The 70,236-nt window shown below is 49.6% G+C and overlaps 2 protein-coding genes across 15 annotated transcripts in view; both read right to left on the bottom strand.

The window, feature by feature from the left end:
* Window positions 1-5,514: 5,514 nt before the first annotated feature.
* Window positions 5,515-41,902, bottom strand: PYROXD2 (pyridine nucleotide-disulphide oxidoreductase domain 2). Of its 10 annotated transcripts, none has more exons than XM_007963795.3 (16): window positions 41,685-41,900; window positions 37,661-37,680; window positions 34,615-34,708; window positions 33,404-33,477; window positions 25,277-25,432; window positions 23,007-23,160; window positions 21,091-21,152; window positions 20,896-20,993; window positions 18,662-18,803; window positions 18,164-18,298; window positions 16,740-16,926; window positions 16,328-16,484; window positions 14,079-14,233; window positions 12,918-13,024; window positions 10,593-10,713; window positions 5,515-5,877 (listed from the first exon to the last, which is right to left on the bottom strand). In XM_007963795.3, the coding sequence occupies exons 1-16, from the start codon at window positions 41,809-41,811 to the stop codon at window positions 5,696-5,698; spliced, it is 1,971 nt and encodes a 656-aa protein (XP_007961986.3). In that variant the 5' UTR covers window positions 41,812-41,900; the 3' UTR covers window positions 5,515-5,695. The 10 variants fall into 10 exon arrangements, with proteins under 10 accessions (XP_007961986.3, XP_007961989.3, XP_007961985.3 ...); XM_007963798.3 differs by having other exon boundaries at window positions 16,740-16,812; window positions 37,577-37,680; XM_007963794.3 differs by having other exon boundaries at window positions 37,577-37,680.
* Window positions 41,903-43,668: 1,766 nt separating this feature from the next.
* Window positions 43,669-70,236, bottom strand: part of HPS1 (HPS1 biogenesis of lysosomal organelles complex 3 subunit 1) — a 30,418-nt gene continuing 3,850 nt past the window's right edge. For 3 of the 5 annotated variants that reach the window (XM_007963784.3, XM_007963786.3, XM_007963790.3), the window contains exons 4-20: window positions 62,636-62,773; window positions 62,274-62,416; window positions 60,983-61,091; window positions 58,122-58,282; window positions 57,553-57,652; window positions 56,781-56,879; window positions 56,563-56,632; window positions 54,279-54,328; window positions 52,897-53,064; window positions 52,621-52,800; window positions 51,330-51,391; window positions 50,238-50,372; window positions 50,088-50,153; window positions 48,844-48,988; window positions 46,555-46,668; window positions 44,800-44,882; window positions 43,669-44,351 (exon numbers count right to left, since the gene is read on the bottom strand). In XM_007963784.3, the coding sequence (XP_007961975.2) occupies window positions 44,189-44,351; window positions 44,800-44,882; window positions 46,555-46,668; window positions 48,844-48,988; window positions 50,088-50,153; window positions 50,238-50,372; window positions 51,330-51,391; window positions 52,621-52,800; window positions 52,897-53,064; window positions 54,279-54,328; window positions 56,563-56,632; window positions 56,781-56,879; window positions 57,553-57,652; window positions 58,122-58,282; window positions 60,983-61,091; window positions 62,274-62,416; window positions 62,636-62,773 (1,986 nt within the window). In that variant the 3' untranslated portion in view covers window positions 43,669-44,188. Of the gene's footprint in view, window positions 44,352-44,758; window positions 44,883-46,554; window positions 46,669-48,843; window positions 48,989-50,087; window positions 50,154-50,237; window positions 50,373-51,329; window positions 51,392-52,620; window positions 52,801-52,896; window positions 53,065-54,278; window positions 54,329-56,562; window positions 56,633-56,780; window positions 56,880-57,552; window positions 57,653-58,121; window positions 58,283-60,982; window positions 61,092-62,273; window positions 62,417-62,635; window positions 62,774-70,236 lie in introns of all 5 variants that reach the window. The other 2 variants (XM_038009424.2, XM_007963792.3) reach the window with 2 other exon arrangements.

The raw sequence follows: 70,236 nt of genomic DNA on the forward strand, positions 1-70,236 counted from the left end.
CCTGGCTGCTCCATTGTGCTCCTGCTTCCTGGGCTAAGGGGCAGCGGTTGGAAGCCAAGTCTTGGAGTGACTCACATTAGGAGGCTGCTCTATACAGAAGAGAGGTCTGCTCATTATAGAGTGAGGAGGGTTACTGCAAAAACAGCAGTGGTGTTTTTTTCTTCTAATAACCAGTTTCCCTTTAGGCGAGCCCTTTCCGAGGAAGTTTGTGTACTATTATTAAACTTCTTCCCAACTCCAAATATGGGCTGCTCCAGTTTCTGCAGCGTGCAGATGAGTCTCTGGCTTCTGTAGTAGAAACCCAGGCCCAGGTCCCCATCTGCCTCGGTCCTTGATGAGGTGCAGGTCATCCACAGTCCCAAAGCAGGTGCTCATGGTAGAGGTGTCCATGCTGCCCCAGGGGACAATACCGACAAGGTGTTACAAACACCTCCAGCCAAAAACAGGGGCTGCCACTAAAGTCTCCCAGATCCAGGTTCCATGGCCAGGATCCCTCTTCTGTCTATGGCAGAGGTGAATGAGGAGCTGTTTGCATTGAGGCTGCAGGGAACACGGCACTATTATGAAGATGAGAAGGAGGCACGCTGGCCTCTGTTCATGGCCCTCCACTGAGCACCTGGGCTGGGCAGACAGAGGGGTGGGGTAGTCTGAAGATCTGACTTTAGCCTCCCAGTGAGAAACTCCCACTCCCAACTCACATCCATCTCTCAACTGCTCATTTGAGTCCTTGGGAGAGGGCGAGGGGAGGTGGGGAAGTGGGGAGGAGGAAACCCAAGAGTTTGTCCCCTGGTCTCTGCCGACACTGCAAATGTGGCCACTTACACAGGCTAACAGACTGGACGTCCTCCCATGTGTGTAAAATCCCCAATACCTCCTCCAGCAAACTTCACGTTGGCTGTAGAATGAAGGCCACCTTCTGCCCGTCATGGCGTCTGCAGCTTTACCCTCTTACCCGGCCTTATTCTCGCCTTTGCTCTTCACAATCCTCATCCCGTCCAACTGTGGCTCTGAAATCTCTGCCCATCCCTCCATCCCACCTTTGTCACATGGTGCCCAGAAGACCCTGAATGTCCACCTTATTCTTTTCACTCGTCATGTCTAGTGCATCCTTGATCCCACTCCAGCTCAGTCCCCTCTGCTGTGAGAAGTACTTCCTAACCCTTCCAATCAACAGGCAGCTTGTCTCTCCAAATTCCACTAGTGTACTCACACAGATTCATGCAGCCCTGGGGTTGTTAATAATTCTTATATGAGTGTTCTTTGTCATCCTCCACTAGACTGTAAATGCTTTGCAACAAGGAACTGTTCCTTAACATTTGTGTCTAGCTCTACACAGGTGGCCAACAACTGATGGAACTTGATGAACCTACAACTTGTTGTCCACTAGGTGTGTCCAGAGTGTCGTTTCTTGCTTAGAGCATGATTTTTGCTGTCAGAAGGACCTCAGTTCAAATCTTGACTGTATCAGCTACCGGTCCTGTGACCTCAGGAAACTATTTAACCTAACTGTTTGTTTCCTCATCTGTAAAAGCAGAGATGTACAGTGATGGGCGCCCAGGGTTTATTGTAGATTTAAATGAAGTAACGCATGGGAAATTCTTGCTCAGTGCAGTGCCTGGCATGAAATCACGGCTCACTAAATAGTAGCCATTATTATTATTGGGTTAGTTTTGGGACTGGTGCCTCTGTTACAGTGAGTCTTAACAAACATCAAATTAATGGAGATAGATCCTGGTTTTAGGGGAGGCATCCTAGAGAGAATGTTGAAGTGAGTTTTGGAAATCCAACAAGGAGAGAAATCGGAAGTTAACCCAATTGCATTTCTCCCAACTTTTCAACAGCCTTCAGGCAGACTCATTTTTAGCTGATTCTCCAGATATTGCTAGAACTTTTCCCAGAGGCAGATGCACAGTGACTATGCGAACTCTGAAAAACAGTGCTTGTCACCTGACCTTGAACGTAACAAACAACCCCTGAGGAAGGTAGCTCCAATTACAGTCATGAAGTTGTAGGAGCCCTTTCAAGGTAGATTGATTTATCGGACCAGAAATACAGCTCAACATCCCACACACAGATTTCTGCCTTTGGCAAACTGCCCTGCCTGCTTCCTTCTCTCTTGCCCTGGCGTATTGATCTGTATGTGTGAGTTGGTGTAGTTTATTGTATAGGGTTGTGTGTGTGCGTTTGTGTGTGCCATGGTCCCACGATGGAAGCTCCCAGATTAGGGGCCCTCTCATTGAATGATGTCCAAAGCCTTAACTGAGGGAAACCTTGCTCCATTTCTTTTTGTGGTAGCTTTAATTTCATCCCCTGCTTCAGGTGGGCATAGAATGTTCCAGAATGCCTCTCACTGCGTCTGATTCCTGCGCTTCTGAGTGTATGTAGTAGCATGTCATTGTATAAGGAAGGAAGGAAACTAGTTTTTGTTGTGTGCCTTGTGCCAGACAAAAAGAAATCACCGTCTCCATGAGTCACATAAGAAACTGAGACTCAGAAGCATCAGGAACATGCCTAAAATCCATTGCTGGTAGAGCCAGGATCCAAACACAGGTGTGTCTGACTTGATGCCCTCTGTCATGGTGACTCCAGGCTTGGCCCTGCTGGGAGATGGATGCCCACTATGGGAGTGAAGTCCAACTCATAGGGTCATTTTGAATGGGAATACTTTGAAATCTAGGGCATAATTTCAATTCATATCATCGTATTTTGCATCCATCATGTACTTGGCTATGTGGCCTTCTCCCTTGTATTAGTTATTGACTGCTGTGTGACCAATTAATCCAAACTTGGTGGCTTTGAACAACACACATTTATTACCTCACAGTTTCCATTGTTCAGGAATCCAGGTACAGCTGGACTCCCTGCTCAAGGTGTCACAAAGCTATACTCATAGTGCTGGCCAGGTTGTGTTCTCATCTGGAAGCTCAACTGGGGAAGCATCCATTTCCTTGCTCACATGTTGTTGGCAGCATCCGTTCTCTGAGGCAGAAGGTCTGAGAGCTTCAGTCAGCTGGAGGTTACTGCAGTTACTTGCCACATGGGGTTTTCAACACGGCTACCTGACTACTCACAGCCAGCCAGGAACTGAGATTCCTGAATGATGATGCTATGTGTGGTATAATCACATACATCCTTTCACCTTTGTCACTTTCTGTTGGTTAGAAGCAATTCACAGACCTCCCCCACCCTTGAGGGGTGGGGAGCACACAAGGGCATGGGCACCAATAAGCAGGGGTCCTGGGTGGGGGTTCCTACAGGTCTGTCCACCACATTCTTCTTTCCCTTTCTCCTCTTCTCCTTCTTTACCTCTTTCTTCATTTTCCCTTCCAAGCCTAGCCTCAGACATAGGGCTTTGCCAATAAATATGAGCTTTAGAGCAATAATGTTGATAAGTGACATCACCATGTTCCAAGCACTAGTTTTTTTAACTTTCTGTTGAAGCATAATATACATACTGCAACATCCTAAGTGTAGCTTAGTGTAGAAATCAATGAATTCTTCAGAAACTGAACATGCCTATGTAACCATCACACAGATCAAACAGGTGGATCTACTGCTAGCAGCCTGAAGCCCTTCTCAGGCTTCCTTCTAGGAAGGAACACCCTCAATGGTGAACTTTTTTTTTTTCAATATAGTGTCTTATTCTGTTGCCCAGGCTGGAATGCAGTGGTATAATCATAGCTCACTGTAGCCTCCAACTCCTGGGCTCAAGTGATCCTCCCTCCTCTGCCTCCCAAGTAGCTAGAACTACATGCATGCACTATGATGCCCGGCTATTTTTTTTTGTTTTATTTTAGAAATGAGGTCTTGCTACATTGCCCAGGCTGGTCTTGAACTTCTTGCCTTAAGCAATCCTCCCACCTCAGCCTCCCAAAGTGCTGGGATTACAAGTATGAGCCACTCTGCCCAGCCAAAGGTGAACTTTTAACAATATAGGAACTATTAATTTAGCCCGATTCTGTACAATTTATAAGCAGAATCCTACAACATGTATTATTTCATGTCTGGTTTCTTTGACTCAACATAGTTTTGTTGCATGTGGTTCTATAGATTATTCATTCTCATTGCTGAAGAGTAGTCCATCATATGAAGGTACTACCATTTACTTATCCATTCCTCTGTCAATGGGCATTGGGGTAGCTTTCTGGTTGGAGGTATTACAAGTAGTGCTGCCAGGAGCAGCCTAGTATGTATCTTTTGGTGAACACCAGTAAGCATTTCTGCTGAGTATATCTGGGAGTGGGTGTGCTGGGTCACACAGTGTGCATATTTTGGTGAGCTGTGTTTATGTATATGCAATCCTCACATCCCTCTGTGGGAGGCATCATCATCCCCTTTATACACGACAGCCTTCTGGGTCAGATCTACACTTTCTCCATGGGTCCTGAAAGATCAGACAGAAGGGAAGGCCGACAGCTGCAGTGCAGAAAGTGTAGGTTTCACCTATCTTTTCACTGTTGACAACCTTCTTTTTTTTTTTTTTTCTTAAGAGACACATTGTCTTGAAGACTTCTGCATACCAATCAAATGGCCTTTGCTTAGTCTCATTTAATTCCTCTCGTGATTCTCTTATTAGTCAAAGACACATCTAGCCAGCTGCAGAGCTGCTGGTCTGACAACCTACATAACAGCATTGACTAATTCCAGATAAAACCAGAGAAAGTTCAGGTTCAGGTTCACCTCGGTCACCTCCTTACAAGAACACAGGATTTCTGTTGGGCTGTGGAAACACGGAGAAGATGCCACTCTTTCCCTTTGTGATGTTGCAGGGACTTTAGGTGACTGAAGACCCCACACCTCCACTGAGGATCTCTTAGACCCAGACCAGGTCTGAAGTGCTCTGACTTATGGCCAATCAATATCTATCAATGCATAAGCCATTCACACACTATTTGGACCAGGCCCAGGCCATCATTTTAAAACAAAGATTCAAAGTCCTATCCATTTACTTTGAGCTGGTTCTTATGCTAAGATAGGTTCTATGAAGGTAGTGAGGAACATTTTCCAAGCTGCTGCCAAGTGCTCAGAAAGACTTCAGCCTTCTGCTAGTAGCCTGTACTTTGGGGTATACTTTGTTCTTTCCCATTTGTCTCTCTGTTTCTGTCTCTCCATCTCTGTCTTTCTCTCTGTCTCTGTCTTTCTCTGTGTGGGTATGTTTTATATAGTTAGTATATATAATGTATATTTACATATATATATGAGAGATCCATCTATCCATCTATCACCTATCAACAAAACTCAGGTCCCATTATACCTTACTTTTTATTAGCATATTTTTCCATGTGATAAAAGTAGGTTCAAAAATGTAACTTTTAAAGTTATTGATATTCTATCACGTGCAGTTACCATGATTTAACTAATTCTCTATTTTGGGACATTTAGCCTGTTTCCAGTATTTTGCCATTGCAAACAATACTGCATGACTATCCTTCTACCTAAATCCTTAGGGACATTTCTGATATTTTCCTTCGGCGCAGTGATAAGATGCGGAATAACCCACAAAGCACACGGATATTGGCTTTCGAGTCTCGTTATCAAATACAAATGTCTGCTGCTGTCAACGGCAGAGAAGAGTGTCTTTTTTACCCACACCAGTAATTTTCTGTACAAATATTTTTTCTCAATTTTATAGGTAAAGCATGATCGTTTGGTTTTCATTGCATGTAACGGATTCCTGGTGAGTTTAAATATTTTTTCAGGTTTGCTGTCCATTTGCGTTTCTCCTTGCTTTGCATTTTGCATTCCTTTTTCTCATGTCATGTGTCTCCACTCCCCCGCAGAATGACATCCTGTGCTCAGCAGGTCTCTTCCCCCTCATTCCAGACGTCAGGGTAGGAGCATTACGAAGGTCCCACAGAAGAACTTGGGGACTGTCACCTGCCTTGCAAATCGAACATATGTTAGAAAGATGCACACTCACAAGGCCCACAGTTGGCTTGGTCAGCCACATCTGTCATTCCTCCCACCAGGAAAGCCAAATTCCTCCCAGAGCTGTAAACCTCACATCTCACTGAATCTCTGGACACCATCACCCAGGGGCTGTGAGATCAGGAGAGCCCGCTGGTAACGACTTAACCAGCTGAAGTTCCAGTGCACTTCAGGGGTTTACAGGACTGTGCCTCGAAGGAAGTGTTCCCTGCTGCTCTGGGAAAACGGGCAATTGTAAATCAGGTAACAATGAGGCCCTGCCTTATTTATCCTTCTATAGGTTTTACATACTAGGGCCAGCAAGGGACAGATTTGCCCAGCTCATGGCTGATTTGCAGAGTCAGTACTTTAGGTAAGACCAGCCCGCCTTGCTCAGCGGGACGGCATGTGCTGGGGGCTTCGAGGAACCAACGCACCCTGTGGTGCTGAGGCCTTATCTTGTCTCTTGGTCTGGACCAAATGCCATCTTTCAGAGACATGAGACACAGAATGGGAAGTCACCAAACAGTGGGAAATTCTTCCTCTTAGTGCTAAAAGTGCTTTTTTCCCCTCTCTCCCTGGCCTCCTACACGTTCCTCCTCCTTTAGAGGGAACGTTTGCCTGGAGAACAGCTGCACCCTTGTGATCCCAGAAATGATAGGGAACCATTAAAATGGGAACAGCGGCGATAAAAGAAGCTTTCAGGCCTTTGGCTTGTACTAATTAGCAATCAAGGCCAAAGCTGAACCCAATGTCCCATAATACATTTTGACACATCCTTACAAGAGAATATTAGGCAGCTATTAAAAATAATGTTTTCAAAGAATTTTTATGGCACCGAAAACTGCTTATGACATGAAGTGAAGTGAAGGAAAGATGTAAAGCCCACATATAGAACACGGAATACCAATGACCTGAAAGACTACCTGAAAATATTGTAAAACGGGAACTGCGATTATCTCTGCAGGAAAAATTATGTGTGCATTTTATGTTTTTCTCTTATTATATTTTAAACATTTCCTACATTAGGCACTCGTGGCTTTTGTTTATCAAAAATAAAATAAAATAATTAAAAAAAATTTTTTTTTTTTGAGACAGAGTCTCTTTCTGTCACCCAGGCTGGAGTGCAGTGGTGTGATCTCAGCTCACTGCAACCTCCGCCTCCTGGGTTCAAGCAATTCTCCTGCCTCAGCCTCCAGAGCAGCTGAGATTACAGGTGTGTGCCACCACATCCAGCTAATTTTTTTTTGAATTTTTGGTAGAGACAGGGTTTCATCATGTAAGCCAGGATGGTCTCGAGCCCCTGACCTTGTGATCCACCCACCTCGGCCTCCCAAAGTGCTAGGATTACAGATGTGAGCCACTGCACCTGGCCAAAAATCATTACTACTTCTAAAGACTAAGTCTGATGTGAGCTTCCCCAGGCCTTTGAAGATTTTCTATGTTCATTTCTCCCTCTCTCCCTCCCTTTCTCCTTCCTTCTTCCCTCACTTTCTTCCTTCTTCTCTTTCATTTTCGTTTCTTTCTTCCTCTCTCCCTTTTTCTCTTTCATTTTTTCTCTCATTCTTTCTGTCTTCCTTCTTTCCTTCCAGAAAACCAGCAATATTGACCAAAAACAAATTTTCTTTTTTTTAGACAGAGTCTCGCTTTGTTGCCCAGGCTGGAGTGCAGTGGCGCGATCTCGGCTCACTGCAACCTCTGTGTCCCGGGTTCATGCCATTCTCCTGCCTCAGCCTCCCAAGTAGCTGGGACTACAGGCGCCTGCCACCACACCCGGCTAATTTTTTGTACTTTTAGTAGAGACGGGGTTTCACTGTGTTAGCCAGGATGGTCTCGATCTCCTGACCCTGTGATCTGCCTGCCTCGGCCTCCCAAAGTGCTGGGATTACAGGCGTGAGCCACCACGCCCGGCCAACAAATTTTCAACAAGCTCAAGAAGTTGATGGTACTGATGCTGAATGAGGGATGGGGCTTGGCTACTTTGGAAAAAGCTTGGGGACCCAAACATGGTTCTGCACTGTCCTGCACAATGCTTCTAGGGGTCTAGTTTCAATTCTGGGTTCCAGGTTAAAAAGTATACAGAGAAAACCACCTTCTGCAGAATACAAAAATGACAAAAATATCTTCACCAACAAAAGCCACAGCAGCAGCTCCACCGTGTACCGAATGCTTATCGTGTGCCAGATCCTGGAGGGAAACATGACCTGTTGTCTGATGTGAGCTTTAAAACAACTGAGAAATCTGAGTTTACCAACATTAAGTAATGAGGTGGATCTATTTGAATCTGTATAAATTTGCCCAGGAAACGGAGGAAGGGAAGCTTTCCCAGGGAAGATCCTGCCTCATCTGCAGATGGGACGGCTTGGACTGTGGTCTTGGCTGCCGGAACTGGAGAAGCTGGCTGGGAGGACTGCATTACCACGGGAACTTTGGATGGATTTTCCTGGACAAGAGTGACAATTCAACTCACTTTAGGATTATAGAGGTTTATATTGAAAGGTGTTGGTGACACAACAGACTTAGCTCATGGGAGGCAGAAGGCTGAATGCTCTGGAATCAGGAAGAGTGGGCTCCCAGACAGCCTCAGTGGAATCCACCTTGCAGTCACCCTTGACTGCTTTTTGCCTGACTGGAAGATTCTGTGGCTTGAGATGCCAAGCTTTGTTCAGGCCCATGGCCCCTGTGGGTGACTCTATGGATCATGGGGAAATTGGGTCCATTCTTATTGTTTGCCAGGAATGTGACAGCAGTTGACTGGGCTCCACCTGGGCAGTCCTCCAGTTGGTGGTGGTGGGGGTCCCAGCCAAGGACAGGGGGATGCTTAGATCAGACTCTTCCACTGGTTAGATGGACTGTTCTTTTTGTTTTGTTTTGTTTTTGTTTTTTGTTTTGTTTTTGTTTTTGTGTTGAGATGGAGTCTCTGTCGCCCAGGCTGGAGTGCAGTGGTGCAATCTCGGCTCATTGCAACCTCTACCTCCTGGGTTCAAGTGATTCTCTTGCCTCAGCCTTCCAAGTAGCTGGGATTACAGGCACCTGCCACCACGCCTGGCTAATTTTTGTATTTTTAGTAGAGATGAGGTTTCACCATGTTGGCCAGGCTGGTCTTGAATTTCTGATCTCAAAGTGATTTGCCTGCCTCAACTTCCTGAAGTGCTGGGATTACAGGCACGAGTCACCATGCCTGGCCTTCAAATGGACTGCTTCTTAGCTGATGTAAGAATTATGAGTACACCAGACAAGTCTATCCCACCAACTAACACAGAGAAAAAACATGAGCAAGTAATCTGTATGAAATATTAGTTTTAATAAAACAGAACCAGTCCATGTATGGAGGCACCGGCATAAGGTTAACTTGCACTAAATGTAACTCGTACATTTTTTCTAAAATAATAGCTTGAGCATTGAGGACTTGGTGGCATTAAGTACTAACGCGAAGCTGAGCTTCCCAGGAAGCTGACCCAATGGAGCGCTTGGAATTGAGGGGTGAAGTCTTCTTCCTGGGTCAGAGCTGATTCGGGGTCACTTGCTCTTGAGGTCCCTAAAGGCCGCATGTGCTGCATTTCGCCCAGCAGCTCCCATCACACCTCCTCCTGGAAGGGAATCTCCTATGAACCAAAGCTCTGCTCAAAAACCCGCCAGGGTGGGGGGCGGGGGGCGGGGCTTACAGAGATCCAGCAACAAAGCAGAGTGGGGCTGCTTAGAGGGGTGCGGGGGTGTGGGCACTGGAATCGCCTAGGACAGACATTCAATAGATCCTGGCTCCCTCCAGGCTTCCTGCACCAAAGGTCTGGGAAGGGGCCAGGTCCACAGCCCACAGCCTCAATAGCTGAGGGTGGACCCGCTGGATGGGCAGATGCTTAGTAAGCAAAGTTAAAATTTCAGAATAAGGGGCTGGGGGGAGGGAGGAGATGTGGAAGCACAGACTCTTTCCAGGGGGACCAAGTCCACACAGCTCAGAGAAGGTGTGCATAGCAAATGACAGCCTCAGCCAGCTCCTTAGGCTTGGAATGCGCACAAGAAAGAATTGTGAAGTTGAAGAAGTTAACTTTATCCATCCTTTCTGGTCTAAAATATGGATGGAGGCCTCTAATCCCAGCACTTTGGGAAGCTGAGTGGGGAGGATCACTTCAGCTCGGGAGTTCGAGACCAGCCTGGGCAACGTAACAAAACCCATCTTTACAAAAGAATAAAAAATTAGCCAGGCATGGTGGCACACACCTGTAGTCCCAACTATGCCAGAGGTCGAGGCAGGAGGATCACTCGAGCCCAGGAGGTTGAGGCTGCAGTGAGCTGTGATCATACCACTGCACTCCAGCCTGGGCAATAGACTGAAACCCCATCTAAATATATATATGGATGGGGAATTTAGGGACATGGGTCTCTCATAAGCCCGCATTGGAATGTGGTGAGATGCCTCCACCAGGACGCATCCCCAGGCCTCAGGCCTCCTGAAGGGGAGGTGTGAGCTCGACTGTGGGCTGTGGTCAGCCTGGTGGAGGCAGCAGCTGGGTGCTCACCTGTGCATGGAGAATTCTGAACACAAGGCAGCTTCTTATGGTGGGAGTTCCCTGCTCCCCTCCCTCTCTGCCGCCTTCATTGTTTATCTTCTTCCTCCTTCTCCAAGTCTCTGGCCTCCAGTGAGCCCTCCCAGTCCCCACAGGGTAGTGGGACTCCAGGTCACTCACCAGGATGAGCCCCACTTCCACAGAGATACAGGCCCTGGAGAGGGCAGCGGTAGCCAGAATGCAGGGGCACAGGGCGGGCAAAGTAGAGCTGGTCCAGGGACATGGCACAGTGGAATATGTTCTGCAGAGGCAGGGCCACAGCCATTAGCACGGGAGCGTTACAGCCTTTCCTGTCCTGGCAGGGTTTCTTCCCCTCCCCTGTTCTCCAGCAAAAGTTCTTCTCCTTCCGGGATATTTTCTTGGGTTCTTAAAATGCAGAAAGGGAAGGAGATGAGATGGAACAGGCACACGCCCTGGGGCTGGGAGTGAAGTTTTCCAGAGGCCTTTTGAGGAAGAAAGCAGGGTGGGGAACAGGAACTGAACAGGAAAGAAAAGAGGGTTTTGCTATCTACTCTGCATCCCTCTCACTCTGCTGGAAAAGCAGAATCATCTGACTTATTGTGGCTGCTGGCATATGTCTCTGCGAGAACTTCCTTCCGTGGCCAAGGCATCCACCTGAGCCCGGACCCCAGCGTCCAGGTTCCAGCAGGATCACTGTGAATGGCAGACAAGAGGCAATGGAGCCGAGCACAGTTCTGTCCCCCTGGCTTGGGTGAGACCAGCCCCAGGCTGAGAAGGGAGGCAGCATGGGACAAGCGAAGGTCAGACTCAGGAGGCAGGTCTGGACAAGAAGCCCGACGTCTGCTGGGCGTCACCACAGGAGTGTCCCCCCACTGCTCTCCTCACCTTGCCCCAAACTGAGGTCATCCCCTTTCCTCAAGTCTGCTCCTCCCCATCCTCCTGCGTCCGTGAATGACACCACCTTCCTCCCGCTGGCCTCTGCACCTACCCTTCACATCACCTCCACCCTGACCCCTATGTGCACACCGTCACCAAGGCTTCTCAAGTCTGCCCGCCCCATGCATGCTCTACCCAGCCATTCCCTTCCTTCCTGCTGCCTGGCCTTCTTTCCTCTACCCAGACCAGTGCTGTTCAGTGAACATGTAATAGGAGCTAATATGCAGTTTTTGATTTATTAGTAACTACATTTAAAAAGTAAAAGCAGAGCCTGTTGTGGCTCATGCCTGTAATCCCAGCACTTTGGGAGGCCAAGGTGGGAGGATCACTTGAGCCCCAGAGTTTGAGACCAGCCTAGGCAACACAGGGAGACTCCATCTCTAAAATTAAAAAAAATTAGCCTGGTATGGTGGTGCATGCCTATGGTCCTAGCTACTCAGGAGGCTGAGGTGGGAGGATGGATGGCTTGAGCCCCAGAGGTCGAGGCTGCAGTGAGCTGTGATTGTACTACTGTACTCCAGCCTGGGTGATAGAACAAGACCCTATCTCTAGAAGGAAGAAAGGGAGGAAGAGAGGGAGGGAGGGAAGGAGGGAAGGAGGGAAGGAGGAAGGGAAGGAGGGAGGGAGGAAGTAAAGAAGGGAGGGAGGAAGGAAGGAAGGAAGGAAGGAAGGAAGGGCAAGTTGATGAATTTAATGTAAATAACATATTTTATTTAGCTATATATATCTCTATATATTTATTAGCTATATACATATAATATACCCAAAATATTATAATTTCAACATATAATCAATATATAAATTATTGATGAGATATTTTATATTTTTTTCTATACTGTGTGCATTCTACACTTGCAGCACATCTCACTTTGGCCTCAGATTTTTCTTTTGCTTTTTTTTTAAAATTTTCTTTTTAGAGATAGGGTCTCATTCTGTTACCCAGGCTGAAGTGTAATGGCACATCACAGCTCACTGTAGTCTCGAACTCCCGGGCTCAAGCGATCCTCCTGCTTCAGCTTCCTGGGTAGCTGGGACCACAGGTACACACCACCACCCCTGGCGATGTTTTTGGTTTTTTGTTTTTGTAGAGATGGGGTCTCACTATGTTCCCTAGGCTGGTCTCTTGCAAGTGCTCAGTAGCTGCAATGAGGCGATTGAGCCTGGCCTCCTAACTGGTCTCGCTGTCTCCAATCTCTAGTTTTTGATAAACCGAAGTCTGAGGATGTGCTGCTGCCTTGAGAAGGGGGTGCTCTCTCTGAAGAAAGCCAGATGGCAGAGCCAGCATGGTTGTCAAGGCAGAGGGCCACAATCCTGGTGACCTTCTCAGTGGGGGCTGTCCTGCCTGTGTTTCTGAGTCCCTACTAGGGATCCCCCATTCCCTCAATTTGACCACTTCTCTGCCCTCTCTCAGCCAGGGTCCCTGCCCCTGTCCTCCCTTCCTGATGAAAGCTGAGTATGGAGGGACAAGATAAAGCAGAGAGGTCACAGCCAGGAAGTGAGGGTGCAGAGGGAAGGCTATGGTGAGAGACCCCCTAGGCTTATACGCACCCCTCCAGGAAGCCCAAAGATTCTCTCCAAATCTGGTGGTGTGAGGATGTCTCTGCCAACCACAGAGTCCTTGAAGCCAGGGGCATAGACCTCGATGCAATCAAACACTGGGGTGCCAAAAACAGAGAAATGAGATGGTGTTAGGAAGAAGAGGAGGCGCTAAGGGGATACAACTTGGCAAATTTACTAACAGTCATTAAATTACACACAGACATGGGTTTATTTTATCATATGCAAATTATACCTCAATAGGTGAAAAACAAAAATCAGCCCACAAGCAAATGAATAATTCATCCCAAAGATGCATGGGCAGGCCGGTCCAGTCCCCAGTTTTCCCCACTTCCCTACCCCAACCCTAAACACAAAGCTGCTTGTCTCCTCTTGCATATGCAGCTTTTTTCACCTCATCACTTTCCTCAAGCTCTTTCTTTCTTTCTCTCTCTTTCTCTCTTTCAGACAGAGTCTCACTCTGTCACCTAGGCTGGAGTGCAGTGGTGCGACCTCAGCTCACTGCAACCTCCGCCTCCGGGTTCAAACGATTCTCCTGCCTCAGTCTCCGGGGCAGCTGAGATTACAGGCATGTGCCACCACCCACGGCTTGTTTTTTTTTGTGTTTTTCGTAGTGATGGAGTTTCACCATGTTGGTCAGGCCTGTCTCGAACTCTTGACCTCAGGTGATCCACCTGCCTCAGCCTCCTGAAGTGCTGGAATTATAGGCATGAGCCCCCACGCCCGGCCTGCTCAAGCTGTTTCTCTTGCTTGGAATGCCCTTTGCTGCCTGGCCAGCTCCTAGTCATCCTTGGAAACCCAGCTTGACCATCCCTTCCTTTGAAAGCCTTCCTTGTCCCTCTGGCTCATGCTTCTCCTTTGGTTCATGCAGTCAGCTGTGCTGTAATGACAGATTTCTTAATTTGTCTCCTCCATCCCTTGCTAGGCTGCGAGCAACTGGAGGGCAGGAACTGTGTTTTCTTGGCTTTCTTAGCCCAGTTCCTGACCCCAGCAGTCATTCACTATGCTGAGTTGAGGTTCCCTCGACTATTTCCTCCCTTTGGGACGTCACCTGCAGCTGTCAATCCTGAATGGGGCAGTGAAGAGGAGCAGGCCCAGTCAGGTCGCAAGCCCGGCTGTGGCTCTGGATGCAGAACATGCAGCTCCCTTTACCTCTGTCTGCATAAGCGTCTCTCTCCTGCTCGTCCCAGGCCTTGCCTCCAGCCAGTGTGTAGGGTGTGTACTGAGTGAAGAGAGAGACTACGTGGCAGCCGGAGGGAGCCAGGGTGGGGTCCAGCGCAGAAGGGATGCAGAGCTCAATCATAGGCCTGTGCGGGCAGGGAGGAGAGACGGCAGGTCTAAGAGCAGCAGTGTGTTGCGAAGGGCCTCTGAGATGACTTGGGGCACAGTGGAGACCCTGAGATGACACCAATCCTGGGCGACTGTCGCTGTACAGCCACAGTGGTTGTCCACTTGCATTGGCTTAGCGGCTGCCAGTGTGATCCAGAGCACCCGTGAGGAGCTCACCTGGCCCAGACCCCCGAATGCATGGCCTGTCCTTGCCTGCCTTCATCACACGCTGTGCTCTAACCACAGCTCCCAAACGCAAATGTCTCCAAGGTCCACACAGACAGTGGGAGTGTGGAAAGAGGCCAGGCCTAAGACAGCAGGCGCCCAGGCAGCCAGATTTCAGCCAGGCTTTAGCGGCCTGACTGCCTTTTCCAGAGCAGACCAATGGAAGACAGAGTTGCTAGGGCTGCCCCGAGCCCCAGCAGAGCTGTGACCTGCTTCCCACCCCACCACCTTTGCCTGCCACACCTTTTCTACCTGGAGCACATTCTCCCTCTGATCTCCAAATATGAGTCTCCTTCAAGGCCACGGGAAACGCCCCTTCTCCCTGCGTCCCTCAGCCGCAATGTTTTTGCTGAACTTGGATGTCCACCAGGGATCTTAAACGTCCCCCGTTCAAACCCCAATGCCTGATTAGCCTCTAAAACCTGCTCCACCCCCGCCGCCTCTTCCTCTCTTCAGTAAATGGAGGCATCATTTCACAGTCGCTCCTTTTTATTACGCACATCCCACTCCCTGTCCAACAGCAAGTCCTGTTGGCTTCACCTTCAAAATATACCCAGTCTTCTGTCCCTTCTCATCACTTCCACTGCCCCACCCTTGTCCAAGCCACTGTCCACTCCAACTTGGATTCTGCAACAGTAACCCATTGCAACAGATGCCTTAATGTTTTCTCCACACCGTGTCCAGGTTGGTCTTTCTAAAGTATAAGGCAGGCTCTGCACAAACTTTCCTGGAGTAAGAGCCAGGACAGTTGACAAGACCCAGCACGATCTGACACCCTTCACTCCCAGGTGCTCTCTCTCCAGAGAGTCACTCTGGCCTCGTCCCTGTGCCTCCTACACAGCAGCATGCTCCTGCCTCAGGACCTTTGCCCCTGACCTTCCCTCTGTCTGGGCGTTCTTTCCCAGGTACCCACAAGATCTGTATCCTCACTTCCTTCCGGTCTCTGCTTAAGTGCCGCGTTGTCAGAGAAGCCTTTCCTCCCCTTCCCTGCCTGTTTTTCTCTGCAGTGCTCATCATCAGTGCTTACTTGTTGATTGTCTTCCTCTCATGGATAGAAAGTCAGCGACCTGAGACCTTGTTGGCTTTGCTTGCTGATCTGTGCCCAGTCACTGAACCAAGCCTGGCACAGAGTAGAGACCCCAGAATGTTTATAAATGGATGAATGAACTTTGCCCTATACCCTTCTCTCCAGGCGCACATCTTCTTTACCACATGCTGTAAATATTTGTGTACCTGTCTTATCATAAGCTTCATGTCGGTATCATGCCCCTGCCCCACTAGTTCTCCCAGCCCGTACCTAGCACAGAGCCGGGCACTGAGTAGGTTTTCAACAGTGTGTGCTGGACAGTGGACAGGAAGGAAAGGCTCTTGCTCCTATAGCGCCCCTGCGTTTTCTGGAAGGATGGAAATACAGCTGCAGTGGGAGGTGGGAAATGCTTTTAGAAGTTTTGCAAGAAGGCAGCTTATCAGAAAAAGAAAGGCTATGGAGCAGAGGACTCAGTGTGTGTGTGTCCCCTGACAGGCTCTGAATGAAAGAACCTCCTTTGCTCTCCCAGAACACATTTTCTCCTCTTCTTCCCCAGGACCAGCTCTTTCCCGGGCAGTGCTCTGCCCCTCTGCCCCTTCCGCTAACCTGAGCTGCTCTTCACCCTTACCTGCCCTGGTCCTCAGATTTTTCACCTGGGATGCACTTCCTGTCCTTAGAAGTTAAGTATGGATTTTGGCAGATCCTAAGTCACTGTGAAGGTTGAACGCCAGGCCTGATCTCTGCTGTGTGTGGCATGGACAGCCCGCCTCCCAGGCCCATGTGGAAGAACATCAGGGGATGTTCTGTCCAGGACCCCTACCTGTGGGAAGGCAGGCCGTCCACGGCGTCTTCAAAGGCCTGATGAAGGAGGAGGGTGTCTTCACAGTTCAGGTGGATGGAGCACTGGTGATGGGGCAGCGGCTGGTCCCTGGGACCATTGGGGGCTGCTAGGAAGCTGGGCAGCCTGTCTACAGCCACTGAGGGACCAAAGAGGAGGGTCAGGTCTTAGCCCCTCAAGGTCCTCCCTCTACAGCCAGCACCCTGCTACCCTCAGTGGCAGATGGGAGTAGGAAAGTACAAGCAAGTGTTTCACCTTCTGACCAGGCTGCAGGGGGACACAGGCTGGAGGTCAGGGAATGGAGATGATGACAGAGTTCAGCTGCCCCCCGCCTGGAGGTTTCTCACTTAGATGGGTCAAAGGAGACAGTGCTGCAATGTGGTCTGCCTCTTACCATTGATCTTGGTGACAGGCGACCGGGTGTCCAGCTGAGAGATTTTCTCCAGGAACTCCTCAGGAAGCCACTCCTGGAAGGAGAAGCCTCCATGAAAGCCCCCAGACGTCCAAGGCCCCAAGGAAGCTGCCTTCTTTCTTTGCTCAGGAAGATCCCTCAGTCGCTCCCTCCGGAAATCCTCTTCATCCTTCAAAGCTCAGCCAAAACCACCTCCCCTGTGAAGCCTTCCTAGATCCCCTCCCACTCAGCTCTAACCACTTCCTCCTCTGCGCTTGGCCAGCAGTTCTGACTGTGAAATAGTCCACACCTCTCCCTGCTTGCAAAGGGGACAGTGGTTTGCAGGTCTCTTTTCACTACTGGTGTGTAAGCTCTTGGAAGCCTTGATGATCTCAGAATTGCCTTAACAAGTTTCTTTTTACTGATGTTTGTTGAATTTTATTAATGGAATCACTCAGAAAAAGTAGTGCTTTGCCCCTAAGAATTGCCCCCAAGAATGGTTGGGAGCTTCATGGACGTATACATGTTATCGTATCTTTTGGGCACAGGGAAAGTCAATTGCAAAAACTGCCCCCCAAAACTCACCCCTCCCTGTTTGCACACCTGTTTCTGTGTAATCTTGCAGTGCCCTCACACTCTGACTCTGGGCTTGGCCATGAGACTTGCTTTGGCCAATGCTAGCAAACAGGATGCAAAGAGATCAAACCACGTGATGCTTGCATACATGCTTGAGCTTGCCTGCTTTTGCCCCTTGCCAGACCCTGAGAACATGCCTGGACTACTGTGCTGGGGGAGGACAGACACACGGGGCAGAGCTGAGTCCCCCCTCCGGTCATCCCAGCAGAAACAGACCTGGACCAGCTACCACCGGCTAGCTCCCAGGAACAAGAAGGAGTCCCGCCAAGATCAGCAGAGCCGGCAAGCTGACCTGCGGCTGACTGCAGTTGCGTGAGCCAGCCGTGAGCAGTTGAAATCCACCAAGATCAACTGAAGTCTCCAGTTCTGGGTGCCAGTATTTCTTGTTATATGCCCAGAAGTTTTGTGGCTCTTTTTTTAAATTAATTAATAATCATGGATAATACAACAGAGAGTTGACACATACAATGAACTTAGAGCTGGTGAGAGGGGAGAAATCAGGAAAGTAGGAAAGTTGTGGAAATAACTCTAGATTGAAAGTCAGACCTGTGTTCTAGCTCTGGCTCTGCCAGTGGCCAGAATCTTGGTCACTTCACCTCTCTGGCCCCTTCTCCTCACCTGTGAGGCTTCTTCCCTGTTTGCTACCTGCCCTTACCCGCCTGTTTCCCAAATGCAGAGACTTGGCTTTTGCATCTCACACCCTGATGCAATCCTGGCTCCCTCAATTCCCACAGATTCCAACCCCTGTTTTGGCAGACATCTAAGCTCCACCCTCCTGCCTGCAGCCTCACCTGTGGTGTCAGCTTCAGGAAGGTGATCTGTGGTGATGTGTTGGACAGCACCACCTTGCTTCTCACTTCTGTGCCATCTTCCAGCACAACTCCTTGAACACAGCCTTCACTGTTCACCTGTACCTTCGCCACTGTCTAGCGCCCACCAGAAACCCCCAGGAAGGGAAACCCAGGTTAGATCTTGTGGGATTCCCATGGTCTGTGATGGTCCTAGGCATTCACAACTTCTTCATCCCAAACCCACCCCATCAAGTTCTGCAGCTTCTCCATGAAGCCTCGGCTTCTCCATGAAACACTCAGCCTCGGTTCAGTGACCAGGGAATTCAAAGGGGGTGGTTAGCCACTAACAGGCTGCGTGACCTTAGTCTCTTGATTCTGCAACCCACCCCCTCACAGCCCCTCTGTTCATCGGTAAAACAAGGGACCTTCCAAATTTGAGACTTGGTTCTGTCCTGGGATCCTTGTCAATAATTGGGGTGGGGTAGAGGGGCCATTCACCTTTTCAGTGAAGATGCTTGCTCCATGGGTGGTGGCTGAGCTTGCGATGGCATCAGAGAGGGCACCCATGCCCCCCTGGACGTAGCCCCAGGCCCCCTGCATCCCCTCCAGGCCCCCCATCACATGATGCAGCAGCACATACCTGAGGACAGACCATCCGACTCAGATCCTGGAGGTGGGATCTCATCTGCCCAGAGTTGTAGGTGCAACTATTCCTTTCCATCTTGATCTTCAGCCCCTCCCTGCCACCATCCAGCCCTTTCCCAGTAGACTTTAATGAGCTCAAGTTCTTGTAAGAGCCCTTTGCCTTCTCTACACCGACTCCCCAGCAAGTGTGTCTATGTGCATAGCTTTATTACCAAAAAGAAGGCAACGATGCCCAAACCTGCAGCTCCAGCACTCTCCTGAACTCCAGCTCCTGTGTCTAACTACCCACAGATATCTCCATTTGGACGCTTTCTTGGTAGGCATCTTAAACCCACCACATTTTCCCCATTCTCCAGCTGCTTCCCCTTCAATCTTTCCCATTCCAGTGAACGACACCTTTCCATAGAAGGTTCTGTTTCCAACAGAAACCAGGTGTCAGCCTTGACCGCTACCATCCTTCCCTATCTACGTCCACACAGCAACGCCAACTCAGCCTCCAAAGGGCTTGCAAGGCCACCCCACCTCTCAGCCTCTCTTCTTTTTCTTATGCTGCTGCAGTAGTGCCCCTCATCGGACCCCTTCTCCCACACTTTCTCCCCTGCAGGTCTTTGTCCACATATATCCTGGAGCCTTATCTTAAAGCCCAGCTGTGCTCGTGCCACTCACTTATCACCATTCCAAACCTCCCTGGCTTGGCGCTGCTCTTAGGGAATGGCCAGTCTCCTAGCAGGCACTCCAGCCTCACCCCTCATCCTGTCCCTCTCTGTACGCCATCCTCCTAACTAACAGAACCTCTAGATTCCTGGGTGGATCACACGTTCTCTAACCCCAGCATTTCCCCTGCTGTTCTGTCAGCCTGAAGTCCCTTCTTCCCTCATCGTGTGTTTCGCTAACTCCTCTTTGTCCTTTGGGTCTCAGATCAAATACCTCTTCCATGTGGAGGCTTCTCTGACCCTAGGCCAGGCTGTGTCCCGGCTGCACCTCCTAGCATCACACTCACACCACTTCATCATCATCACTCGCTCTGTGTCTCTCACCCATCAGGACGTCTGCTCCACTCACTACCGTATCCCCAGCACCTAGCGAGCGCTCATCCATATTTGTTGGAAGAATTAATGAAGGAACAAATTACTTAAAGGCACATTTCACAAACTGAGCACTGGCTGAGCCTCCCAGAGATCCCAAGAGAAAAGGGCAGGAGGCCCCAGCTGGAAGATCCATATTGGCTGGTAGATCACAGCTTGGCCAACGTGTAGCAACTGCTGCCAAGCCCCCGTCTCTATGGTCCTGGGGGAATTTGGGGCCGGCTTAATATGTGTTGAAAAACCACTTCCGAGGGTGTGCTCATCCCTTGAGAGAAAAGCCACGTCGACAGCTTCTAGCTTCTAGCTTCTAGCTGTATCTTCTGGTGCACTGGAAACGGCCCAACCCTTGGCGGCATTCTCCATCCCAACACACACACACACACACACACACACACACCCCTCCATTCCTGCTTCTGTGGGGGCTCATTAAGTCAGACCACACTGCAGGCTTCGCTGTGTCTGCCTGCCACCTCTCGGACTGGGCTGTCAGCGCACACCCGCACTCAGCAAGAGAAAGGCAGCTCACTGCCCAGCCCGAGGTGTCTGTGTGAGTGTCCCGGAGCCCAGGGAAAGGACCGGCGGCAGGGAAGGGAGAATGGGTGTTTGCGGGAGTGGAGAGGTGGAAGAGGGAAGGGAAGAGGAGAGAAAAGAAGATATTAATGTTGAGATACCAAGCGGGAGGTGGGAGAGAGGCTATTCTTAGTGAAGCAGTAGGGCACGGTCACTAAGAAGGAAGATTTTGGGGAGTCAGACACCTCGAGCTGAAAATCAGCCTGGCCACTTGAGTGGCTTTGGGCAAGACACTCCCTTCTCTGAACCGCAGTTCTCAGATGTTGCTCTGAAGGTTAAATGGATCGTGTGTGACGTGCCTGGCTCCATTCCTGGCTCACTGGGTGAGCTCTGTTAAGTGGCAGCTGTTGCTGCGGCCACTGCCACTGTTGTCCTCACTCCTGTTGGGGAACATGCCCCATTCCTGTGTCCCGCCTCACCCCCCTCACTCACCCACTCCCCGGAGTGCGGGGACTTGCCATGGCTCCAATCACAGCATCTGTGGCCAGAGTGGCTTTTAGAGGCTCAGACTCAAACCACTGATCCAGCACCTGGACAGCACAACAGCAGAGAGAAGGGCTTAGGGGCCTCGATGGGAGGAGGGTCCCCTTGCTCCCTGGTTGGGCCTGACGCTGGGGAACCGCTCACCTTGGTAATGGGAGCTGTGAGGACCTCATAATATTGGGGAAGCTGGGCTCCTAGGATGCGGCCTATAACAGAAGATCCACAAAACAGAAGTTGAAACAGGTGACAGGGAAACCCTCCGACCTGGCCTGTGGGATAAAAGATTGGAGGAGGCCGAGACTTCCTTCGGGGAGATGGTATAGCACAGCCAATGCAGAGACAGACCCAGCTTGAGTTCCGGCCACACCTCTCACTAGCAGTGCCTGGGACACATTTTTAACATCTCTGAACCTGATTCTTTACCTGTAACACGGGAATCCTGTTTTATACACCAAGGGGTAAGGTGAGCATTAAATGAGCTAGGTAAAGCATTTGCAAGTTCATAGGCATTTAATATGTTTAATCAGTTAGCATTATGTTTTGAAAATTTTAAACTTCAACCTTATTCCCTTATTTTGAACTCCAGAAGGCCCATATCCTGGGAGGTAGCTGGCCTGGCTGATCCATTCCTACAACCCTGATTCAGATCATTTCAGAGTAACTAGGCTTTAAGACCTTCAGGATAGAAATCATGGTCTCTAGCCTTATAGCACCCAGGCCTATCTTAGTGTCTGGCACATAGTAGTTGCTCAATAAATGATTTTTTCCTGTTTTTCACACAAAGCTCCCTGGACTGGTTATCTGAGAGGCAGTGTCTCCTTTTTGCATTTGTAATAGATTCCACTGGCTCCACACTCTTTGCAATGTATAAGTCTGCAGTGTCTCCCAACCCACCACAGCTTGGTTAACCTGCCCGGCTCCTTGACTCTGGGTTCATCCATGTGACTTGGCCAGCCAGTGGAATGTTTGCAGATGTGACACAAAGCCAGACCTGAAACAGGCCTGTACATTGGGGCATGCCCTCTGTGCTTGTGCCACTGATGTGAAAAGTCCACGCCCAGATCAGCATGCGCTTCTACAAGGAGGGCGGGAGGTACCTGGAGCAGAGCTGCCTCCACTGAGCTGCTGCAGACACAAACACATGCCTGAGACCAGACCAGATCAGCTGAGCCACGAAGACATGTGGGAAACAAGCAATTTGTCTGTTTGTTTGTTTTTTCTAGGACATAGAGGCTAAACTGGTCTGTATATCCTCAAGGAGGGTAGAAAATAATAGCATACTTGATGTGCCTTCCATTCTCATACTCATGACAGACATTACTAACTGATCACAGAACTTCTCCTTGCTGAGCCCAAATCTAGCATTCTTCCTGTATGGGAGCAGTACTTCAAATCTCTTGGCCCCCATATCTTATTCTAGCCACGACCATGATGCCAAACTCCATGCAGGCTTTGATCAGCTTCACAAAGGCAACTCCACAGCATCTCACTTCAGTGCTGAAAAGTAAGCCTCTCTACTTCTTCCCTAGGGCACTCATGCGAACCCACTTGGCACCCACAGACGCACAGCCCAGAAGTGTGGGAGACAATGCCCTGTGAGGCAACCCTTGACCAATGGGAGATAGAACCCAATGAATAACTATTTCCCTTTCCATCTCCCGAGAAGGTTCCTCAAATGCATTTCATAAAGTTTCCCAGAGGGCCCACACAGGTCCAGCATCTTGTCACCCACAGTGTGGCTAGTATGATCACACACTCTGGTATTGACTCTTTCTCTGTCCACTCTCACCCCCACTTTCTCCTATTTTTGTGCCTTGGGGTCACCCTTCCAAATGAAGTACCCATGCACAAGCCTTGGTCTCAAGCTCTATTTTAAAGCGCATCAGCCTAAGATGCTCTCAACAAAGTGCTCCAGGCTGCCCGTAATTGATCACAGCATGTTAACTGATCCCAGGTGGCAGGTTGCCATGGAGGTTCAGGCTTGTGTCTAGACATTGAGACAATGCGCTCACCTCCTTGAAGGTCACTCATCATGCCCCGGTGCCTGCACTTGCACTTACCTGCCTTCAGCAGGGGCTTGAGGGTGGACAGCGACTTGATCCTTTGCAGCAGAGAGCCACGCTGGAAGGCCGCCATGTCCACGGGGGCCGCATCCAGCAGAGGGTCAATGGCTAATGCCAAGCGATGCATGAACTCCTCGTATCTGGGAAAGACCTGGAACAGAGCTCTGCATCAAGGCCCCACCATCCATATCCCTCCCCTCTATGCCGTCCCCATATGGCCTGTCACCCCCACAGCTTGATGGTTCCTCAGGCCTCATTCCCCGCTGTGGCTCGGCTTGGCTCTGTTGAGCTCCCCCAGTTCCAGGTCTCTGGGTTAACATCAACACCAACAAGAGTACATGGGGTGGAGGTGGGGGTGCTCAGGAGACCCTGGGCGATAGGAGAGCCACCAGGAGTGGCAACAGGGACAAGGAGCTAATGCTGGCCAACACAAAGTGTCACCCACAGAGAACTGGCAAGAATCTTAGGGCATGGTCTCTGCGATAAACCATGAAACCACTTAGAAGTTTCTTCCTTCTGTCATTTCTTCTTTTTTTTTCTCCAAGATGGAGTCTTGCTCTGTCACCCAGGCTGGAGTGCAGTGGTGCGATCTCGGCTCACTGCAACCTCTGCCTCCCAGGTTCAAGTGATTCTCCTGCCTCAGCCTCCTGAGTAGCTGGGATTATAGGCATGTGCCACCATGCCCAGCTAATTTTTGTAGTTTTATAGAGATGGAGTCTCACCATGTTGGCCAGGCTGGTCACGAACTTCTGACCTCAAGTGATCCACCTGCCTCAGCCTCCCAAAGTGCTGGGATTACATGCGTGAGCCGCTGCACCTAGACTGTCCTTCTGTCCTCTCACATATTACTGGTAGAAGTTAGACCTTTGCCTGTATTCTTTTCCAGTCTGTAGGTCTCCCACGCCGTCTCATCACCCGCAGTCACAGAAGACTGCCTCTTCTCACCCCACAAGCTCCCACGTCAGAATCCACTTTCGAAAGCCTAGTTTCTGACACTCACCTTCGCTGCCTCCGGTAGCACAGGCTTCTATCACTGCTCCTGTGCCCACCAGGGAAGCCTGATTCTTCTTAGCCCTGGACTTTGCATTTTGGTCTATCTCTACCCATGGATAGACCCATGACATTTTAATAAGTGTTACATAAAGAAAAGTTCCATGTTAAAATACATTTGAGAAGTCTTGGTAATCCCAGCTACTCAGGTGGCTGAGGCAGGAGGATTGCTTGAGCACGGGAGGCGGAGGTTGCAGTGAGCCAAGATCGCACCACTGCATTCCAGCTTGGGTGACAGAGTGAGACCCTGTCTTAAAAACAAATGAAATAAAATAACAAAATAAAAGGCTAAGCTTCTCAGGTGATTCTGATCATCAGCCAGGTTTGAAAACTGCTGGTGGAAGAGACATATAGGCTGTGCATCTGTGGTTCTCTAAGTTTTACCCAGTAATAGATTAACACAAGAAAAGCAATGTACATGGGTTCTATTAACCTAGGTTCTTCTTATGAAAATGTCTCCACTGAGATATGATTTAATGCTACACCTCAGCTTGTATCCACGCTTGGTACAAAACGGCCATTCAAATAATCTTCCTATGTCCACAGAACCAACTGTGGCAGGGCCCTTACGGAACTCAGTGGCTCATCTAGACAAGGCCACCCAGCAGGTTCCTAGAATGCAGTTCCGAGGGAAAAAAAGTGCATTCTCCATCCGACATGTGCTCATCCCATCACCAGAGCTGCACACCATCATGGACACTTTGTTGCCTTGGGTAGTCAGGAGGGAGCCTTGGGATGCCACATTGAATGAATATTTAGAACTCTCTTGTCCTAAGTTCCTGATTCAGTTGATTTTATCCTTAATTTTCTCTGATCGTCCCTCATCTTCCTTTCTGGCTTTCATGTGCTTTAATGTGGACAAACACTCGGAACTCTGTCTGAAAGCTGGAGGGGCATGAAGCACTTCCCGGTGTAGGAACACGCCGGTGCATTTCCTCTTGAACTCACCATGCACAGCCCCTCTGACAGTGGCCCCATATTGAACACACGCAGGTGTGCGGGTCTTCCAGTCCATTGGTCTTAATCAGCATCCTCCACCCGCTTCTCTTCGCAGTGCCTGAGATCAAGAGCTGCCACCAACTGGAGCCCTCCTAGGAATGTGAGGTGGCCTGGCCCAGTGCCCATGACCTTTGGACAATTGTTCTAGGACAATCCAACCAGGCCCATCTTTAGGCTGCTGAGGGAGTAGGAGCTCAGTCACTGGTCGCCTTCCCTACCTGGGCATCCTTCCGGGAGAACTGGGCAATCTGCTTCTGGTTTTCTGCCATGTCTGTGCCCAGCAGAAGGGACCTGGGCACCTTGCTGCCCGCACCCTCTTCCAGCATGGGGGTGAAGGAGTAGGGGTTTCGAAGATGAAGCCTCAGCCCATGTTTCTGCAGAACACAAACAGCATGGCAACAAATTAATGGCTCTGTGGTCTCTGCCCGTCATCTTTTTCTCCAGTTGTGTTTGTGTGACTATATAGGTACCTGTGTGTAGATTCCCAAGTGTATGGTCCTGGTGTCTGTTTTTAAATATAGTTTAAAGAAAGCCCTCTTGCCCAAGTACCCTATGGTAGACAATACTGTATCACAGCACAGTACACTATACCATTCTATACCATACCATACATACCATACCATGCCATACAGCACCACGCCATGCCACATCATGCCATACCACACTACATCACATCACACCACACACACCATGCCATACCACACCCTACCACACCCTACGATACTATACCATGTCATATCACACCACACTACGCCATGCCACATCATACCACATCACACCACGGCACACACCTTCCATGCCAGGGACTGTACTAGGGTTTACAATGGCTACCTCACAACAACTTCGTAAGTACTGTCTTGCATCACTTAACGATGGGGATATGTTCCAAGAAATGCATTGTCAGGCAACTTTGTCGTAGTTTGAGCATCACAGAGTGTACCTACACAAACCTAGATCTGATAGCCTACCACACATAGGCTGTGCGGTGTAGCCTATTGCTGCAAACCTGCACAGCATGTTACTGCACTGAATCCCGGAGGCAACTGTAATACAATGGTATTTGGGTATCTAAACATATCTAGGCTGGGAGCAGTGGCTCATGCCTGTAATCTCAGCATTTTGGGAGTCCAAGGCGCACAGATCAGCTGAGGTCAGGAGTTCAAGACCAGCCTGGCCAATATGGTGAAACCCCATCTCTATTTAGAATACAAAAAATTAGCCGGGCATGGTGGCACACACCTGTAGTCCCAACTACTCGGAAGGCTGAGGCAGGAGAATCGCTTGAACCTGGAAGGCAGAGGTTGCAGTGAGGTGAGACTGCACCACTGCACTCCAGCCTGGGTGACAAAGCGAGATTCTGTCTCAAAAAACAACAACAAAAACAAAAACAAAAAACCCAAACATAGAAAAGGTACATTAAGAATATGGCATAAAAGGTAAGAAAAAGGATACCGTATAGAGCCCTCACGATGAATGGAGCCTGCGGGATTGGAAGCTGCTCTGGGTGAGTGGCGAGTGACTGAAGGCCCAGCACATTGCTGTGCACTACTGCACGCTTTATAAATACAGTACACTTAGGCTACAATACATTGATTAAAACATTTTCTTCGGTAAGTTAGCTTACTGCAACTTTTAAACTTTATAAACGTTTTAATTTTTAAAACCTTTTTGATTCTTTGAAAAAGACACTTGGCTAAAAACACAAACATTGTATAGCTATATAAACTATTTTCTTTATATCCTCATTCTGTAAGCTTTTCTCTGTTTTTGAAATTTTTATTTTATTTTATTTTTTACTTTTTAAATTGTTTTGCTAAAAAGTGAAACGCAAACACACACATCAGCCTAGGGCTACACGGGGCCAGGATCATCAATGTCACTGCCTTCCACCTCCACATCCTGCCCCACTGCAGGGTCTTCAGGGACAGTAACACGTGGCGCTGTCATCTCTAGAGAGCAATGCCTTCTGCTGGATCCCTCCTGACAGACCTGCCTGAGGCTGTTTGACAGTGAGTTTTTTAAATAAGGAAAACGAATACATTCTAAAATAATAATAAAAAGTATAGTATAATAAATACGTTAACCAGTGACAAAGTCATTTACTAGCAAGTATTGTGTACTGTATATAATTATATGTACTAGACTTTTTGACAACTGGCCGCACAGTAGGCTTATCGCCACAAACACAAGAATAATATGCTGCACTGCAACTATGACATCGCTAGGGGACAGGAATTTTTTTCAGCTCCATTGTAAGCTTACGGGACCACCATTGTATATAGTCTATCGTTGACCAACATGTTGTCACGTGGCACGTGGCTGTCTTACTATCCTCATTGTACAAAAGCAACACGAGAGGCTCATAGGAGTTACATAATTTGTCCCAGGTCACTTTAGGAGGTAGGTCTGGGTTTCAAAACCACAGCTGTGTAACTGCAAAGCCCCAGCTCTCAGCACCAGTCTGCAACTGCCCCACTTCAGAAATAAATAATTAAATTTAGAAAGACACAATCAAGCAATGGTTATGTGAAAATCTATACTTACAAGGTAGATAAATTATTCACATCAGAACATTTTATTTACTTTGCAGACTCATTTACTCCAGGGTCACTTTAAGTGGAAGTCCCCTTGATGCATTTAAAATATGATTTGATTTACAAATACTTGATTAGCACACAGAACTTTCCAAGAGCACATCTACTTCCTCAAAGGAGGCACAGATAAAGCAAAAGGGGCCTGTGCTGCCTCTAGTTTCTGCCGTCCAGAGGCTTCCTTCTCCAGATCCGTGGCCTGCTCCCTCAACGACTCGGTCTTGGCTGGAATGCCACCTTATCAGCCAGGCCTCTCCTGCACTCCCTGCGCCCTTGCCCTGCAATATTTTTCCCCAAAGTACTTGTCACCACATGGCTAATCACATATTTAGTGTTTTCATTGTCTCCCCAAGTAGAATGTGAGCCCTGTGAAGTCAGGGGCATTGTCTATTTTGTTCACTGCTGTATCCCCCGCATGCAGACACAGTGCAGTTAATAAGCATTCCGTCGACTCTGAATAAATGAATGCTAGGTTGCAGACAAGGTACGGCCGCGGAGGAGGGAAATGAGATCTGAGAGCAGAGGTTTTAGGAAAGGACGAGGAAACCAAAAACAGGCTTTTCCAACAGTTACCGCTGGAGTTGCTCCACACTGGAGACGCTTCAGGCGGGCAGGCTCGCCGTAGCTCTGGACACTTTGTGCCTCGAGGAGGTTCCCGACACCGGCGGGGGCCGGGGCCAGGAGACGGCTGGGGTCCCTCCTAACCCTAAGATGGAGACATTCTTTATTCTAAGCTGGAGAAACTTCCAGCTTCGTTCCTCTTAATGTAGTGAACTCTCTCATACCCAGGAAGCATCCTTAGTTTCTCTCCTTGTCATTCTTTTTTTTTTTTTTTTTTTTTGAGACGGAGTCTCACTCTGTCGCCCAGGCTGAAGCACAGTGGCCGGATCTCAGCTCACTGCAAGCTCCGCCTCCCGGGTTCACGCCATTCTCCTGCCTCAGCCTCCTGAGTAGCTGGGACTACAGGCGCCCGCCACCTCGCCCGGCTAGTTTTTTGTATTTTTTTAGTAGAGACGGAGTTTCACCGGGTTATCCAGGATGGTCTCGATCTCCTGACCTCATGATCCGCCCGTCTCGGCCTCCCAAAGTGCTGGGATTACAGGCTTGAGCCACCGCGCCCGGCCTCCTTGTCATTCTTGACATCCCGTAGGCTGCCTCCAGAACCTGTGCGCTTCTCTCTAAGCCACCATTTTGGGAACCGCGGCAGCGCGGCCTCGTGATCCACATGCGACCCCTCCTGTTTCCGCCGAGTCCTCACCAGCCAGCAGGCGGGCTGACCTTGGTAAAGTCACAAATCCTAGCAGTGAACTTCCTGATCACACACCTCACTGGCTTCTCGCTGCACTTGGATAAAATGCAGTCCCCGAGTTGGCCCCTGCCCCTCCCACCCCAATCTGCTGCCCTCTGCCTGTCACTCCTCTGCTCTGGCCACGCTGACCTGCCCTCTGCTAACGCCTGCCTGGGTGGGTCCATCTCCTCTTCCCTCTGACTGGAGACCGTCTGCTCAGATGTCCACATGGCTGCTGCTGGTGACCTCTTGGTATTTGAAAACCTGCTCAAATGTCACTTCCTTGAGGAAGATGTCCTTCCTGGTCGCCATCTAGGCTGGAATCTCCACTCTCTCTCTAATGCTGCCTTCTTTTCTTTTCTTCTTGGCACTTACCCTACCTGAAGTTCTCTCCCCAAGAGCAGGGTCCTTGCCTTTCCAGTTTGCTGCTGTACACCCAAGGGCTTCTCTCAGCGCCTGGCACACAGCAGGTACTCAGAAACATGGACTGAATGAATGAATAACCCCCCAAATCAGGGACCTAAGAGGAATCCAGAAGTTATTCCAAGTATAACTAATTGACTATGAATCACTTTTCATTTGATTCCAGGACTTTCTCTTCTAAATGGAGGCTCTGTCATTCTTAATGGTGTTAAATCAAATTTAGCTTAAAGCTGCCTCCTCGAATACTTAATAAGCTCAGCCTAAAGGTTTCTCTGTTCATAGTGAACTCTAAGCTAGAAGGTGGTGTAAACAGACTGTAACCTACTCCTGTGTCAATCGCCGAGTTTTGGCCAATCAAAGGGGATCAAGTGTTTAAACTGTGTTCAAATAAGACAAACGCTGAGCTGTATCCAATCCAGCTATTTCTGTACCTCACTTCCATTTTCTGTACATCACTTTTCACTTTCTGTCTATAAATCTTCTTCTACCATGGGGCTGTGCTGGAGACTTTGAGCATACTCTGGCTCGGGAGGCTGATCCATTTATGAATCATTCTTTGCTCAACTAAACTCTGTTAAATTTAATTTGGTGAAGGTTTTTCTTTTAACAATGGTTTTAATTATGTGGAGTTTGAATGAGAAGGGGAATGTTAAGTAACCATCAGATTATATCCATGAGATTTGTTCAGATTATGAAGATTTTTTCTTAAAAAAAAAAAAGAAAGCAAAACCCTTCTTTTATTTACCTCATGAGAGTACTCAGCATGGACAACTATCATGGGTGGAAACTGTTGGAAAGCGTGTGTGTGTGAAGGATGTGTGTCTAAATGACCAGAGATACAAGAGATTTTTTTGTTTTTGTTTTTTTTGAGATAGAGTCTTGCTCTGTCACCCAGGCTGGAGTGCAGTGGTGCGATCTCAGCTCACTGCAAGCTCCACCTCTCAGGTTCACGCCATTCTCCTGCCTCAGCCTCCCGAGTAGCTGGGACTACAGGAACCCGCCACCATGCCTGGCTAATTTTTTTTCTATTTTTAGTAGAGACGGGGTTTCACCATGTTAGTCAGGATGGTCTCGATCTCTTGACCTCGTGATCCGCCCACCTCAGCCTCCCAAAGTGCTGAGATTACAGTTATGAGTCACTCTCTCTAAGAGCAGGGTCTGGTCGGTACAAGAGATTTAAAGGGTGTGCTTCTCAAAGTTGTGTTCCGGAGGCCTCCTCTCTCAGAATGACCCGAGAATGCCATCAAAAAGACTATTTCTGGGCCCCACCACTGCCACCGAATCAGACCTGTGAGCAAGAACCCCAGGGAAATCTCTGCTTCCCCAGCAGTTTCCCAGGTCATACTCTGTGGCCCTGCAAGTTAGAGCCCTACCTTAGAGAGATTTCCAGGAGAAAAGCAGGAGCGAAATGAATAAGACTGAGTGAGACACAGAAGGTCAGTGAGAGGCGGGAGGGAGGATGGGGTTGCCTCTGGCAATGAGGTCAAGGCTGGCCCAGGGGGAGGTGGGGAAGGTAGCTTATGGCTGAAGGGGATGAAAAGCCCCCTCCACATCCCCTTCTCTGCCAGTGCAAAGGCTCTGCCCTTCCAGCCTGGATTTCATCACCCAGTGTGAGACTGCTGCAAAAGCAAACTCATTTTCTAGGTGGATGGAACCGGGAGGTGATCCAAGTCAGTGCTTGCATTGACAGCTGTGGAAACTAACACCCAGGATGGGGAGGCAGGCCCTGGTGGGGACCACAGAGGGTCAGTGGAGGGTGCTTTGGCTCAAGGAGGGGAGGAGGAGCAGCGGTGCCAAAGCTAAGCCTCACACTTTAGTTGGCGGCTCAGTCTAATTGGATATAGCCTTATAAGTGGCAGGGTGATTGAGTAGTCTCTGGCCATTGGTCTTTCTGGAGCCTCAGTTTTCTCAAGTGCCAAATGGGGGTAATAATAATAGCAATAAGTACTGAGCCCTCTGTACACTAGGGACTGTGCTGATGTAGCCTTGGGAGGCAGGTGTTGTTGCCATTCCCATCTTACAGATGAGGAAGAGAAGGCATCACATGGCGAAATCACACAGCTGGTGAGCTGTGGAGCAGGGAGGCAGACGCAGCTGGCCAGTTTCCAGCAGCTCCAGTCTCAGCCTCTGTGCACACCCCGCTGGAGCTGCCAGGGACACTCCATCTATGACCACGTTCACCGCAAACGACAAAGAGCTAGAGGCATGTGACTCTGGGTGGTATCGGTACCAACAGGCCTGAGTGCATCATAGCTCAAGAACAAGGAGTAGGAGACAGTCCGACCTTGGCTCAAATTCTCCATCACTTTCTAGCTCTGTGAATTTAACCCCTGAACTTCAAGTTCCCTGATTCTAACATGGCTCTTGACTTACAGGTGAGGAACAACTGAGATAGAACATTAAAGGTCATAGCCCAATATGTGATGCTGGTAAAGTAAAAGCTCTCCATTGTAGTTTTGGAAAGAGGATATTCCTGGAAATAGTTTAGTTGCCCTCCTGTCAGTGCCCTCCAGGCCCTCAATGTCCTGTTAAAACAAGGTGCTCCAGATGGGGTGAGTCCTGCGCGTCACAGAGCAGAACTGCTTTCTCCCTGATCTGAGCACCGTACTCCTATGAATGCAGCCCAAGGCAGAGGTTAAAGCATCTACTTAATTCACTTGGGAGCTTCTAGTTCAAGGAACACTATGACAAATACCATTTCAAATGAGTAATATTTTTTAAGTAAAGAGAATAATCAAGTGAAAATGTCTATTCTGTGATTCTTAGTCTCATAGATCAGGTTTGCCAAAAGGAGGGTCCTGTTCCCCAACATCTGCTACTATGAATAAGTGGTGCATTTACAAACTGCCTGCTGCTATGGTCTGGTCTGGACTGGAGACCAGCGACTCACCCCCATCCCTGGCTAGATTTCATCCAGTCCTGGTACCAGGATGCACATACTCTGTCTCAGTGGCTTGAAGAAGTCTCTACATGAACCAGTTAGAGCAGCCAAAGAGCTGTGAACAGCAGCTGGACATCACACTAGCTTAAAATTTTGAATTTAGAGCAAAGACGGCACCAACATGGCCGGGCACGGTGGCTCACGCCTGTAATCCCAGCATTTTGGGAGGCTGAGGCGGGTGGATCATGAGGTCAGGAGATTGAGACCATCCTGGCTAACACAGTGAAACCCCGTGTCCACTAAAAATACAAAAAATTAGCCGGGCGTGGTGGTGGGCGCCTGTAGTCCCAGCTACTCGGGAGGCTGAGGCAGGAGAATGGCGTGAACCCGGGAGGCAGAGCTTGCAGTGAGCCGAGACCATGCCACTGCACTCCAGCCCAGGCGACAGAGCGAGACCTGGTCTCAAAAAAAAAAAAAAAAAAAAAAAAAAAAAAGATGGCACCAACGTGAGTGGCAGCTGCTTGTGCAGATGGCACTAAGAACCCTTTTCTCTGAGTGGTGAGTGACAGTGGTACCAAGCAGGTAGAAGCCAATCAGCCTCAGGAATGTGGTGACGCAGTTTATAAGACAGTGGGGGTGAAGGAAGGTGAAAGGGTTGGCGGCAGGGTTGGGCAAGGTTGCGGACAAAGGTTAGTGGACTGAGAGGCAAACAGCACCAGATGAGACTCCCAGGAACCTTCCCAACAGCCCGGGAGCCAGAAAAGTCCCCAGGCCCCACTTCCTGCTCCAGCTCCCAAGAGAGGGAATCAGCTCTCAAGTTCAGTGAGGGCAGAAATGGGGCTCGTGTCCCCAGGCAGCTGTAAGCTCAGGCACCCAAGGCTTCAGATAGGTGTCCCACGGGGCCTGATGGTGACAAAGTCATTCTTCAAAAGAAGTCTAATTCTTGGATGAAATTTCCCACTTTTCAAGACACTATATGGACAAGACAAAACCCGTCCATGGGAACGCAGCAGGGAGACCACGTGGGATACACAAGACTTGGGTGGAAGAGGGAGCCCTCAGGGGTGGGCGTCACCTCGGGCACAGAACAGGGAGTCTCTGCCCAGGTTGGGAAGATGGAACTGCTTCCTCCCTCCCTGCAATCAGGCCGGGGAGGCCCTACCTTCAGCTCCAGATCATTGTAAATCTGCGGCCTCAGGAGGCTGAGCAGGTAGGACGCGCGGGAGAACTTAAACCCTGAAACCAAATCCAATGAAGACGGTCACCAGGGGTCAGCAGGGATGAGGACCATCACCGGGGGTCAGCGGGGATGACGTCCATCACCGGGGGGTCAGCGGGGATGAGGACCGTCACCGGGGGGTCGGCGGGGATGAGGACCGTCACCGGGGGTCAGCGGGGATGAGGACCGTCACCGGGGGGTCAGCGGGGATGACGTCCGTCACCGGATGTCAGCGGGGATGACGTCCATCACCGGGGGTCAGCAGGGATGACGTCCATCACCGGGGGTCAGCGGGGATGAGGACCGTCACCGGGGGTCAGGGGGGATGACGTCCATCACCGGGGGTCAGCGGGGATGAGGACCATCACCGGGGGGGTCAGCGGGGATGACGTCCATCACCGGGGGTCAGCGGGGATGAGGACCGTCACCGGGGGTCAGGGGGGATGACGTCCATCACCGGGGGGTCAGCGGGGATGAGGACCGTCACCGGGGGTCAGGGGGGATGACGTCCATCACCGGGGGTCAGCGGGGATGAGGACCGTCACCGGGGGGGTCAGCGGGGATGAGGACCGTCACCGGGGGTCAGCAGGGATGAGGACCGTCACCGGGGGTCAGCAGGGATGAGGACCGTCACCGGGTGGTCAGCGGGGATGAGGACCGTCACCGGGGGTCAGCAGGGATGACGTCCATCACCGGGGATCAGCGGGGATGAGGACCGTCACCGGGGGTCAGGGGGGATGACGTCCGTCACCGGGGGTCAGCGGGGATGAGGACCGTCACCGGGGGTCAGGGGGGATGAGGACCGTCACCGGGGGTCAGCGGGGATGAGGACCGTCACCGGGGGTCAGCGGGGATGAGGACCGTCACCGGGGGTCAGCGGGGATGACGTCCATCACCGGGGGGTCAGCGGGGATGAGGACCGTCACCGGGGGTCAGGGGGGATGACGTCCATCACCGGGGGTCAGCGGGGATGAGGACCGTCACTGGGGGTCAGGGAGGATGAGGACCGTCACTGGGGGGTCAGCGGGGATGAGGACCGTCACCGGGGGTCAGCGGGGATGAGGACTGTCACCTGGGGGTCAGCGGGGATGAAGAGGATGAAGACTGTCCCCGGGTCACTGCCCTTCACTCCCCGATGCCACATCAGAGCTCACCTGGGACGATCTCCTCAGTGACAGCTGCACCCCCGATCACATGGCGCCTCTCGAAGACCGCGGTGTTCACCCCCAGTCTCTGCAGGTACGCTGCCTGGGAAGTGGGGCAGCACACAGGGCCCTCCCTTTATCCCTCTGAAATGCAGGGCTCCCTCGGGCTGACCCGCAGACTAAGGTCCTCACTATAGGCCACTATGCCCCACACCCCACGGCCTCCCCACCCTGCTCATGCTGTTCCCGCCTCTGGGAATGCCCTTCCCTGTGCTTCCCCTTCCACTCTTGCCTTTCCTAGATGTCCTCTAAGATCCAACAGGCCTGCTCCCGCCCCTCCACTTCCCAACTGAAGGCGGTCTTCCCTCCTCAGAGGCCTGGTGCCTCGGGGTCTCACGCTGCTTCCTGCCACCCTGCCCTGGGATGTTCCTCTCCTTCAGGCAGGGCACAAGCCTCATTCCTCCTACAAGCGCAGCACAGAGAGGTGAAACTTGTGAAGGCTGACTCTTCTGCCCAGGTTCAGCCCCTCGTTCTCTCTCTGCTGCTGCAGCCCCAGTACCTGATCCGCCTGGCCTGTTTGTTCACATGCAATAATAGGGCTGATGAAAATAGTCCTGGCTTTACCCACTTCATAAGGCTGCTCTGAAGATGAACTGAGCTGGTCCCTAGACAGGGCTTTAAGTGGTCCCTGGCACAGAGAATGTGCTCAGTAAATGAAGCTGCTCATAGCAGCGCTTTATTTTGGGAGAACAAATGATGCAAGGATTTCTATTAATTTTTTTCTAGCACTTAGTGGAAAAATCAATAAATATCTGTTGAACCAAACTGGTCATGAATCTACCGATCTAAAATGCTGGCCCTGTGACCACAGGAATGGTGCCATGCAAAAGTCAGACTTTTCAAAAAGCTCCCTTGGCAACTATTATGTGCCAGAAACAGTGAGTACATTGTCTTATTTAATTTTTCCCACCAGCCAAGAGGCAGGTACTATGATTCTCCCATTTTACAGATGAGAAAACTGAGGCTCAATAAGGTTAACGGCTTGCCTCAGGCTCACAGAGCTGATGAGCAGAGGTCTTCAGAATTGAAACGAGACAGTGTGAAACCAGCGTCTATCCTCCTAACATATCCTACTGAGAAAGAAACAGCAGCCGTCACTCAGTGGCTGAGGCCTGGCACGCAAGGTAAGCTGCATCTCCTATTACACAGGAACAATCTCACAGATGGACAACCCCAAACAAGGTTTCTATAAGACTATGATAAAATGAGGCAAGCACAAACAAAAGCAATGTCTCAGTGCCATCGAGAAAATACCCAACACCCCTCTTGGCTGAAATGAGTGACTGCTACTTCTGTATCAATTACTGCTCTCCGCACACATCTCTCTCCTCCCTACAGATCAGATTTCTTGAGCTGCCCAGTTGCAGGGCTGTCCCTCCTTCCTGAGAGTATCTATTCTATGGCAATCCCTATTTCCTTAGGCCTTCCCTCGAATCAACCAAAGCTCAAATCCTGTGCTAGGTTCTTTCTAACACCTTCCTACTGAGGCAACCCGAGGTTCCCCTGATGTAAGTCCCCTCGTTGCAAGGAGCAAGAAACCCAACTAGACTAACTACACATGTGTTCCTGGTGGGCTTGGGTGAAGGGGATGGATGCCAGGCTTCCTTGGCCTGGAAACTTCCAATAATAACAGCCACCACTTGCATGTGACAGGTCCTAGCAGCAAATGATCCATTACCTTCACAGCAGCTCTGTGAGGGCAGGTGCCATTGTTCCATTTGACAGTGACTTGGAGAGGCTAAGTGACTCACCTTAACCTTCACAAAGTGGCAGAGCTGGAAGATGAATCTTTGTTTATATTAATATAAAATCAGGCCTATACTAATATAAAATTAGGCCGGGCATGGTGGTTTATGCCTGTAATCTCAGTACTTTCAGAGGCTGAGGCAGGCAGGCCACCTGAGGTCAGGAGTTCGAGATCAGCCTGGCCAACAGGGTGAAACCCTATCTCTACTAAAAATACAAAAATTAGCCAGGTTTAGTGGTGGGCGCCTGAAATCCCAGCTACTCAGGAGGCTGAAGCAGGAGAATTGCTTGAACCCGGGAGGTGGAGGTTGCAGTGAGCCGAGATCGTGCCATTGCACTCCAGCCTGGGCGACAAAGCAAAACTCCATCTCGAAAAAAAATAAAAATAAAATAAAATAAAATAAAATAAAATAAAATAAAATAAATGTTTTAAATTACTGATCCATTGAGTTACAAAATGCCCCACATAAAATGTTCAGGTAAAACTTAGACACCAGGCAAAGTATTAAGGTTTAACATCAGTCCGTTAGCACATCCACAGTTCCCCCCATATTGATATTCTAGGGCTGCCGCTGCTTCAAGAAGATGTTCCATGTTTGTTTTGTGGTTTGAATACCTTTTATGGCCTCCTGGAGGTATCTAGACTCAGGTTACAGAAGCATAGGCTAAGGATAGCTCTGGGCCGCCCAGCTCAGCTTGGGATCTTGAAGTCAGTTGTGCTGGGGACGGGGCGCTGGCCCTTCTGCTAGGCTGAGCTCCTCAATGTATCCAGGGCACACTTTGGCCACATAGCGGCTATGTACTCCAAGGTGGTACGTGGCCTGGACCTGGCTGGGAGCACAGGGCTCTAGACACAAGGGCTGCCTATGATCTGGAGTCAAGGGCCCCCACCCTGCCCTGGGTGCCCAATCCCCTGCTTCCCACCTGCTCCCATGCTATGTTGGTTACATGCTTCCCCGCCTTGTCAGCTTGTTTCTGGAAGCTCCCTGACTCCCTCCCCGGCCGTGGGGAAACCACCTTTCCCCATTAGGGGAAGGGGAGGAAAGCAGCCTGTGATGTCCTCAGCTGGCTGCAGATGTGCATTCGACCCAGCCCCCGGTCAGCGTGGGAGAGCAGAGTGTCGACTAGGCTGCCTTTTCCTTCTCTCTCGAGACCCTTATCCCACCTGCTTCTTCACTCTCCTTCCCAGGCTGCTGAGAGCCACATGCCCAGGGGCCAGTGAAGTGGGATCAACTGGGGAGGTACTCACAGCCACCAGTCCGTTGTGTCCTGCAACAAGAAAAAGGAGAGGAAAGGAAAGCATCACTGGTCAGCTGGCGGGCAGACGGACAGTCCTTGAGGAATGTGCTCACTGCTCCCTGTCCCCATGCCATGAAGATCCAGTGACCCTCCCCTCCCCTTCCCGCACTCAGATGTTGGAACAGCAGCTAGCTCAACCCCATGAAACACCAGATCTTCAAGGAGTCAGAAAAACCTGGTTCTTGCCCTGGCTGGAAAAGTCCTGCTCCCCTGGCTTGGTCAGGGGCTCTGCTGGAGTGAGGGGCTGATGCTTGGGAGGTGCAGGTGATGGTATCTGAGGGAGCAGCACGGCTGACTTGGCAAGCAGGAGAAGCAATGGGTGGCTGCATGCTGCTGCGCCAACATCCCATCTCGCATGGCAGCATCAGCATCCAGGGGAGTGCTGGTCATGTGGGTAGCTGCTGTCAAGTGTGGCTTGTTTTGCCCACATGTGGTTCACAATCGGCACAATGGTGCCCTAGGAGGCTTCATTCACATGGGTTTGTTTTTGCCAATCCCCAGTGTTCCAAAAATAAAATGTGAACAGTTCGACATGAAGTAAACATGTACAGCTTCAACATGTGCTGGAGTGACTGGCTGTGCTTCAGGGTGCCTTGGCTGAGAGGCCTGAATTTGGCCTTGGCATCTCATGTTCCACACCAAGGCCCTGGGTAACAAGTGCCTCTCCGCTCTGATAAGCTCAGAATTACCTGGGAGGCTGTGTAAATGTCGACTCCCAGACCCCCCTACCAGGAGTCTATTCAGCAGGTGTTTCACAGAACCAAGAGTTTCATGAGCTAAAATTAACTCTGACCACATGAGAAGCACGTGAGAAGCTAGTTGGTTATAGTTCATCTTAAAAAGTGCTGCTTGACATACTCTTTATTTGTATGGGCTTTTGAAAATGTTCATAAGAAAGTTTAAACAGTCTGCCAGCTGGGACTCATGAGCAGATGGAACCTGTCTCAAAGACATGCAACAAACTAAAGGGAGACAGTCCTGGGCTCAGCCCAGCCTCTGCTGTTTGCCAGGGCGTGACCTCAGAGAGTTGTCAGCTGCCCTGAGCCTTGAGCTTCTTCACGTGGGGAACAGAGGGTGCCAGGGACCCTGCAGCGCGGCAAGGATGAGATAAATGGGAGCTATTTGTCTTTTATGGTGCTGATGGTCAGTCTTGGAAAACTCATAGTTTTCCAGGCAACTGGGTCCAGTTCAATCACGGCAGACCTCAAATGAGTAAGGTAAAGGATCCAAAGCACAAGACCCCCTCCCAGTGGCCACCCCCAGGTCTGGCTGAGCCCTCCTTGGCTTCTGGTGACACCTCTGTTTCCTTGAAGAGGACTTCAGCTGCGGGCTCTGCTAATCCCCAGACCTGCCTCAGGGGCCCCACAGCAGCCGCCTGGGCCCTTGAGAAGCTGCTCTGGGCGTGGGCTCTGTAGCTGCCTGCATCAGGCAGGGTTGGTTGGGTGGATGTGCTGACCTCCGGGAGTCACCTCCTGCCCTCAGAATGCTTATCACCAGGTACGGGGCCAGGAATGTCCATTTTAACAAGCTCCTCAGTCACTCTCAGGCACATTTAGTCAAATGACTAAATCAGAGTCATCTTCAAGGTGGCGGCCAGGTGCCAGTGTGCCTTTGGGGACTCAGGAGGTAACCCTTGTCTCAGAATATGCCACTCTGTTCCTTACTCAGGCCCAAGATGCCTTTAAACCAGGCTTCATGAGGAAAAGCTCACACACTGAGACTCACTCGCACTTGTAGGCAAGTCACCAAGGCAGCTGGTGACCTAGAGTCAACCTTCCCCATTAGGATACAGCATGGTGAGCTGTGGCCGAGCACGGAAGAAGGCGGGGGCTTCTCTGAGGCTAAGCGAGGCGCTGGAGCTGTCTCCCACCAGCCCAGGGAGTTTGTGAGCCGGATGTCAAATAGCCATTGTTAGAAACTAAAGTACATAAGCTTAGAATTAAATAAATGATATTAAAAACAAAGGTAATGAATACTCCAAACACACTACTTCCTATTTGTTTTACTACATTTGTCTGTTCCCCATGCCTTTGCCGTCATTGGCCTCTAGGTACATATCTGCATGGTGGACATGCTATACAATGATGTGCCACTGGGTATCACTCCCAAATCACATTCAGCAACCTCATCTTGGTGACAAAAAAGGCCATGGTGGGAGTATTCCCACCACCGTCATCAGCAAATATTACACAGGAAGGCTGAATTTATTGTTCTGTGGTCAGGCTTAAGAAAGCGATGGGAAAATGCTAATAATGCAAATTAAACCTAACAGCATTAGCTGTTACAGCGTGAATAGCATAAAAATTCAAGGAAATTCTAGTATTAAAAAAAATTATCTTATTTGAGTAACATCATTCCTGTCATTTAAAGAAGGAGACCGGGAGCGGTGGCTCACGCCTGTAATCCCAGCACTTTGGGAGGCTGAGGCGGGTGGATCACAAGGTCAGGAGTTCGACACCAGCCTGGCCAACATGGTGACACCCGGACTCTACTGAAAATACAAAAATTAGCTGGGCGTGGTGGCGGGTGCCTGTAATCTCAGCTACTCAGGAGGCTGAGGCAGGAGAATCACTTGAAGCCAGGAGGCGGAGGTTGCAGTGAGCTAAGATTGTGTCACTGCACTCCAGCCTGGGTGACAGAGCGAGACTCTGTCTCAAAAAAAAAAAAAAAATTAATTAAATAAAAATAAATTTAAAAAATAAGGAGAAAGGCTGGGATAGAAATCTTTGCTGTTTCACGATCGTCCTACTCTTTACAGAAAATATGGAGCACCATTCTCTTCGGAGCTACCCTCATTTGTCAGTTGCAACTATAAGTTGGCTACTGAGTTTGGCAAAAATCAAAGAAAGCCTTTGGTAAGAATCACTTGGCTAGACTGCATTTAAATTGAGAGTATTGTATTTTTATTTGTAAAATTGTGTGCAGTGTATCTTTTATTTCAATATTTAAAATAAGCATGTGTGTGTCTACATATGTATATATACACATATATGTATACATATATACATACGTGTGTTGTATATACGTGTGTGTGTATATATGTATGTGTATATATACACACACACACACACACACACATCGCACATTTTCTCCTGGAGAGGTGACTGTTGAGTATCTACCAGCTCACAACTGCTCTAGTACATAGGAAAATGAAGACATGCCTTCAAAGCTGCATAATGAGTGCCGTCTGCTTTCGGTCCCTGTCATTATCTCTGTAAGCCCTAGCTGGCAATCATGCATTTGGGGCCCTCTGCAAGTGTGAATGGAAGGCACTAAGGAAGAACCACCTGGTCCTGGGCCTGCCTCTTCCCCTAGCACACAGTAGACTTTGATACTCTTGAGCCCAGGGGTTGGCAAAGTATGGTAGGATCACTGCAGATTCACAAATGTCCCAGAGCTGCACGGCAATGGGGGCCACTGCCCTCTGCAGACACGCAGTAGGAACTCCAGAACTCAGTTCTGTTTTATCCTAACTGGCCTTTATGAAATGACTGCAGTTTCTTGTGAGGATGGGTGGCCTCAGTGGTAAGGCAGTGGTGACCAGAACTCACGGCACTGGGGGGGAGGTGGGGGGAGGGTGCTGGACTTCACTTGTCTGTTGACCCAGAGCTAGTTCCAACCCTTACAAACCACAGGCTGAGAATGTGGTGGAAACTAGGTCATTTTGCAGGAGATAGAGGGAAACCCCTGAGCTCACCTAGTCTTCCTTCGTCATTCTCCACGGAAGATCCAAGCCCAGAGAAGGCAAGCATTTGCCCCAGGCCACACAGCAGAGCCAGCCCCGGAATCCCGGGTGCCTGCCTGCCAGATGGAAGGGCTTTCCGCTGCAGCCCCTGCTAGTGTATAAACTTCTGGCGGGTTATGCCCGAGGAGAGAGCAGTGGGGCTTGGCAAAGCCTCCCCCTCCCCGCCAAGCTCTGAGCAGGGCTGCCTTCCCGCCCCTCAGCTCTGGCCCAGCCTGCTTTACCACTTTACCTGCTCCTATCACCACCGCATCATACTCAGGCTTCAGACCTCCCCCGGCTTCTGTGTGAGCTCGTCTCCAAGCTGGGAAGGGAGAGGCAGCCACAGCCCTGCAGAGACCTCGGCCACTTGCAGCCATTTCTGCCCCAGGCTGGGCCTTGCTAGGCAGGGAGTTAGCCAGAGATTTGCTTTTGTGCTGCCCGAGGCAGGGGGTGGAGCAGGGAGGAAGCAGGAAGAGGAGGAGCTGCAGTCCCCCTCCAGCCCTCCTCCACCGTGCATTCTTGGCCACAGGCCAGCCTCCTGCTGCTCTGCAGCTGTGCTGGGCCATCCGGAGGGGATGCCTATTAACCAGGCGGTGTCACCTCCAGGATGCAGGGGAATGATGACAAAACTGATAATCCACTGGGGTTCCCATGTCAGGCTGGCACTGTGCTGAACTCTGTAGGCAAAACTCCCCATTTTACAGATGAGGGCACTGAGGCTGAGGGGTTAGGGAGTGGTGGAGGCAGAGTGGAGCTCCAAAGGGCCCTCTCCTCCCCTGTGCGGCTCCCTTCTCAGTCAGAACTGAAATGCCTGGGATGGCAAGTGCTCGTGTCAGACTCTGCTCCGACTCCATGCTGAGTCTGCCAGTGCAGAGTGGTGATGCCTCTACACCCACAGGAGGCGCCCAGGGCAGCCATCTAGTGTTACCATGACCAGGGCCTTCAGACACCACAAAGGCAGCTGTGTTTGTCGTTGAGGAGCACTGGAGTCCTCTCCTAAATGCTCAAACACACCCCTCAATGAGGGCTTAGGGGCAAGTTCACTGTCTGTAATTCTCTAGGTTCTCTTCTTTTGGCACTTTGTCCATTTTCCCAGAATCCCCAAGGATTGGAGGTCACATCGGTAAATACCTCCAGCTAAAGTTCTTTCTGACCCTCCCTTAGGCCTGCCTTGAATGAGGAGCCCCTTTGTTCTCTGTCCATTACTTAGCAGGGTGTTCCCTAGGAGGAGAAAGCCCCTCGCAGCGGAGCGGAGAGTTCCCGCGCTGCTCTGACACGGCAGTGCGAAGGAAACCTGCTGTTGGTAACGAATCTCAGAACTGGGAGAGTATGTGGAGATGATCCTAAGAGGGGGTTCCGAGGACCCCTCCACACACCATGGACAGTTACCCCGCATGTGAGCATCTCTGCTAAGATCTGATTCAGGATGTCCACCCCTGTGTTATTTATTATATAGAAAGATCAAGGAGACTGGTTAAACTAGACATATCACATCCAGCCACTGCTAAAAACTAAAGGGAAATAGTAGGCGACAAAAGCAGGTGTCCTGAACACCGGTGGGCTCAGAGGATTGGAGTTTTTTCCTTTATGCTTTTCTGTATTTTCCACAATCCATGCTTTTCATTGCCATTCCATCAGATGATGATAAGGAGGAACACAGATCCAGTCACCTGAGGGGACACTTCCTCACTGCCTCCTTCTCCGGGTTTAGACTAACGTGTGGGTTCGAGCTCCCCCAACGCCTCCCCAAAGCTGTCCCCTGCAAGGGAGAGACCAGTCTGCGCGAATTTTGGCTTGAGACTGAAGACACAGAAGGCGCGGCTCCCGCATGCACAGCACAGGGCCATCTGTTCCTGTGCTGCGGTAGACGCTGATTTCTGCCACGCCACCCTCTCTGGCCCAGCACCAGCCTCCTGGCCTCAGATGAGCAGATGCTCCCAGTCCCAGGGCTCTCAGGATCTCTTGTCCTTGGGTCCATTCTGGGACAGGAACTTCTCGGTTGGAAGAGAGGGGCTGTACCCCTTGGGTGGTGGTTCTCAATCCAGGGCGCACCACGGAAGCTTTGAAAGACATCAAAGCCTGGGCTCCACGGCCACCAACGGAATCCATATCTCTGGGCCAGGGCCAGGGGCTTGAGAACCCCAGCCCCAGGGCAGACGCCAGCCGAGCGTGAAGGGGCTGGGACTTAGCAAGGGCTTATTGGCACGACAGAAGGGTCTAGAAGCACAGGCGTGTTGAGCTTCAGTGATAACAATGACCAACATTTATTGAGCACCTACCGCATTGGGTAATCCTCACACCACCCTGAGAGGGAGGTGCCATTGCTTTAAATGTGAGGAACAGAAGAAACTTTCTGGGAGATGCAGAGAGGAAGTGGCAGGGCTGGAATTCAGACCCAGGCAAAGGAGCACCTTTTACCTGGGGTAGGAGAGAGCTTGCCGGGTGGGCTCCCTCCCCATCTCCCAGGATAAGGCAGAGGCAGCTCTGGAAGAGGAGCTGCTGCCACTTTTGTTTTACGAAGACAAACCGGACCCCTGGGTTTCCCTCTTCCTCCAGAGAGAAGGATCTGGGGCCTTGCACATATCCCACGTGGAGGGTGGTCTAGGTGGGTTTTAGAAACCCTGGGGCCACCCTGGGCACTCTGCCCCATCCTCAGGACGGCTACTGCAGACAGCAGGCTCTTGCCATGGGGAACAGTGGCAAGCAAGAGCAGCTGGAGGACGGGGTGCAAAGGCAGACTGCAGCCACCTTGGCCTAGAGCAGGGGGATACGGGAGGCCTCCCAGAGGCGCCGGGCCAGCTGGCCGGCCTGCTGCACCAGCAGGTCAGTGGGGATGACAGACAGGTGCAGGGCCAGCAGCTCGTAGCACCTGACAGCCTCGGCCGGGCGGTTCTTGCTGTAGTAGCGCAGGAGCTTCCTGGGGAGGAAAGGGAGGATAGGATTCAGGAGCGAGGCTGTTGCCCTCCTCCAGTGCCAGAGGCCTCTCTGGGCCCTCGCGAGCAAATGCCCATGTCCTCGGTCATCTCACTAGGCCCCTGCACGTGGGCCTTGACACCTGCTCCTGTTCCTCACTGACCTAACAGTGCCATCCTGGCTACGAGGCAGCAGTGGGGATGTTCTGGGCCAGGCGCAGACGTTTCCCGTGCTGCCAAGAACATGCCAGCAGGAAGGTGGTAGGAACACAGAAGTGCCCTCCACACCCATCCTCCCTCACTGCACACAGGCCCAGCTGGGAAGGTATTCCCAGTATGGATTTCTGGGTCCGGGGTAGGGCACTGCTGAAGCAGAAGCCGCTCCCGGCAGAGGCGAGTACTTATCACCCACACAGGAGCGTCTGTCCCCAGCGGCTCCCGACGCGCCGTCACCTGTAGTAGTCTCCTCCCAGCATGCCAATAGGCACTGAGTCGTCGGAGAGGACGGGCACCTCGATCATCTGGAGTTTGTACCCCTGAGGAAGGAGGACAGGGAGGCAGTGGGTGTCGGGGGAGCACACGGGCCTGAGTCAGACGCACCGGGCTTGCAGCCTGGCTTGGCTCTGCCTTGTGTGCTGGGTGCTTGGGAAAATGCTTGGACCTTGGTTTTTCATCTTTGAAGTCAGAATAACAACAGTCGCCTTATGAACATTAGAGACAAAGTATACAAAGTTCCAAGGGCCGGCAGGGTAGCTCTCATTCCCATCAATACCTAGACCTGCACAGGCCACACACATGCTCAGGAGGGCAACCTGCAGGGCTGTCATTCAGGGTCTTGAAGAGCAGAGCATTCACAAAAGGCCTAAGCCTCTGCTTTGAAAGAACTGGGAATTCCCAGCGTGGGATAAGGTGGGAAGGGAATTAAGATCTGCTGGACGTGCCCTGTGTGCCAGGCATGAACATGGCGATTAGCTGATGCTTGTGTGGGCACCGTGGCCTGCCATGCAGGGGGAGTGGACTCTGCAGTGTGCAGGGCTGCCCCCGTGGCACCAGCTGGGCTGTGTGGCTGACATTCAAACCTGGCCTCTCCAGCTCACAGCTCTGCCTCACTGTATTACCCCACAGGGCCACCCAAGCACACAGACTCCTGTCCCTCCCTAGAAGTGAAGGTAAAAGTCACAGGAATTTTCTAGTACTTCTGTTGTACACAAGTCCTGGGCACTTCCAGGGGCACAGAGGAACGCTGGGAGCCTGCAGGCTGGGGGAGCAGAGGTTGGGCTGCGGCTTCCTCACTTAACAACCTCGGTGGCCCTGGCCATGGCGTCTGATCTCTAGATCGTCGTGTCTCCATCTGTACAATGGGGTCAGGGATCCCTGCCCCAGCCACCGCACAAGGCTGTGAGGGATGACTGAGAGAACAGCGGCAGAGGGCGCCAGTAACCACCCTGCCCTATGGAAAGGGATGGCTGTCACCCTCAGTGAACAAAGAGAGTGCAGGGTGGGTGCAGGGGAAGGCACAGTAGTTCAGGGACCCAGAGACCAAGGGCTGCGAGGGAGGAGGAATGCTCCTGAGAGCTGGAACAACCATTCCTGGTGACAAACGAGATGCAAATAAAAGAGAGACAGGAGGAAAGCAAAGAACGGCAAGAGACAGAGAGGAGGGAGAGACAGGAGGAGAGGGGCAGGTGGCCACAGACAGTAAGTTCCCCTCACCGGAGCCTACTCTGCAGTAACAGTGAGGCCCAGAAGAAGCAGGTAGGGCCAGGAGGCCAGGGTCTCCTTGGGTGGCCTGGCTCACTGCTTCAAGCAGGGCCTATGCTGTTGAGTTCAGGGGCCCATGCCACAGGGATGACCGTGTGCTATGCTTGGCATGTGATGCTGACGACATGGAAGCACCAGCGACAAAGTGTATGATCTGAGTCGCGTTTCCCACAGTGGGGCGTGTGCCTATCTGCTCACATGTGTGCCTGGATGCCACGTGGACAATGGCAAGAGTTTGCCAGACAGCTGGGCAGAGGGCTCACAAAGCAGTTAAATGCCCACGTGAAATTGTGACCTCTGAGCTCTGGGTCCCAACCTGCTGGGCTTACCAGCAACAAGAAGAGAAGATGAGACAGACAGACAACAATTCAGAAGAAATGAATCCAAGAGTTTCAGAGTGGGAAGTGTGTGCAGACTGTCCTGGCCCAGGGACTCAGCCTCACCTACCATGTCATTCTCGAACCACAGGAAGTAGGAGCAGTAGAAATCCCCCTCCTGGAACAGCAGTGTGGTGTAGCCCTTCTGCAGGTATCTGCGCGCCAGCTGGATCAGAGACCAGACCTGGGGAAAAGAGGAGAGTGAGGAGCACCACTCTCTCAGCGTTGGTCTGCCCGGGCAGCTCTCACCTCTGAAGGAAGGAAAGTGCGCAGATGAGAAACTCCGTGAGTGCCAGGGGCCTCTCCTAGTACCTGGGCACTGCCTTGGCCCAGAGCAGAAGGCTCAACAATAAATCATTATTGGACGGATGGACTACCCTCCAGTTAGTGTGGGGGCAAAATATATGTAAAAAAGCTTTGTGTAACTTTACTATACACATAAGCCATACATTAGTGAACTGGGCTGGTGTGGTGGCTTATGCCTATAATCCTAGCACTTTGGAGGCTGAGGTAGGTGGATTGCTTGAGCTCAGGAGTTCAAGACCATCCTGGGTAACACAGCAAAACCTCATCTCTACAAAAAACACACAACAATTAGCCGGGTGTGGTAGCACACACCTGTAGTCCCAGCTACTTGGGGGGCTGAGGCGAGAGGATCGCTTGAGCCCAGGAGATTGAGGCTGCAGTGAGCTGTGCTTGTGCCACTGCACTCTAGCCTGGGTGACAAAGTGAGACCCTGTCTCAAAAAAAATAATATTAAAATAAATAAATTAGTGAAATGATCATTCAGGCCAGAAAATAGCCATAGCCAGGGACATCATTAATTAACACAGGAGAACAAGGTGTGGTCTCCTGAATCCATCCTAGTGCCCTTCAGGCTGGGAACTGATGATGGTCCAGGTGAGTGACCCCGTAGGATGTCCTGAGCCAGGGGTGAAGTCCAAATCAGAGCTCACCAAGGGGTCAGATGGAAACACAGGGCCTGAGAAACCACACGCCTTAGCTCCCCTGGGAATGTCCTCCTGTCTGACGCAGGGACTGTCACCAATGTTGCCAGCGAAGTGCCCCAGGGAAGGCAGTAGGGACAGTGGGCTCTCTCCCACCTCTCAGGGCTGGGAAAAGACTCGAGGAGCCCGCTCCTCCACCCTTAGCCGGAGGGACAGGCGATCTGCTCCAAACTGCATCACTGTGCAATTACTAATTAAATCTGCCATGGATTGATTATACTTTTCAGGAAAGTAATTTGACAACATCCATTAATAACCTTAAAAACATTCCTCCCATCTGACTTAGTAATTCCATTTCTAGGAATCCATATTGGGGACGTAATCAGAGATGGGGACACAGATGTATGTAAGGTGTATACTGCAGAATTATTTATAACAGCAAAAGCCTTGAAATAATCTGTATGTCTAAACATCAGGGAAATGGTTCAATAAATTATGTTACATTCACATGATGGACTATTACGGAGCTGCTAAAAATCATGTCTATAAAGAATTAATGGCATGAGGAAATGCATCTGATATAATGTGAAGTGAAAACATGGTAACAAAGTTGCACATACAGAGTGATCTCAACCACAACAAACTGCACAGAAAACCAACAAAAAGAAACGTACCAAGATAACCCTGACTGTCTCCAGAATGAGGGGCAAGGACGAAGATGGTGATGACGATGCTGCCAGTAAGTACTGAATGAACTGTATCTGCATTTTGTACCACATGCTATGCTAAATATTTGACACGCATCCTCTCATGTAATCTTCATAACTCTGTGACATAAATAGCACTATTTTTTCCTTCTACGGATGAGGAAACTGACACTTGGGCTAAGTACTGCTCAAAACCACGTAAGTGGTGGGAGATGGGGCTGGGCTTCCAACACATGCCTCTGCCACCCAACTTCCCATCTTCCTATCTTGTTTTAAACATTAGAATACACTTTACTTGCCCCCCACCACCTCCCCCCAAAAAATAAAGAACACACACACACACACACACACACACACAGTTTTTTTGGACAGTGGCAGGGGTCCTCCCCCTACCAAAAATACAACTTTGCCATGAAAACCAGTCAGTTAAGTAAGGAGAATAAAAGAATTTCCAGGGAATGCTTCCCTAACAGAAATCACCTTGTTTTAAGTTCTGATGCCCAATTGATGTACCTTGCCGTTCTCTCCATTCTAGCTTATTCAACAAATACTTGTCGAGCATTTATTTAACCGGCACTGGCCATTGCCTCTTCCGGCCTGCTGCCCAGCGCACTCTGCTAGCCCCAGGTATGTGGATCACACCAGGAGGGACTGCCCAATATTGGCTAAGGCCCACCCATCCCCACCCTGGGCCCGAATAGTTACCTTGGTTTTGACAAAGGCAGCCAGCGGCCCCTTGCCCAACTCCGACGAGGTCTTTTCATTGCAGTTGAGGGAAGGCGCCACCATCTGCCCGGTTGTGCGGTCCACATAGATGAAGTGCACCAAGCCTGGGAAGTCTTCTAGGTAGGTGAAGGTCTGAGTTAAGGTGCTTACCAAGCCAGGAGCTAGGGATGACCTGCCTCTGTCCTCGCCCTGGGCTTCCAGCTGTGCCCAGTCATGGTGGCAGGAGGGCCAGGACTGCTTCTCTCCAGTAGCTTCCATTTCAGCCAAGCCCCCTGTATCCTTGCTTCCTCAGATCCCCACTACCTCCCAGCTCCCCAGGCCTTGAAAAGCTGTAAGATCCTCAACGCTTGCACAGTTGACATGGGCAGTTCTGGCCCTACAGGAACATGGTTTGCTCACAGTTCATCGCTTTCATGAGGGATGAATTTAAGTCAGACACGCATGAGGCTGGAATGTGAGCACAGCCACTTGGTTCATGAGTGAGCCCAGCTGACCGCCCAACCTATGCACCTCACTGTGACCTTGCTAAACCCTTACACTTCATCATGTGAGTCTGGAAGGCTCCCATTTGGGAGGGGAAGAGATATCCATGGAAGGGCAGCAGCTGGTGGCTAAAGAGGCCCTGTGGTATCCTTTCACCTGCCCACTGAGGGCCTGCCTCAGGAGACTGAGGGCTGGACACTTCAGAGATGATACGGGAAAAGCTGTTTTACATCAAGTTCCATGGAAAATCAGTATTCAATGAAATCAGTGTTCCATAATAAAAGGGTCAAACAGTCTTAGGAATGGTTTTTGAAACAGGGATAAACATTTACTGTAGGCCTTCTCGGAGCTTTTACATGCCACTGTCCACTGTGATGATCTAAGAAGGACATGGCCCTTTCAACCCAACTGGACCACAGGAACCCACCCCGTCTCCACCCCTTGTGGAATACCTATTACCATTTTGCCAGCTGGCAACACTGACATAAAGAGTCTTTATGGCTTTTGTGAATTAACTTTGGGACAGGAGGAATTCCTGTAATTTCAGCTTGGAATGTTCCTATAGACAAGGCACACGGGTCACTATGTCCTATTGTTTTCCTTCAGAGAGGTGGTGAGCAGCTGAGGGGTGGAAAATACATTCCCCTTCCCTGGGGCCCGCAGTCCTTCTAGGGAGCAGGTGTGGAGGCAGAAGACTCGAGAGGCTTGTTGGGCTGGCTGGAGCCCCGGCGTCAGGATATGACACCATGGTGGTGTTCCTCCTGCTCTTCACCAGCAAGAAGTCCTTCCAGTCTGTCAGCTTCTCCCTGCCGAGGGAAGCTCGGGCTGCATGGAGGAAGTACGGGCCCCAGACCCTGCCCTTGCCATCCAGGGGGCCGCACTTCACTTACCGCATGAGCCTCTGCACTTGGTCCTGCAGGTGCTGAGGCAGGTGTGGGCCTCCCCTGTTGGGGGCTGTGGTCAGGAAGTTCAGCCGGTAGATGGCGCAGAGCTGCCGCTTCAGCTTCCCACATGCCTGGAGCAGCCTGGGCATGAGAGAGGAGAGCATCACAGCAGAAGGGACGTAGGGGAGCCCCTCGCCCCATGTGGACCACCTCGTTCCTGCACCCAGGACAGAGAGACCTGGGGACTCCCTCGCCCCGTGTAGATCAACCTGCTCTTGTACTCAGGAGAGACAGACAGACAGACAGACCTAGGAGAGCCCCTTGCCCCATGCGGACCTCCCTTTTCCTGCACCCAGGACAGACAGACCTAGGGGAGCCCCTCGCCCCTGTGTGGACCACCCCACTCCTGTACCCAGGACAGACACAGACCTAGGAAAACCCCTCATCCCGTGTGGACCACTGCACTCCTACACCCACAACAGACAGACCTGTAGAACCTCTTGCCCCTATGTGGACCACCCCATTCCTGCAGGACAGACAGACAGACCTAGGGGAGCCCCTCACCCCATGTGGACCACCCCACTCCTGTACCTGGAGAAGCTCTTGCCCCTATGTGGACCACCCCACTCCTGTACCCAGGACAGACCTAGGAGAACCCCTCTCCCCATGTGGACCAACTGACTCCTGCACCCAGGACGGACAGACAGACCTAGCGAGCCCCTCACCCCATGTGGACCTCCCTGTTCCTGCACCGAGGACAGACAGACCTAGGGGAGCCCCTTGCCCCGTGTGGACCACCCTGCTCCTGCACTCAGGATGGACCGACCTGGGAAGCCCCTCATTCCTAGGTGGACCACCCTGCTCCTGCACCTGGGACAGACAGATGGAAAGACCTAAGGGAGCAGCCACAGCTGATCAGGCAATAGGAAGGAGCTTCCCAGCTTCTCTACATGGTGTGCCACATATGTGGGAAGAAATCTCCTTTTTTGAAATTATTTTGATGATAAACGATGTGCAGTGGTGGAGGAGATGCGGTCTCCCAGGGAACAGTCTGCCTGGGCACATGACCCACCCCTTGTCCTGAGGCCCACCACTTACTCAGAGGAGGATCCGGGCTCACTTTTGGAGAAAGCCTTGGCCTTAAACTCCAGCCAGGTGCTCTGTAAGGAAGACAGGTGGCAGGTTTGCGTCCCCACCATGTTTCCAGTGAGGTCCAGGCCAAAGTCTTTCCCAGATCAGGCTCTGAGAGGGCACAGGGCCCCCAGACAAATCTGCCCATCTGGCCAATGCAGGCTACCCTGGCAGGCCCCACCAGCCCCCTACAGACTTCAGTGTGCCATGTTCTGGTCACTCAGCAGTGTTTCTTTAAAGGGCAGTTTCCAGGGGCTCACTGTCTGATGGGCACAGGCACGTACAGTAGCGCCCTCACAGTGACCAGGCCAGCCCCTCAGGGTCGGGGGTCACACATAGGGCAGGGGCTGGGGTGTGCAGAGAAGGTGCTGCTGCAGGAGCTGGGAGGGCATGGGGTGGGCATGGGGTAGCCATGCAGGGGGTGGCCTCACAGGATCTCTATAAAGCAGAAGAACTTGGTGTTCTAATGAAAGTGCTCCTTAGGATGCCCTGAGGCACTGCGGGATGCGGCACTGCCTCTGCCTCCGTGAAGAGGAACCTGGGTCTGGGGCATCAGCTGCTTGCTCTGCCTCCTCCAGCCAATCCTGCAGCCTTCAGACTGACAGGCACTCCAGCCACAATGGGTCCCAGCTCCTCAAACACCCAGGCACCGCCACTGCTTAAATCCAGTGTCAACCCCCACCCACCCCACTGCTGTCCAGGCCCTGATCTGGGCTTTGTCAGAGCATGGGGTGACGGCCTGTTTCTACGGCCTGTTTCTACACATTCTCGTGTGTCTCCTGGTCTCAGCTCCCCACCTGGGCCCTAAGCTTGCTGCGGGTAGGGTGGGGCCATGACCTGCACATCCCCGTGTTGCCCTGCGAGCCCGGGTGCATGGCCCCGCTGCAGGAGGAAGCCCGTGACGGGCGGATTCCTGGCCTGCACTTGCTCACCGCATCCAGGCTCTGGCTCCACTGCTCACGAGCCGCATAATCTTGGCCAAGCTAAAACTTACCTAAGCCTTAGTTTCCACACGTAAAAAAGGGGAATTGTAATTCATGTTCTGCCAAACACACACAAAAAGATTCTGAAAACCTAAAAAGCAGCTAAGTTTTCGTTATCTTTTCATAATAGGGAAAACAAGGACCGTAGGCCCGGTGGAGGTGCAGCCTGGACAGGAACCCAGGCCTGCTGGCCCCTCAGCTGCAGTGGACCCGATGGACCCTGCTGCCAGCCCTGCCCCTTCCTCAGGTGGGGAGGACTGGAACTTGGGTCTCACCTGAATCTCCTGTGCCCCTCGATTCTTGACAAACTTGTCCATCCTCTGGCGCAGGTCTCCCACAAGGGGCTGGGAGCGCAGGGAGGCCCCAGCCTCCGGCCCTTCCTTCAGCTTCTTCTCCAGCATGGCAAAGCCATCCATCAGCTGGGACAGGACCAGGGCCAGGGGCGCGCTGGAGCTCTGAGGGAAAGGGCCGAGAGGCGAGTGAACGGAGCTGCCCCGGGGAAGCCGTGCCAGCCCCAAGCATCACCAGGGCAGGGTGAGGGGCTGTCCTACCCTGGTCAGGAGCACCAGGTTGATGCCCGGCCACAGGGGCAGGCAGTACATGGTGTGGGGCACTAGGGGGCAGTAGCTTTCCTTCACGTTGGCATCCAGGAAGATCCTTCTGGGGCTGGAAGGTGCAGGGCAGTGGGGAACCAGCGTTTGGAGGGTGTCCTCCGCTATCTACAGAGGAAGAAAAGTTGCAGTGAGAGGTGGGATCCCTAAGTCGGACCCACCCATTGCTGCCCTATCTGTGAACCATAAGAAATAAACATTTTTAGCTCTAAGAAACTCCGGTTTTTAAATCCCTGCACTCTGCTGAACCTGTCCTCGCAGCTCCAGTTCCGCTGTTGCCGCTCTCAGCTGCTTCTGGGCCTTTCTGCCCAGAGTCCGGCCCGGATGCCAAGCAGGGCAGTGGGCAGGGGCAGAGGGGCTGGGTGGTGGCACAGACAGGACCGAGAAGGCAGGGAAACACACTCGTGGATGGGGAGTGCACATTTTCAACAGACAGAGGTACTAACATTTAACAATGTATCATTTCAATCACCCTCAGAGCATCCCAACAGCCACTCAAATTGGGGAAACTGAGGCATAAAGTGACCAAATGAGCAAGGCTCCAGCCTTACAGAGGGATCTGAGTAAGAAAGCCTTTAGTTCTAAAAATTATAGAATTAAGGAAATCACGAGAGATGCCACAAAAATTCCTCTTTAGTATTATGTATAACAGCAAACACTGGACACAATGATGCGATTGTCCTGGGCATTTGTTAGATAAATAACATATGCATGTGATGGACTCCTAGACAATCATTACAAACCACACTGTGAGGCTGCTTAGGAAACGGAAGAATTTTAAATACAAAAGTATAATGAAGCATGTCAGCATCCAAATCTGATTTTAAAAATACACACGTGTACATATGTAGTGTGTGTGTGCGTGTGTGTGTGTGTGTGTGTAAAGTCACAGGAAAAAAAACTAGAAAGAAATACCCGAAGATGTTAATCTCATTTTGAGGACAGAATTCAGAGTAATTTTCATTCCCTTTTTTATAGTTTACTTTTGTATTTCCCAATCTTTCTACAATAAATATACACGCTCACTTAAAAAAAAATCAAACATTCTATTGGACTTTCACTCCCAACAGCAGTGGAGCTGAGGGACAGCACCTGGGGGTGGGGAGGGGCAAGTTCGCCAGCCCTCACAGCCTGTCCCCAGACCCTGCCTCTGCACTGAGCTCTGGTACCAGGACAGGCACCTGTACTGACCAGGCCTGGGGTGGGCCGGAGGAGGGCTGCCATGGGTAGAGTGACCCTGGAGGCGGAACCCTCAGAGCCCCCAACACTTACTGCGGCATCTCAGATCAGCTGGCGCCCAGGCAGACACCGGAGAAACTCACCTGAAGGGCTTCCATGGGTGGGGTGCCCCCCTCCAGCCAGATGGTGCTACCTGCAGGCCACAGGTAATAACATAACGATGTAAGTATCATGAGATGTAAGCAACGGCTCAACAGCACGGGGTAGGGGGCCCAGGTGTCTCCCACAACCTCTGCCCTTGGCTGCCAGCTCCACGTAGGGGTGGTAATGTGGCTGGGCAACACCCCTTCATCCTAAGTTGGCAGGCACAAGGTGAACTCTGCAGTACCAGGGCTGAGGCAGCCCGGGCCTGGCAGAGAAGCTGACCCTCCCTTGCTCCCTAATCCCCTCCTTGTTCTGTCCCCTGTATTCCTTCAGACTTCAACCCGCCCCTCAGGAGTCAGCACACACAGTCCACCTTTGCGCACTCATTAGTCAACCAGCAAGCTCTTACTGAGCGCCTACTGTGTGCTGGGAATTGAGGTGGATTTCCTTCCGAATATAGCGCACAAAAACCTACTGAACCCACCACATATCTGAAATATTATGTGTCTGTAATAATACTGTTACCTCTTATATTTCATTTGCAAACAACCCTCATTTATAATCATGTTCCTCTGGGGGAAGTGTGTTCCTAGTCTTAAACACCTGATTTACAAATGGATGAGTGCAACCCAAGCCATTTGTAAGTTGTGAGTTCTGTGCACAGTAGAACAACATTATTTTTTACAGTTCTGAGGCATAAAAAACCACTGTCGAGAGAGAGGGACTGGGAGAAGGACGGTAATGAATGACGAAGAGGAACTTCGGAGATTACCCAGAAGCACTGCTTCTCAACAGGTCTCAGGCTCACCGAGAGCTCAGGGAATCTGAAGATAGTTAGGAACCCTCACCCCAGGAACTGCACAGGCATAGACGAGTTTGCACACAGTCTCAGGGGGTCCTAGGCTTCTAGCCAGTCCAAGGACCTAAAGTTAAGAGCATCTAACCCAGTAGTTGTCAACCTTGGCTACACATGACAATCATTTGGGGACCTTTACAAAATCCTGACGCCCAGGTCAACTGAGTCAGCATCTCTGGGTATAGGCTCAGCTTGAATGATTGTTAAAGATCCAAAGGTGAGTTCAATATGCAGCCAGGGGGCAAAGCATGCTGTAAGCTAAATCTGTGCACAGTAGTGGTTTGCACCTGAGGCACATTGGACTCACCTGGGAAAATTTCCTAGCAGTATTCACACCTGGGTCCCAGGCCCACAGACTGTAACTTAATTGGGCTGGTTGAAGCTGCCCGGTGATTCCAATGTACCAGGGTTGGGAGCCACTGGTTAAAAGAAGCCACATAATAAATTCCTTTCAAATCCTAGTCCCCAACAAGTTTCTCCTCCTGAAACCCTGGCCTTCTTTCTTCCATCAGATGATGTGGATGGACCACAGGATCCTTTTGTTTACCTAAGAACTTCAGAAATAAATGTAATACTCATTCATAGTGACCACAACAATCTGGATTTTGGTTTATCTACTTCTCTAAGCAAGGTTGTCTATTTTTTGGTAACATTTTGAGTATTTGTAGTTTTGCTTTTGTTTTTGTTTTTTTGTTTTTTTGAGACAGAGTCTTGCTCTGTCGCCCAGGCTGGAGTGCAGTGGCGTGATCTCGGCTCACCGCAACCTCCACCTCCCGGGTTCAAGTGATTCTCCTGCCTCAGCCTCCTGAATAGCTGGGATTACAGGCACCTGTCACCTGTGTCTGGCTAATTTTTGTACTTTTAGTAGACATGGGGTTGCGCCACGTGGGCCAGGCTGGTCTCGAACTCCTGACCTCAAGTGATCTACCTGCCTTGGCCTCCCAAAGTGCTGGGATTACAGGCGTGAGCCACCACACCTGACCCATTTTGTTTACAGTTTTTTTATTGTTTACCCACATACTTTGGAGAAACAGGTAAAGTATAAACTACAGAGGTTGAACATTTATATTTTAGAATGTATTGAAATGAGATGATTATTACTTAATTTAACTTAATTTTTAATTACAAAAAAGAAAGATGAGTCTGAGAATGCATGTGCAAAAGTTTTAAACGATGACAATCAACTTGTCATCAACAGCATTAGGGATCAGTGGAGTGGTCTTAAAAGTCCTTGAGTTCAGGCTGGAGCTGGCAGGGAAGATGGGGAGCCGCAGACAGCGCCCTGTGTTCTAGGAACACGGGTACCTGCACTCATGTCTTAGAAGGCACGGGGTCCACTGAAGCCTAAGACAAACGTCCTGGGCTGCTGATTGCTACTGCCGCAGGCAGCTAGCTATTGTTTCCTCCTGCTTTCCTCCAGGCCTCACCTGAGCTCTGATCACCAGGGGAAGGAGCTGGTGTGAAGTACTCCTCAGGGAGGGAGAAGCTGTCTGTCTCCTGGAATGGAGAAGGTGGCTCAGGTTGAGAGGCTCTACCAGCTGGCTCAACCCTGTCCCTGCTCTCCCGGGAGGGGCAGGAAAGGCCTGGTCGCCTGCAGAGGCCAATCCCCTCCTGCCCTTGACTCCACAAAGTATACAGCACCCACCGTCTCTGCAGAGCTCCCCCCGGTTGGGCCTGTGGAGTGAGGGCTCCACGCCTGCTGCACGGGGATGTTCTGGCTGCTCCGGGCCCTCCGTGGGGAAGGCTGTGCAGGGCAGGGGAGAGGCTGGTTAGCTCCTATCTGACCTGGCTCCCTCCACCCCTTCTGCCTCCCAGCGCTTCACAGAGAAGCCCCCACCCCTCCACCCGTTCCAGGTGCTGTCCTGGGTGTGCGGGCCTCAGACTTCCCAGGGATTTGATTCTAGGCGGTCTGTTCTGTGGAAATTCCAGAAATTCCAACACACTGGTATCCAAACCACCACTACCCCTGGTGATGAGGTCAACAGCGATGGTGGTGGCTAACACTCACTGAGCATTCACTATGCCCCAGGCGGTGCCGGGTTCCGTGGGAACCGCGCCTTTTGTCCCCTCCAAAAACTCCTGAGAGGTAGATGCTTTGTTATTCCCATTCCACAGATAAGGGCATTGAGGCTCTGGGGATGCAAGTACGAGCTCAGCTCACACAGCCAGGTGGTGAAGCTGGGTTTCAAACCATGGCTGACTTGAAAAATCTGCACTTTGAACCCACTGGACCATGTGCACTCCAGAATTCCCCTTACATCTGAAAGCAGTGGGAAAGAAGTCACGCCCAACCACACACCCAGAATTGCGACTTAGATAACATGGAGTCCCCAGGGGAAGCCCCCCACCACTCTCCAGGCAGGTTTTCTGAACCACCTCCCCAAGGCCTCCCTCTGCCCAGAGAGCTGCCCTGAGACCTGAGTGTCATCCTCCACTGTGCTCTCGCTGGGGTAGAGGTCCTGAACCAGGAGGATGAGGACAAGCAGGTCGGCCGGGCGCAGGGAGCTGGCACTGTGGCTGCAGACACAGGAGCACAGCCACCCATCAGCACGTGCCCAGCAGGCAACGGGGCAGGCAGGTTAAAGGAGTGTGGAGCCTGGCCCCTGCCCTCAAGGAGCAATGTACTTAATCCTTTCTGGAGACGGGCGAGGCACAAACACAATTAATTAACTCATCAAATTTTAAAGTAAAACTTGGTTGTGTAGAACAAAGAAAAGAAAATGATTTAGCAGTGGGAAAGCACCAGGGACTAAGAACAACATAAAAGGAAGTTCTAGATTGAGACTATAAGACAGTTTTCCAGGAAGGAATGACACAGAGAAATGAGTGAGCTGAAAAGGGTTGAAGAATCAAATCTGCGAAGGTTTCAGGCTTCAGGGAGGAGGTGATTCTTGGCTGGGCAGGTGGTGCTTTTCAGGCAGAGGGAATAAGGGGAGTGGGGAGGCCAGGGAGACTTTAGCCACCACACGCCGGACCTTGAGCTCACCTAGAGTAGAACGCTAGCAGCTTGGAATGCACGAGCAGGAAGGCATGCAGGGCCTCCTCGCCGCCCCGCTCTGGGCTGGTGTTGACAGCCTGGATGACGTGCCGCTCCAGTGCCTCTATGCACAGCTCACAGAGCTGGGGGTGAATCAGCCGCTCCAGGGCCTGGCCAGGGCAGGCAGGGAGAGAAAGCCGTATCACCAACCACCTTGCCCCACTCCAGGCCCTGGGCTAGTGGGGACATTCACTGTCCACACTGAGCTTGGACTCTGCACCAGATACTTGGAAACACGGGGACTAAGACCCACCAGGTCCCAGCCTTCCTGAGGCTTACCGTCTGGTCACTAGACTCTAGTGGATGAGGCAAGGCAATATACAAGGAAATAAAGTTAAGTGCCATTTGTAAATAAGCACCAAGTACAAAATACACAGCACTGGGCTAGAGAGAAATAGCAGCGACCTCCTTGGGTAGGGTGTCCAAAGAAATGTCCCTGAATTAGGTCACCTTTAAACTAATATCTAAACAACTGGATGGCCCACCAGAGAAAGAGGGAGAGAGAGAACACTGCAAGTCAAGGAACAGCATATTCAGAGGCTCTGAGGAGGGGAGAGAGTTTGGAATGGTGCTGTCCAACAGAAATAAAAGGTAGGCCCTATGCATAATTTAAATTTTTCCAGTGACCACATTAAAAAAGTAAAAAGAAACAGTTGACATTAATTTTAATGACATATTTCATTTTACTCAATATATCCAAAATACTATCACCACATGATACAAAAGCCTTATTAATGGAATGTTTTACATTCTTTTTTGTGCTAAGTTATCAAAATCTGGAATATATTTCACATGCATAGCATAACTCAATTTGCACTAGCTGTATTTCAAATGTTCAACAGCCACATGTAGCTAATGACTATCATACTGGACAGATCTAAATATAGAGTTTTCCTGAAACTTAAAGAAGTTTCATGTGACTAGCACTCAGTAAGTGTGGACAAGAGAGGCATGAGATGAAGCTGGAGTGAGATAGGCAGCGATAGATCACACAGGGCCTGGTAGGCTTGGGAAGGAGTTTGGATTTTATACTAATGGCATTAGGTAACCTCCTACAAGAAGTCTTTCCTAATGTCCCAGAAAGAGTTAATCATTCCATCTCTTGTGCCACCATGGCTTTTGATGAAAAACCTAATATGGCACCCAGGATTCTTTATTATATCTTTTAGTATACACATGGCTGATTTCCCTTCAAGGGCAGTGAATGTGTCTTTATTCACCTCTTTATTCCCATGGCCTGGCACACTTCTTAGCATATAATAGGTACTATATGTTTATTGGAAAAGTGAATGAGTGGGGGTGTGAAAATCAATTCCTTCAGATCAATTTTCCAGCTCATTAATTCTCCCTCTAGCTATGTCTCATCTGCTATTTAACACATCCCTTGAGTTTTTCATTTTAACAACTATGTTTTTATTTCTAAAATATTTGTATGGATTCTTTTTCAAATTTGCCGGGCCAATTTAGAGTTTCTTCTTATCTCATTTTGTGATTCTACACTTCATATCTTTAAACATTTCATAGTTATTTTATATTCTATACTTAATAGTTTCAATGCATCAAGTGCCTTGGGATATAAATCTGCTGGTAATTGATTTTCCTGACTCTCACTCATGGTGGCTTATTTTCTTCTATATCTGATTTTCTTCAGTTGTGAGTTCACATTTGTTTGATCGGTACCTTTCCTGCTTTAGCAGTGGTTTTCAAAGTGTGGTTCCTGGACCAGCACAATAAACAAACAGCACCTGGGAATTTTTTAGAAATGCAAGTTCTAGGGCCAGACATTGTGGCTCACACCTGTAATCCCAGCACTTTGGGAGGCCGAAGTGGGCAGATCATGAGGTCAGGAGTTCCAGACCAGCCTGACCAACATAGTGAAACCCCATCTCTACTAAAAACACAAAAATTAGCCAGGTGTGGTGGCACGTGCCTGTAATCCCAGCTACTCAGGAGGCTGAGGCAGGAGAATCGCTTGAACCTGGAAGGCGGAGGTCACAGTGAGCCAAGATCGCTCCACTGCACTCTACCCTGGGCAACAGATCAGACTCCGTCTCAAAAAAAAAAAAAAAAAGAAAAAGAAATGCAAGTTCCAGAGCCCCCATCCCAGACTTGCTAAATGAGAAATGCTGAAAGTGAGGCCCAGTAACCTGTATTTGACAAGCCCTGCAGAGGATTCTGACACACGCTGGAGTATGAAAACCACTGCCTGCAAGAGAATTTGGTTTACCTCTTTAGGAAGCCAAGGAGTGCTACTGACCAGCAGCCACTTTAGTTTTTATTTTTAATTTTTTAGTTTTTTATTTACTAGGCTTTATAAAAGCACCAGTAGCCACTTTAACTTTTTGGGGCTGGGCTTAACCTAGAGTTGCAGGCTCAGCTCTCCTACGCTGCTGCTGGCCCAAGGCTGTTTACTGGCTGTAGTGCTGATATCATTTGCACTCAGGGCAATCTTGACTTTAGTGCTGTGTTTTTCTCCACTGCTTTCCCCTCCAGTTCCAGCTCAATATAATTTTGTGGGAGGAGGAGGGAAGGGTTGAAGGAACTGTCTTCAAAGAGTTCTGTAATTTACAGGGAACCCAAAAATTACATTAAAAGTCTGTATTATTCAGGATTGAGCTATTTTACCATGGGAAAGCCCATCAGAGTACACAACCCTCCATACGGCCACAAAGAACAACTCTCTCTGAATACATGAGTTTCAGGGGCTGCTTGTGCCTTCACTCATTAGGGTTAAAACATGGTCTTAGAGCTGGATGCCCCCTCTGACCTGACAGCTCCAAGTCCTGAGGACTCCCGCGCCCAGTAGTCACCTCCACGGCGAAGCACTGCTCCTGCTCCCGCAGGCGGCTGTAGGTCCACAGCAGGCTCTGGAAGTGCTCCCACAGCTGGACACGCTGCCCCAGGTCTGGGGGCCGCAGCCTGAGGGCAGAGCCAGAGAGGGCGGGAGAGATCACGAGAAAGCTGGTCTCCCCCACCCCCAACCGAAGGGCCACAGTCGCAGCTCAGCATCAGAGCCTGGTGAGCCCGCGTGACCTGCCCACACAGCTGGGAAAGGGGGCCAGGTTTCTGGCTGAGCTCTAGCTGTGGAGTGGGGTGGGACAGGCACAGAGCCAGCAGGCAGGCAGCTAAGCAAATCACCTCACTCCTCAACCTCTGTCACACAAACACATGTCATACAAAGCCAGCTAGAGAGAGCCAGGGTGATGCTTAAGCTTCTCACACAGAGGCCGCTGAACACAGAAAGGTCTGGTCCATCATCAGGGTCCTACACAGGGTCGCAGCCATCTCGGATGCTGGCAAGGTCTGCACTAGCCAATGTGGTTCATGTAACAGGCATCCACCACCTGTAGTATTTGCCACTGAAACCATGCTATCTGGGCTAAAATGACTCATGAAACAATGTTTGTGCATTTGAGAAATGCCTCGATATGGGTAGTTGCTCACATTGATACAAAACTCTAAAGTCCCAGAGTTTCATGCTCTGCAGCTTCCCAATCCATCTTAGAGAATCAAGGGGTGGTGATACCATGAACTTCTCTTTTCTAGGTCTACATTTCAACTACAAGCCTTTTCTGGGGTCCCTCCCACCTCAGTGTATACTTTGAACCATCATTCCCTTTCCCCAAGTTCTTTACTGTGGGCCCAGAGACAGGTTTTAGGGTCTGTCTCCTGAGAAAACCTTCACGAGACTGTATGAGTGTACACGGGCTTGTGTTTTTCTGGAGGGGCAGTCTGAAGCTTGAGAAGCCAGAGAGGACTAGCTCAGACCAGATTTGTAATGCCGGGCGACGATGTTGGGAGAATGGAAAGAGCACTGGACTGAGAGTCTTGAGCTCAGATTTCCAGTTTGGATGTGGCCAACCACCAGCTGGATGACCCCAGGCAAGTGAGTTCCATTCTCTGCTCTGTTTCACCAGATACAAAGTCAGAGGGTTGGACCAGATGATCTCCAAGGTTCATTTGAGCTCTGTTTGTCTGAACTAGGGACCCAGCTGGGGGCAGTGGGTGAAAAATGGCAGCTTCACAGGGGCTGGGCACACATTGCCTGGTCCAGCGAGGGTGCTCGGCAAAGGACAGAGGGGACCAGCTTTGAGGACTCACTCCTTTCGGATAAGCTGACCGTCCACAGTCACCAGCCCGAAGTGCACTTCAAACAGGTACTTGAGCACGTATAGCTTCCGCCGCAGGTCGCCCTCGCTCTCAGTGTGGTCGCCATTGATGGCAATGAACAGGCATTCTCCAAACTGCAGGCACAGGCAGGCCAGTGTCAGCCAGCCCCCAGGCACCCCCTTCACCTGCCCTAGTCTCTGCAGACAAGCCAGGGAAGGCTCGGGTGCCAGGGGGGTTTGATAAGATGCCGTTTCTGCCTTCTAAAGGAGTCTAAAGCTCCAGATAAGAGAGGCCTGTGGACTCCCCATCGAGCGGAGGGAAGAGGAACATGGGCCCCAGAGCTACAGACTCACCAGGTGAAGGACATACAGGGAGCTGCCGTTTTCTGTGGAGAAGCAGGTGTAGGTGTCTGAGAGCTTCTCCAGCATCGTCATGGAGGAGATGATGACCGGGGCTAGGAGGGTGCTGAGCTGGTCCTCCAGGGCAGGGAGCTGCAAAAATGGGGGAAAATATCACTGCTTAGAGTGGGCCAGACAACAAGAACAAAGGAAAGGACAAGACAAGGCCTTGATATCAAGGGTTCCATAGTGTTAGACCCTCCTGGGAGGGTATCACTGTCCTGGTAGGGAGGGGGGCAAAAAGAGACTGCCCCCAACACTTTGGGTAGTGGTTAGGAAGAATGGGGAGGGCCAGCTGGGTAATGGTGCTGTTTAGGTTCTGAATCTGGAAAGAAACATTAAGGAATTGGGCCTCATTACAATAGTGGAATGTGGGGAGCACTGAACGGGGAGCTGGAAGGAAGTTTGCAGCATGTACCAAAGTCTATGCCGTTTTTGCAATAAGTTTACTTTGGAAAATTTGTCCTAAGGAAAATGATCAGAGATTAGGACAAAGACACATGCACAAAGATGTTCACTACTGCATAATTTATAATAGCAAACAACTGGAAAAAAATATAAACATCCAGGATCAGGGAAATAGTTAAATAAATAGCAGTACATAAAAATCATGGAAAAGTCTATAGCCACTTAAAATATTAGAGCGTTTCCCACATGTTCTCACTCATAGGTGGGAACTGAACAATGAGAACACTTGGACACAGGAAGGGGAACATCACACACCGGGGCCTGTTGTGGGGTTGGGGGAGGGATAGCATTAGGAGATATACCTAATGTAAATGATGAGTCAATGGGTGTAGCACAGCAACACAGCACATGTATACATATGTAACAAACCTACACTTTGTGCACATATACCCTAGAACTTAAAATACACACACACACACACACACACACACACACACACACACACACACACACACACACATATATATATGAGTGTTTCAATGACATGGAAAATTCCTCTGACACAATGTTGTAGTTAAAAATAAAACAAGAATGTGAATGCATAGAAAAAACGAAGTATTGATAAAATACTGAGAAAGCCATTTTATTAAAGTTACTTCTGGATAGAGGAATTAGGAGTGATTTTTTTTCCCTCTATTTGTAAGTATATTTCTGTACTTTCCCTATTTTCCATAACAAGCCTGCATTGACTTTGGTAAGTTCTTCATCCATTCTCTCAGCTCGCCGAAACAAGGAACAAAACAAATAAATAAGAACAAAAAGGAACTGGACAAGTTTGTTGCAAATGTGTGAATAAAATGGGATAAAGCCAGTGGAACAGTTACAAATCAAATTCTCCCTAGTGGAAAAAAAAGAAAGGAAGAAAACAGCAGATTTCCCAAGAGGATTTCAGGAGACGTGAATGAAATATGAGGGAGGCACAGTACTAACTTGGACTAGGGAAATCTACAAGGAGCTGAGTAAGACCTTGCCTTGAAAAGACGGGCAACTGGCCAGCGGGAAGGTGCAGCATTGAAGTACAAGCGGGACACAGCACTATGGAGTAAGTTTTCCTGCCAACATTCAGGAACCAAGGACTGTGCCCAGCTCCCACAGTCTGTCAAGCTTTCACAGTGGCTCCTACTCATTGTTCTGGCTCCAGCTCAGATTTTTTTTTTTTCTGGCCACCTCAGGCCACCAACCCCTGCCTCTGTCACTCCCCATCCCATACCCCATTTAACTTCCCCAGACTATTTGTCACCACCTGAACTCATGGTACTTATTTGCCATCTGGTTCACTGTACAATGTCCTTCTTTAGACTCTAAGTTCCATGAAAGCAGGGATCATGTTGCTATGTTCACTGCTTTACTGCAAGAGACTGGCACATGATAGGTTCTCAATTAATATTTGGTTAATGAATATCCCCACAGATAGGCAAGAATTCAATAAACAGGCAAGAATTCAAATATTTGCTGAATTATTCATATACCACGATTTTCTTGAACAAATTTTATTAATACAGAAGTCACTTATGAATCTAGATTTTGATAGAAACTCATCTTAAAAGCAGTATAGTCACGTACTGAAGAGCAATGTTTTGGTCAGCAACAGACCACGCACGATAGTGGCCCCATAAGATTACACAAAGATTTTTGCTACACCTTCTCTATGTTCATTCAGATACACAAACATTTACCACTGTGTTACAACTGTCTGCCGTATTCAGTACAGTCACATGCTGTACAGGTTTGCAGCCTAGAAGCAACAGGCCATACTGTACAGCCTAGGTATGTAGTCGGCTACACCATCTAGGTTTGTGTAAGTACACACTCTGATGTTCACATGACAAGGAAATCACCTAATGATGAATTTGTTATTAATAGAATGTATCACCATCATTAAGCAAGGCATGACTGTAGCTTTTTCTGCAGGAATAGAACTTTTTTTTGGTGAGGGGATGACATGGTCAGGCTTTGTGTCCCCCCCAAATCTCATCTTGACTTGTAATCCCCATAATCCCCACGTGTCAAGGAAGACCAGGTAGAGATAACCGAATCATGGGGTGGTTTTCCCCAGGCTGTTCTCAACTCGTTCTCATGACATCCGACGGTTTTATAAGGGCCTCTTCCCCACTTTGCTTGATACTTCTTCCTGCTGCCTTGGGAAGAAGGTGCCTTGTTTCCTCTTTGCCTTCCACCATGAATGTAAGTTTCCTGAGTTCTCCCCAGCCATGCTGAACTGTGAGTCAATTAAACCTCTTTATAAATTACCCAGTCTCAGGCAGTTCTTTATAGTGGTATGAAAATGGACTGACACAGTAAATTGGTACTGCAGGTGTGAGGTGCTACCCAAAAATGTGAAAGTGACTTTGGAACTGCATAACAGGCAGAGGTTGGAACAGTATGGAGGGCTCAGAAGAAAACAGGAAGATGTGGGAAAGTCTGGAACATCCCAGAGACTTGTTGAATGCTTTTGAACAAAATTCTGATAGTGATATGGACAATGAAGTCCAGGCTAAGGTGGTCTCAGATGGCAATGAGGAACTTATTTGGAACTGGAACAAAGGTGACTTTTGTTATGCTTTAGCAAAGAGACTGGCAGCATTTTGCCCCTGCCCTAGAGATCTATGCAACTTTGAACTTGAGAGAGATGATTTAGGGTATCTGGTGGAAGAAATTTCTAAGTAGCAAAGCATTCAGGAAGTGACTTGGGTGCTCTTAAAAACACTCAGCTTTATGCATTCACTAATAGATGGTTTGGATTGGGACTTACCTTTAAAAGGGAAGCAGAACATAAAAGTTTGGAAAATTTGCAACCTGATGATGCAATAGAAAAGAAAAGCCCATTTTCTAAGGAGAAATTCAAGCCTTGGCTGCAGAAATTTGCAAAAGTAATGAAAGGTCAAACGTTAATCACCAAGACAATGGGAAAAATGTCTCCAGGGCATGTCAGAGGTCTTCACAGCAGCCCCACTTGCCACAGGCCTGGAGGCCTAGGAAGGAAAAACTGTTTCAGGGGTTGGGCCCAGGGCCTTGCTGCTTTGTGCAGTCTGGGGGCATGGTGCCCTGCATCCTAGCCATGGCTAAAAGGTGCCAACATACAGCTCTGGCTGTTGTTTCAGAGAGTGCAAGCCCCAAGCTTTGGTGGCTTACATGTGGTGTTGGGCCTGCGGGTGCACATAAATCAAAAATTGAGGTTAGGGAACCTCCACCTAGATTTCAGAGGATGTATGGAAATGCCAGGATGTCCAGGCAGAAGTTTGCTGCAGGGGCAGAGCCCTCATGGAGAACCTCTGCTAGAGTGGTGAGTAAGGGAATTGTGGGGTCAGACACCTCCACACAGAGTCCCCATTGGGGCATTGCATAGTGGAGCTGTGAGAATAGGGCCACCATCCTTTAGCCCCCAGAATGGTAGATACACCAACAGCCTGCACCATGCACCTGGAAAAGCTGCAGACACTCAACATCAGCCTGTGAAAACAGCCAGGAAGAGGACTGTACCCTGCAAAAGCACAGGGGTAGAGTTGCCCAAGGCCTTGGGAGCACCTCTTGTATCAGTGTGACCTGGATGTGAGACGTAGAGTCAAAGGAGATCATTTCAAAGCTTTAAGATTTGACTGCCCCACTGGATTTCGGACTTGCATGGGGTCTGTAGCCCCTTAGTTTCGTCCAATTTCTCCCATTTGGAATGGGAACATTTACCCAATGCCTATACCCCCATTGTGTCTGGGAAGTAACTTGTTTTTTATTTTGCAGGGTCATAGGTGGAAGGGACTTGCCTTGTCTCAGGTGAGACTTTGGGGAACTGTTGGGAAGGCATGATTGGTTTTTAAATGTGAAAGGGACATGAGATTTGGGAGGGGCCTGGGCAGAATGATATGATTAGGCTTTGTGTCCCCATCCAAATCTCATCTTGAATTGCAATCCCCATAATTCCCATACTCCTCATATGTCAACAGAGAAACCAGGTGGAGGTAAATGAATCATGGGGGCAGGTTCCCCCATGCTGTTCTTGTGATACTGAGTTCTCATGAGATCTAATGGTTTTATAAGAGGCTCTTTCCCCTTCACTCAGCACTTCTCCTTCCTGCTGCCTTGTGAAGAAGGTGTCTTGCTTCCCTCCGCCTTTTGACATGATTGTAAGTTTCCTGACGCCTCCACAGCCATGCTCAACTGTGGGTCAATTAAACTTCTTTCCTTTACAAAGTACCCAGTCTTGGGCATTTCTTTATAGTGGTATGAAAATGGACTAACACAGGGTAGATAAAAATGTTTGGTGTATATAGAGTATAAAGGAGCATACTCATATATTACGTGGTGGAATTATAAAGTAGTACAATATCTTTGAATGGCTTTTGACTCAAATTTTTTTGACTCAATTTTTATTTTTAGGAATTTATCCTAAGGAAATAATCCAACATGAGATAAAATTTAAGCACAAATGTTCCTTAAAGCAAGAGTGATATAGCAAATTAGGAGCAATATATATGTCCATATGAGGAAAATGGTTAAATAAAGGATGATACACTGATTCATGTACTGGAGTATAATGTTTCCATTAAGAATTATGCTTCTGAGACTATTTAAGAAAAGAGAAGAAATATCTTGATATAATGGCAACTGAAAAAAAAAAACAGGCAGTAAAACTGTAAATGTGGTATAATCCCAATTATATAGAAAAAATAAAGACCCAAAGAAAGTATATTAAAAAGTTAATAGCTCTGGGTAGTGGAATTACAGGTCATTTAAAAACTATCTCTTTGTATTTCCAAATTTCCTACAATTAACTCATGTTATTTATATGACAAGAAAAGAATGTGTTGCACATTAACAAAAAAAACCAAAACTTTAAAGACCACCTTTCCTTTACACTACTCATTTTTAGGAACTGAAAATTCAGGAGTTCATTCCTTTGCCACGTTTTCAATAAAGAGGAAGAGAAAGGCCACCAAATAGTTTGCTTCTTAAGCTGACATAGTTGTAACAGTAGTTTAAAAACTGAAATACTTAAAAAGTCTTAATTTAAATATTGTATGTATTGACTGTTAAAAAATAAAGTCTAACAGTTAGCTTAAATAAAACCACTTGAATGTCTATGATCTCTGATATCTTGTGTTTGCCTAAAGACTGTGATGAGAACATGGGTGACATTGATGGTAAATGGACCCCCTGAAGTGGAGTTGGCTCACTCATTGGCTGGATGATGAGACCCCTTAGAGCAGAAAGGGCAAGATAGGCAACCAGTCCATGCTGCTGCAGAAACGGAAGAACACCTTCCACTGCATCCCCAGTAAAAAACATTTTTAACCCAAAATTAATCGGGAAAACATTTTCAAAATAAATTACTCCTTTAAAATATACAGTAGAAATTATGTAAGTGAAAATGACAAGTATTTCTGAGCTGTAACGTTAAAGTGTTAAACTGGATGTCCACATGCAAAAAAAAAAAAAAAAAAAAAATTAACTTCAATCCATAGCTCGCACCACACACAAAAATTCAAAGTAGATCATCAGACCTGATATAAAACCTAAAACTATAAAACTTTCAAAAGAATATGTAGAGAAAACTCTTTGTGAGTTGGGCAAAGATTTCTTAGCTGTAACACTAAAAGCATAATCCATAAATGCAAAATGGACAAACTCGAGTTCTAACGCTTCTGCTCTTTGAAAGATACCATTGAGAATATAAACACAAGCCACAAACTGGAAGAAAGTATTTGCAAAACATATATCTGATAAAGGACTTCATCCAAAATATATCACAAGCTCTCAAAACTCAGTAAGAATAGTAAGAAGAAACAATCAACTTAAATAAAAACTGGGCAAAAGATATGGCAAATAAGCACATGAAAAGATGCTTAAAATCATTAGTCATTAAGGAAATGAAATTTAAAACACTAGTGAGATTCTAGTGGACATCTATTAGAATGAGGATATGGAGGAACTGAACTCTCAAACACTACAGCTGGAATCAAAAATTATACAACCACTTTGGAAAAGTTTGGCAGTTTATTAAAAAGTTACACATACACGTACATGATCTAGCCATTCTACCCTAAGTATCTGTCCTTGGACGTGAAAGCATCCATGTATACATGGACTTGTACGTGCATGTTCATAGTTGCTTTACTTGTAATAGTCAAAAACTGAAAATAACACAGATGTCCATCAACAAGTAAATGAATGAACAAATGGTGGCATCCTGATACAATAGATTACTGCTCAATGAAAAGGAATGAACTATTGATACATGCCACAACACAGATGAATCACAAAATAATCATGCTGAGTGAAAGCAGTCAAACCAAAACCAAACTAAATCCAAGCACATACTGTATGGCTCCATTTATATAAGCCCATATAATACAAACTAACCTATCGTGACAGAAAGCAGATCAGCAGTTCCTACGGGATGGGGATGGGAAAGAAAGGATTACAAATGTTTGAGGTGGTAGATATATTCCTTTTATTGATTGTGATAGATCATAGGTATATATACATATCAAAGCTTATCAAGTTGTATACTTTAAATATGTGCAATTTATGGTATGTTAATCATACCTTAATATAGCTATTAAAAAACTAATGTGTTCAGCTTACGTTAAACTTTTTCATTTTTTTTTTTGCTCTGTCGCCCAGGTTGGAATGCACAGGCACAATATTGGCTCACTGCAACCTCTACCATCTGGACTCAAGTGATCCTCCCACCTCAACCTCCCAAGTAGCTGGGACCACACCTGGCTAATTTTTATGGGTTTTTTTTTTGTAGAGACAGGGTTTCGCCATGCTGCCCGGGCTGGTCTCAAACTCCTGAGCTCAAGCAATTGACCCACCTTGGCTTCCCAAAGTGTTGTGATTACAGGCGTGAGCCACCATGCCCAGCCTTGTTAAACTTTTTAGGGTACAGAAACTGATGGCTCCAAGTTCCTCTGTTATGTGATTCAAATTCGACATCTTCTTGCCCTCACTTAGCCCGGAGAGCCCTGGTGGGGTGTGGGGGTGGGGTCATTGAGCTCAGAGCATCAAGAGGCAGACCTTGAGGATGAGGGTCTAGCTGTGAAGGATGCTGGACCCCACACAACACGCTGCTCATGCTGCCCAGGACAGGG

Source organism: Chlorocebus sabaeus, chromosome 9, assembly GCF_047675955.1.
Source record: "Chlorocebus sabaeus isolate Y175 chromosome 9, mChlSab1.0.hap1, whole genome shotgun sequence".
NCBI classification, from domain to species: Eukaryota; Metazoa; Chordata; class Mammalia; order Primates; family Cercopithecidae; genus Chlorocebus; species Chlorocebus sabaeus.

What these genes read in the sequence shown, in the direction of transcription:
- PYROXD2 (XM_007963794.3), bottom strand. Translation starts at nt 41,811, where the DNA reads ATGGCTGCAAGTGGCCGAGGTCTCTGCAGGGCTGTGGCTGCCTCTCCC. An exon ending in ACAATGATCTGGAGCTGAAG is followed by an intron (nt 25,433 to 33,403) that starts GTAGGGCCTCCC and finishes TGTGTTCTGCAG; the next exon opens with AAACATGGGCTGAGGCTTCA. An exon ending in TCTTTGGGCTTCCTGGAGGG is followed by an intron (nt 10,714 to 12,917) that starts GTGCGTATAAGC and finishes CTGCCTCTGCAG; the next exon opens with AACATATTCCACTGTGCCAT.